Source organism: Barbatula barbatula, assembly GCF_947034865.1.
Source record: "Barbatula barbatula genome assembly, chromosome: 18".
Taxonomy (NCBI): domain Eukaryota; kingdom Metazoa; phylum Chordata; class Actinopteri; order Cypriniformes; family Nemacheilidae; genus Barbatula; species Barbatula barbatula.
In genome coordinates, this window is record NC_136781.1 from 673,969 (window position 1) to 742,949 (window position 68,981).

At 38.7% G+C, this 68,981-nt stretch overlaps 5 protein-coding genes and 1 long non-coding RNA gene across 6 annotated transcripts; 1 reads left to right on the plus strand and 5 right to left on the minus strand.

The window, feature by feature from the left end:
• Positions 1-6,603: 6,603 nt before the first annotated feature.
• On the minus strand, positions 6,604-7,392 carry tmem271 (transmembrane protein 271; the record flags this gene model as incomplete). The annotated part of the gene is made up of 1 exon (XM_079480508.1): positions 6,604-7,392. One exon carries the CDS (start codon positions 7,390-7,392, stop codon positions 6,604-6,606), a length of 789 nt encoding a protein of 262 aa, XP_079336634.1.
• A 7,084-nt stretch (positions 7,393-14,476) lies between these two features.
• On the minus strand, positions 14,477-22,449 carry fnta (farnesyltransferase, CAAX box, subunit alpha). Its single transcript, XM_079479516.1, has 9 exons — positions 21,892-22,449; positions 21,202-21,287; positions 21,014-21,128; positions 20,824-20,928; positions 20,495-20,621; positions 20,259-20,407; positions 20,101-20,163; positions 19,579-19,756; positions 14,477-16,656 (listed from the first exon to the last, which is right to left on the minus strand). Exons 1-9 carry the CDS (start codon positions 22,017-22,019, stop codon positions 16,489-16,491), a joined length of 1,119 nt encoding a protein of 372 aa, XP_079335642.1. The 5' UTR covers positions 22,020-22,449; the 3' UTR covers positions 14,477-16,488.
• Positions 22,450-22,898: 449 nt separating this feature from the next.
• Positions 22,899-25,220, minus strand: gstp1.2 (glutathione S-transferase pi 1.2). The gene is made up of 7 exons (XM_079479517.1): positions 25,001-25,220; positions 24,729-24,764; positions 24,098-24,204; positions 23,818-23,905; positions 23,562-23,665; positions 23,358-23,459; positions 22,899-23,270 (listed from the first exon to the last, which is right to left on the minus strand). Coding segments are annotated over exons 1-7 (627 nt in total). The 5' UTR covers positions 25,002-25,220; the 3' UTR covers positions 22,899-23,081.
• Positions 25,221-25,758: 538 nt separating this feature from the next.
• Positions 25,759-28,985, minus strand: LOC306907448 (glutathione S-transferase P-like). The gene is made up of 7 exons (XM_079479518.1): positions 28,853-28,985; positions 27,740-27,775; positions 27,474-27,580; positions 27,305-27,392; positions 26,974-27,077; positions 26,775-26,876; positions 25,759-26,687 (listed from the first exon to the last, which is right to left on the minus strand). The coding sequence occupies exons 1-7, from the start codon at positions 28,911-28,913 to the stop codon at positions 26,499-26,501; spliced, it is 687 nt and encodes a 228-aa protein (XP_079335644.1). The 5' UTR covers positions 28,914-28,985; the 3' UTR covers positions 25,759-26,498.
• A 3,867-nt stretch (positions 28,986-32,852) lies between these two features.
• On the plus strand, positions 32,853-34,422 carry LOC306907965. The gene is made up of 3 exons (XR_013787956.1): positions 32,853-33,042; positions 33,385-33,498; positions 33,608-34,422. It is a non-coding gene; the product is annotated as an uncharacterized lncRNA (long non-coding RNA).
• A 3,753-nt stretch (positions 34,423-38,175) lies between these two features.
• Positions 38,176-60,721, minus strand: trpc3 (transient receptor potential cation channel, subfamily C, member 3; the record flags this gene model as incomplete). Its single annotated transcript, XM_079479250.1, has 12 exons — positions 38,176-39,533; positions 40,783-40,858; positions 41,863-41,946; positions 42,893-43,102; positions 44,374-44,569; positions 45,300-45,564; positions 45,637-45,870; positions 48,583-48,799; positions 49,673-49,837; positions 54,194-54,379; positions 56,500-57,259; positions 60,561-60,721. 12 exons carry the CDS (start codon positions 60,719-60,721, stop codon positions 39,391-39,393), a joined length of 2,697 nt encoding a protein of 898 aa, XP_079335376.1. The 3' UTR covers positions 38,176-39,390.
• Between the last annotated feature and the right edge of the window lie 8,260 nt (positions 60,722-68,981).

Consider the following 68,981-nt stretch of genomic DNA (forward strand, 5'->3'; position numbering starts at 1 on the left):
AACACAGAACAATGGTTAATTAAGAAAAGAACATTTAAAATGCGGCCTTACGCAAAGCATGCTGGGAAATGTAAATCTGAGTATTTGTTACATAACTTAACATGCATGAAAAAATCATATTGTGACCAAATTTGACAAAATAGTTTTGTTGATTTAACTTTTAAATGAAGTAAATTGGACAAGCAGCAAAAATCATTTTCTTTTAGTGCAGTTACAACTTTTGATATCCGTCCAGTCAACAAAATAGTTTGTAGTGTACCGCGCCGGGGCTAATGTACAGTACAGCACTTTTGAGGTTGCAAATCTAGACAAAACTTCCTGATGTTCAGGTTTAACTTTCTGTTATGTCATTGAACCGTTCTGCAATGTCTAGGGCAAGGGATTTATTTCAACATGAAATACATAAGTTTTCAATGCTTTCCTCCCTTTCATCATCTCTGTTTGAAACATAAAAGTATTATTTAACAAGCAAGTGTTGGGTCAAACTCAACCGAGGGCTTAAATTAACCCAGAAAATGGTTTATATTTGACCAAAAGTCAAGCTGGATTACAGCTTTAATGACTTTATAGTTTTACTTTGATGGAGTAATTTGCTAACTTGGTCTGCGTGAAGTTAAATCCAACAATTGAAAATCCAGTCACCTCCTCACAATATGCACAATGATAAAGTGTTTAAAGTTTCAGTATTCCCACAGCTAAATGAACTATTTGGAAATTACATTTCAAACAACCAGCTCAAACAAGACATTTTTATTTTGCAAATAATAAATATAAACACACAGCAACTTCACATGTATACCGTATACAACTGCACATGTTTTTTGTTATGTTTTACTAACGTATGGATGCTTTGCTTGGAACCCAATGGGGACCTGCATCACAGCTGTTGTTTACTCCGTTTATTGTGGCCAAATCTCGACACAATAAACAAGTGTAAAACGAGAGCGAGCTGTTATACTTGCTTACCTCTGACCGGAGCCAAAACCATATTACTGTGACTCTAATGTGGCGTAATGAAGCAAAGGAAAGTTGATTTATGTTTGCTCTGATGGAGGAAGAGTCTATTCTGTCTTCAGAAGAGCAGAGCTTTAAATCTGACGCCCTGAGGTGAAGCGCTCCAAAAACAAACGCCATAAAACCAAATTGAAGAAACATGTTTCATTAAACCTCTGATGCGAATGATAAACTCTGCAATCTGGTTTCTCGTTGGGAATCTGATCAAGCTTAAAGAAACCTAGCGGTCGATCGCCACCATTAGTTTCACAAACAGAAGCTGGTTCTGGAGACGGTGAAGGTAATAGATGTGGTGTCTGAAACTGTCCTGCTTTCACGTTCAAAGCCTAAAATCTTCAAAGCCACACGAGAGACATTCAATGAAACATGCACTTTTCAATTTAGAAAGATGAATTTGTAAGATCAGACAAAAGAGCGTCTCTAGCTGCTAAAACATGCATCTTCTTGTAAATGAATACAAATAAATCATATCAATTAAATCAAAATGGCTGCTGTTCTCTGCTGCGTTATCAGTTACTTTGGTCAACGTGGTTTAATGTCAAATATAAAGTTAAATAAATAAGCTGCGGGAATAAATTGTCCTGTTAGGCCGGATTCAAAATCATGAATAAATGAGGAAACATTGCAAGGTGTTTAACAAATCCTGATCAAATCTCTCTCCATCACTGCATCAGTTTATTCTGAACCGTCCTAAATGAAGAAAATGAATGCGCAGGAGGAGAGTCGAGACCTCGGACAGTGTGATGCAGCGGCCAGACTGCAGAACCGCACACACACTCATTCATATGATTCACTGCAACTAGCAATTCACATTAACTTATTAAATGCATGAATGATAACAATCACTGCATCGTCCCGTTTCCGTGACAAATGTTCTCTCAGACCGCACAATGCTGTAAGGTAATGTTATAGTCACGTATCCATTAAAGAAGGTCAAAACAAACAATTAAATAGAATAATTGACATTCTTTTGTTTTAAAAATGAACAAAATAAACCAGGTACATGATCAGGAAGACATCGCTAGTTTAGTCCTCACACTTTTTACTCATACTCCATTATGTGCCATTATAGCAGGCAGAATTATTTTGTGTTGTATACAAAACTGATGGGTAACACTTTACAACAAGGTGCTATTAGTTAACGCATTAACATTGGATAACGATGAACAATTCAGTTTTTCTACATTTATGAATCCCTGTTAATGATAGTTCATGTCAATGCAGTTATTTAACTAATGTTAACAGTGACAAGCGTTGATTTTAATGATGTATTAGTAAATGATGGAATTAACATTACTAATACAGCATTTATTAATGTTAGTTAATGTTCATTGTTAGTTCATTTTACACAATGAATTAACTAACTGTTAATAAATAGCACCTTACTGTAAAATGTTGTGTTTTATTCATTGTATGACAGCCGTTATTTCACTGCAGTACCGCACAATTTTAAAGTAATGAGAATCCCTATTGAGAATTAATAAACAACTGAAAAGCAAAGTGTGCAGATGCATTACAGTAATGAGAATTTGGGGACAAAATGTGCCGCACTGTCAAGAAAATAATGTGAATAAATATAACACAAATGCAAAACATCTTAAAGGGGCAGTTCACCCCAAATATTAAACTCATCGCTCTCGTGTACTTACAAAGCCATTATGTTCTTTTTTTGGAAAAAAGTCACGATCACATAAATGGGCTCATGATGGTGAACACAAACACACACACAAGCAGGCACACAACATACACACAAAAGAACTAAAACAGTTTTTGTCGGGCTGACAAATGTGCAAAGCTTTGCATCTGAAAAAAGTGTGAAACAAAAAGAGACCAAGTTGAAGAAAAACCTGAGAATTTCATCAAATCTCCTGAAATGTGAAAGAGCAACATCTGAGTATAATATATTTCCTGGCTCTGAGAAACGGATCCGTACCAGATGAAACTCCAGGCCATAAGGGCACAATTAAACTAAAGCGCTGTCATTTTTTCCTGAAAAATAAGCAATCGCTTTTGCATTACCCATTAAAATGAATACAATCAAAAATGAAAAAGCTTCAGGCACACACTTAACACATTTCAAAATAATAATAATAAATGAAAGTGGGGGACCGTTGTGATTTTCCTGTCCTGGTCACATGAATAATAGATGACACAAAATGGGCAGACGATGGAGCAACAAGTAAATGACGCTGCATGTTACTGACTTCCATTAGCTAAATGAAGATCTACATAAAAGAACAGGAAAGTCAACGGCACAAACCATTTAAAAACTTTCACTGACCTTCAATGACACCCTACGCTCAGATGTACTTTCTTCTCTCTGTGCTCGCACCCTGATGAAATTCTCATCTAAATATATCTTTAAAGGATTCATTCATAGGCTCTTTACACATTTGAGAAGATCTTACACCTCTAGAACACAACAGCTGAGTTCAGTTTCCATCCACAGGGTTGTTTCCCTGCAAGATTGTGATTTTCAAAGAGTCTGTCTGGACCGCTGATGCATATTCATGGGTCTTTTGCTTGTATTAGTGATGAATGAATCATCTTGGGTAAAACGGAAGGTTTGCTCTCCAAATGTGACCCGCTTCTGTATCCCTCAGCATCAGGAGACGGGTGACATTGTGAGCAGAAGCATGACAGATATCTGATGCATCAAGATTTGCTTAAAATATTCAGGACCTCTCGTGTAAAATGCAACAGGCGCAATTATTTAATATGCGTTCATGCATGCGGCAGAATTCAATATCATATTCCGCCTGCGCTCCACCCTTCAGTTTATCTGATCGGTCACACATAATGCAAAGTAAGTCGCTTTGGATAAAAGCGTCTGCTAAATGCATAAATGTAAATGACGTTTGAATAACATGCCATCCCACATGAGAAAAAACACTGTAGTAGACGTTCCTATAGTAACCTGAAGTGTATTCCTAGATACTATTGTGTTTTCTTACCATAGTAAATATTTGTGTATGGTACAGTAAAGTACATACATTAAGTAAAATTTATCAATTCACTATGGTAAATCCTATTGAACACGGTAGTATACATTTCCAAATGTATTATAAAATATTACCGTAGGCTATACCACATTTTATGACAGTTTACTACAGTAAATACTAAAGTCATATTTTGAAGAAGTATTTTTACATGAAAAATTGCTCACAACAATACCTGCATGTATTAAGAAAGTAAATGACTGCCTGTAGTCTGAGCCAACCAGACAGCAAAAGAAGTTTCCAACAATCACTTCTGAGATCTACGATGGAAGTTCTGCTCGGTCAGCTGAAAACTTTTACATCACTTTACGGCAATCTGAGGATGGACCGTACCAACAACGCAAGACAGACCATCTACACTTTAAATAGTCTGAAAGAGAATTTACAGAACGATATCATTTCATGAATTTCTCGCAATGTTATATGTTGCTCAAGAAATATAAATGTATTACAAACTCGGATATGTTAACCCGAGGTAAAGAATCAAGAGCTCATGATCTGCCATTAGTCAATAAACACAATAAACATGGAATCATATCATAGACAGTCATAACCAGTGTTGTGTAAGTTACTATGAAAACGTAATGAATTACTAGTTACTAATTACATATTCAAAAGTGTATTTAGATTACTGTACAAATGACTCTCTGCAAAACGTATTTAATACGAATTACTAATTACTTTCTATATCCTACATCAACCGTGACATGAAAGGGCTTACTTAATTCATTCAAATAAATAACTACAAAAATTATTCTTATTAACCCACCAAAGTATACAAATATGAGAAGGATCCATAAAGCATACAATGATCATTTTGATGTTGTTTCCACTATTGAATACATAACAGAGTATTTAGTTCAATTACATCTGAAATAACTGTAATTCAATTACAGAAAAAACTAAAGTAATCCCTTAATTTTCAGTATATTAATTTACAGCCAACACTGGTCATAACAAACATTTCTGCCTGACCTCAACGGCTGGGATAACAATGCCATCTACAGCACTGAGTTTTACTTTGACCACCTTTCAGAAAAGAGGAAAATCTGTAAACAAATAATGAAGGTGAGATATCTCATATTAGGCCTTTCAGAATACGTGAATAAAAACTCATTTGGGTCAAATATGGACAAGCCAATCAAGAAAACGTCCATATGTTACTTAACACAAGCCAGCATTATACATAATAATAAAAAGGTTTGATCCGATATAATGTGACTCACAACGAGTATTAAAGTGTCTGAGAGAATCAATGTTGAAAAAAGCAAAACCTCCCCATGATACACAGCGCCAAAGTCTGAAACCACAGACAACCTGGAAAGAAACAGGGGAGGACATAATGTCAAACGAGACACATTTGAGATTTTCTTTCTGGGTCACAAAATAAAATTCCCTTATACAAAAGTTTAGATGTTCTCGTTTCCAACGAATGGAAGCATTAGTTGACATAACGGCAAAATAAAATTCACATATATAGTAAACTATAATAATGCGTGCTAAAGTATAAATATGTAGTGTAAATGATAAAAAGATGAAAGGAACAGTATTTTTGCGGTCTCAGATGTTTAGACCCAACATATATTCTTCCTCTCAGTCCGTCCTAAAGCATCAAATCATGTAAATCAGAGAATTTAGTGTTTAGCCGTTAAACATCCGGCAGATTCTCATCATGTTCATAATACCTTGTGTAGTACCTCAGATAAAAGGAGCATCACACTCTTTTCATCTGGACTCAAAGAGATCTTCCTAAAAACACCAAATTGAAAACGTAAATGAATTTGTTCATTACATTAAACAGCCTGCTTGCTTTGTGAACCAGATCAGACTTAGAAAAGCAACCAAATCTGCATTTCAAAGAGTGGTTTGTAATTACACGCAGGTAGAGAACGGGTCAAGGAACCATGGCAACACCTGCTGCAGCCAGACATGATGCTGATGCTGAGGAGAACCGCACCGCACCGCACTGCACGCACAAACAACAGCAACATCAGAGGAGAGTAAATACACCTTTTATTCAGAAGCTAAACATAAGCAAGATGGGCAAAGAAAACAATAGCGCAACATCAAGAAACTACATGGGCATTCTGAGTCAACATAAAAAATCATCAGGAATGTGTACAGGATCTCTTGTTCAAGACTTGAGCCGTCCGCCATGTAAATCTTGAGATTTTCTTTTTAAGATCCCATTGGACTTTTAACATTTATTTTCAAAAAAGGGGTTCTTGCCGTGTGTTCCTTTAAAACACTTCTACGAGGATCATTTATGATCGAATCTCCAATAAGAATCCTGTACATAGACTTGTGATTTCTTTTGACTTGGGATGAATTGGTAACACACAATAAGTCAGGAGGACCCTGCATGTATTCTTAAATAATCTTTTCACGCTTTATAGGTTTACCTTTCAAAGGTTGTAGTATAGGGACATCAGTTCATTATCAGCAAGTGCTGTAACCTCCAATGAATCAAAAGTGCATTGGGTAACAGCTGGTCACTGTTATATATATATGTATATATAAACCTGTCATCCAGATCTCGGTTCAGCGCGCAGAACGCATGATTGTCTCTGCAAAACTTTACAAGCCAAGCTCACGTGTTACTCGCCTCTCCGGGGAATATGTCCTCGTAGGCAGGTGGCAACTCGTGAAGCGGGTACGAAAACGGGTACGTGTGGTTAAGCTCCGGATTCGAGGGCGAATATCCCGGGAGCTCGATGGAGGGATGGCCCCTGCTGTGGACCTCCCCGTCCGTCTCGTCCAAGGCGTGAAACACTCCCAAGTTAATGTAGGACACCGGCTGAAACTCCCGGACAGCGAAGTTGCGCTCGTCGTTGAGGAACACAGTCCGCGCGCTGCGCCTCTGCATGCGACGTCTCCGTTGAACGCGCTCCGCTTGGTAGCGCTTAATAATCACCAAGTTCATGAGCCCGAGGAGACACTCCAGAGTGTTAAGTACGGTAGAAGCCACCAGACCCCTCTGGTAGACTTTCAGCCGGTCGCACGCCGAGTTTACCTCCACCGAATCCTCGCAATAGTGCGCGTACTTTCTCTCCACCACCGACACCGTGTCGCCGTCCACCACCGCGCCCGAGAACGCGGTGAGGACCCCCAGAAGAAACACTAAGATCCCAAAGAGAAAGAAATTCCCGCACCTGGGCTTGCCTTGACAAAACACCAGCGCCGTCCCCATCAGGACCTGCCCGAGAGCCACCAGGATCCCCGAGTAAAACGCGCCGGCCACGGTGCTCAGATGGAAGTGCGCTCGCACCCTGGAGCCCAACGCGACGCATCTGAACCCCACGACCACGGCGCTCACGGCGCAGACGAAAAGCACGCAGCTGGAGACGATGGTGCACAGTCCTTTGCCACTCAACTTCATTATAATCCTCCACTACCTCCTCTCCTCCTGACTCCTTCATCCTCCTTTGTCCTCCTCGTCAGCTCTTCTGGATGCGCTGCTGTCGGATGGTGACATGACTCGCCGGTGGTTGCGCTCCGACTCGCTTCTCCGCGGATTATTAATTATGGATAGGCTCCTTATGCGATAACAGCCCCCCGAAAGCAACCCGGAGGTTGTGGTTACCTTCATGACCCTGTCGCTCCATCCGCCCGCGCATCGCTTGTGTGTGACGCTGGAGAGGGAAGTGTCCCCCTCTTTCACTGGAGATCCGCGCAGATCTGAACTTGCTCGAGAGTGTACGGCTGGAGATCAGGGGAATGAGATCCGACCCCCTACTGGCTTCTTGCCAACTACTGAAATGTGTGTATAATTAACACCCATGCAAGAGGACACTTTGAAATCACACAATCCACGTCAATATTGGATAAAAGCGTCTGCTAAATGACTAAATGTCAATATAATAACAATATCCAGGTTACTCCTGAAAGAAAAGGATGACATTCATTACAGTAGCTCTCTACTAATTTGGTGGCGCAAAGGTCTAATTTACCTGTAAAATACGTTTTCCTTCAAGAAGAAATAATGAAGAGTTGAGATTCCACAAATATTGTTATTAAATCAAATTCGCAACGTATTAAAAACAAAGAAATTTCAATTCAGCATCATGTTAATAATCTGAAGAAAGTACAGTACATCAACAAAGTCCTATCATCCTGTCATATCTGCAGGTGTAATGAAAAACTGCGGAAAGAATTCAATGAACATCACTGCCGTATACACAAAATACACACAAAAACAAATAAACAAGATTCGAAAATCAAAATAAAATGGAAAAATGCTAATATAACTCAAGTTTCCATAACACGTTTAGAAATGCATATAGATATAAAGATAAAGGCAAAAAAAAGAAAAGAAAACTTTCAAGTTCCTACAAGGAATGGGAAACTATTGCCCCAAAACCATTTACACGATGAGCAAACCTAAAGAAAAAAGTAAAGAATATGTTGTGGCTAATCTCCGATGACGATCCGATCAAAAATACATTTAAGTATAAATATTTAAATACAGGCCTACATTATCCAAAGCACTTATGCTAAGTGCCATAATGCAATAATCATTCTTAATGTAATCTGCACAACAGCATTTTCATGTGGTTCTAAAACCTCTAGCACCTGTTTGCAAAATGCAAGGTTAAAGTCACCAAGACCAGAGAAGAAGCTTTTAAGATGTTGAGTGAATCTCTGCGTCACTTCTTACATCGGTTTTGATGTGCACATGATTCATCTTTTCGGCGCTCAGACGTGTCTCGCATGCACAGTCACACACAGCTCCTATTTTTGGGAGCGTCTCGTGAGTGATGCAGAAAGGTGTTTGATGACGCTGGATTTTTCATTTGCACACACTGTGAGACTCGGCAGAGACCCACAAATGACTCTTTGTCTTGCAAATGCGCGCAGTGCACCGAATCGGCATGAATTCACCGTTGCGTTATGTGGAGCAGACAAGCTATTATCAGCATCTGTTTAGTCGACAAAGTCAGAGATTTTTACATCAAAAGCATGTACAGGGCAGTTTGGATTTCACATCTCAGTGGCTTTCTCGTTCTGTAAAACAGAATTGATTTGTTATGGCTGATGTCAAATATCATGGACATCTGAGTGCTCTTTAGCAAATGTTTGCCATCCTTACTAAATGAAATGTTCTCTTTACAATTACGTGTTAAAACAATGCTGTAACAACAGTTCAAGCTAAAAGTTCATAAGAGAAGTGAAGTCGAGAAGTAAAATTAGGTTTGGTAATTTCAGGACTGGCTGCTTCCCGCGAGCCCCCCGCAGGGAAGAGGACTGTTTCTCAATTCCCCGGAGAAACCAGTTTATCAAGCCAATACATACAACACCAAAACGACGCAAATTACCCCCGAAAGCGCAAATCTGAACCACACGATCTACCACCGTGAAGCTGGTAATCAACGCAATTAACTGCCGTTCTGCACGAGAGGCGTCTCGCTGGCGTCTTATGTGGCGCCTCACGCAGAGACTAAATGTGAAGTCTGCAAACCATGTGCAAATGCAACTGTGTGTTGATGTGATCCAACAAAAGTTTGAAAGAAGAACGCTTTTCTTCATTCATACACATTTGTTCATTCAAAGCGACGATACGTCTGGAACAGCAAAAATGGACTCACATTATTTCTTGCAATGTTTTTGAGGTGCCATCAGCCAATTGGTATCGGTCAGGACATCACTTCTTGTGTCTCCAGAAGCTTCGTGTGCCACATAAGCTTTGGGAGAAAATGAGAATGTCGAGTGACCGTTCAAACAAACCAAGTAATGTTTGAACATGTTTTTTATTGTTATGTCAAAACTGAACATCAACTCTTGGAGGCATGTTGAATGCTGTTGAACGGGCAGTGGAAACTCAATGTCAAACAAAATGGAACATACGTAAATCAGACGTGTAACGCGTAAAAGTGATTTAAATAAGATAAACTACTACAGTGCAACAACAACAATACGATTGCAAGGTTCTAAGTGTTTGTTTTAAATCACTTGGTTTGATAGACTAGGAGGTGTAAAGGAAGCTGACCAAACCAAAGGAGGAAAGCCACAAAAGTTACTTAAGAAACGAGAGAGAAAAACTTTGGATGTTTTTCAGGCGCTCATCGGCACGTGGAGGCACCAGCTGCTTTGAGGAATCCTGTGAGAATTCAACCGTAACCTGAAGACATCGTGCCAACTAACTTTACAACAGCAGTTTTCTAACCATTTTAAATCTAAATGAGGCGACAAACAGCAAATCTCATCGGGAATGACATGCAAACACGCATGCAGTCAAAGAATAAGAGTTTCTGCAACAAAAAGAATGATGTTCATAAACATAATCTGGTAAATATGTGCAGTGTTTTCTCCTGTAGCTGTTAAACGCAGTGAAGACGGCCTCATCTCTCTATGAGCCGCACTCATTGCATCTGACAGCAACATGTCAAACAGAAGGTCAAACCACATAAAAGGCAGAATGTATTTTATATTGATTAACTGCTTGGAAAAATGATATTACGGTGGCATGTGACAGACCTCACCCTAGAGGAAGACAAGACAGATATCGACTTATTTATATTAAAAACAATCTTAAAGAGTTGCACATGGATCAGAGATATTAGATTCTAAATGAAAGACTTCAGCATTTACTCACCCTTATGTCATGGCAAACCCGCATGACTTCTTTTCTGGAACACAAAAGATGTTCGGCAAAATATTAGCTTACATTTTATCTTTTTAACCATACAATGAAAACACATTTTTATTTACTTAATAAAAGTCCTGTGTCATACATGCAAAAGTGAGGACTTCTTTCAACATTCAAGAGTGAAATTTAGAGATGCAACATATGTGCAGCGCCTGGTTGTGGTTGAAGTTTATTTTTAAAGACGTTCCAGCTCACCTGGATGAAACATTGAGCATTTGTTCGCTTCATTTCACCGTGGATTACTTTGTAAACAAGGCTCGTGTCGATGCTGCATTTGCTGAGAGACTGAGATTAAAACGCAATGCTGTGCCGTCACTATTGAATCCGACCGGAATATTATGCGAGCAAAAATATATGTACTATGCGTCACTATTGCTTTGTTAGTGATCGCTTTATGTGTCCTATGTGTAACCTACGTGTCTAACAAAGTTTACAGAAGACTCCACCTAAGCACATTTCTTGTCAGACAGACAGACAGAAATGTACATCACATGGCACACGGCTGTCTTTTGGAACCGTTATCCATGCAGTGGGCGTTTACTTCCAAGTCTTCAATGCGCCCATAAAGTCGACCTCAAAACCAGGGCAGAAAACAGCCTATTACTTTCTGATTTTTATATTTTTGAATCTAAGAAACACGTGAACGTCATAAGTAGGCCTCAGACAACAGCGTAAAATAATGAAAAAGGCCAGTTCATGAAACTTTAAAAATAAATACTTTTTTTTTATCTGTGACTTTAAATGTATTTGGACTCTTTAGGTTGAAATTAATCTTTGAGAGGTCACTGCAACAATGAATTTTTCTAATCTCCAAAGAACCATATTACCATTATTTAAGTTCACCTTCAGCAAAGAAACATGGCAAACATTCACACATTCATGACAGACTGACAGAGCACATTTGAAGTTACATCAGAACTCTCGTCTCGTCTCTCGTCTGTGAAATATAACATTATCTTAACTAAATAAGTATTCCAGTCCTGAGCCCGACAACAGATAAAGGTTTACCCGCCCACCGACATGACAGAAAGGGAGTTGTTGCTCGAGAGGCTGAGCTCATTCACACGCACGCTTCATAACCAACGCCTCGTGAAACAACTTTCATCTCAGCGTCACTTAGCAACCTTCATTTCCACAAAGTTACGTTAAGTTTAACGTGAGGAGGACGAAAATAAACGTGTCAACATAAACATTTCACAGTACTTAAGGTGACAGGGCAAGATAAAGCCTCGCAGTCTTACAAACACACGCACAGGATGGCGGGGTGTCGATAGGTGGCGGCTCTTAATTAAATAATGGATGGTTGGATGTTATTTACAATCGGCGTTTCCCCCCAGACCTCTTTTGATGAGTTTCTGCCTCATTTAGGATCATGTTCCTGGCGGGAACTCTTTAAAGCTGGATGAGATGTTTCTCTCTCTCTTTCTTGGTTGAAAAACAGTGTAAAAGGTTCTGTTTAAGGTATGGCGGGACTACTCTTGTTCAAGATTTGTAATGGCACGTAATTGAAGTGGTCGGGAAACGGTGATCTGCTCAATTCAGCACTAGGCTACTTATTGATTCCAAAGCCCAGGGGTATGTTTGGATTGACATACATACAGTTTTGGACAGAAGGCAGTGTGCAGTATGGATTCTATTCACGAACCGAAGGTACAGGCCTATATTAAATATGAAACAGGCCTACTTTAGCAAATCACTAGACTAGCCTACTGTACACGAAATAGAGCTTGTTAATCAACGTCATGTAGCGTTGAATGTTGCGCCATCTTGGAAGGATGGCTGCAAGGGCGTTCAATGCAGTGTTTTGTTTTTCTTGTTTGATTAGGAAATATAAATATGGTAGGTCGATCTTGCTGTGTTAAAAAGTCGTTCAGAAAAAAAAGTCATTCAGGAAAAGCCCATGGTTCCAAACCAATATCAGAACAATAATAGCAGTGAAGTATTAACCTCCCAAGATGGCGGCACCACTGCAGTATATGCAACTTAGGGCAGCTTCACATTTTCTATACTATAAACGAACTACTGTTAAACTCGGACAACCAAAACATCTGTATTAATTTAAATCAAATAGGCCGAAGATAGACCTACATGGCTAAAAAAAAAATTTGAACTGCTGCCGGAAGGTAAATAAAAACAATTAAACTGCAAAAGCAAAATATAAATAAACAAATAATAAAATGATAAAACTAAACATATCAAGAAACGAATAAATATTCAATTCAAATGAATGAAACCAAAACAACAAAAACATACTGTGTCCCACAGTTCCATGCGCTCAACATTTTCAATGCTAGTGAGATGAATGCAACAGAGCATATTCTTATTTGATCAAATGGACAAAAGACAATTGTACAGTACACACGTGGTATGAAACCACCATTTTTGACTGAATTTAAACACAACAAAGTCATTTATCCAAGCGACTTACATTGCATTATACTACACATTTGTTTCTAAGTATGTGCAATTGCTTGGGATTGATCCCACGACTTTGGCATTGCTAGTGCCACTGAGCTATAGGACATACAGTATATATTCCATTTCAAACATTGCACACAGGATAGGACATTATACCACATACTTTATGGAATCAGATCTAATGATAGCTCAATCTTCAGTCGTTGTTGGGTAAAAGTCAAGAGACAAAACTCTACAATTGTGAAGGACCAAACAGTCCCAGGGGTCAAACCCCCCAGAAGCACCCGACCCCAGAGCTGTCACAGACTATTTTTCAGTCCTGTCAAACAGTGAAAATCTTCCGCCTGCTTTCAAGGATCATTCCTTTCGAGTTTGCCTGAATAAAGATAGGTTCAAAGGGAAATTACCTTTCCATCGTGCTCTGTATTCCACATCTCTCTGCACGATATCAGGGGATTGTTTTCATTCCACGGCCGGTCGATGTCCAAGATCCGTCTGTAGCTGAAAATGACATACAATCATCTCGTCCCAAGACACGGTGCGTCTCAATTGTGCTCCAGAGCTCTGGGCTAAAGACATCTTTGGAGCTTTTGACAGTTTTTATTTTCTTTTTGAGGATTTATAGTGCTGGAGAGTCAGCAGTGAAATGATGTTTTCCAAGATGTTTAAGATCAATATGAAATCTAAATTTGCACCACTTGACTTACTGATCGTGATTTAAAAGTGTGCAATACGCCACAGAAAAATAATGCATTCTTTTTTGGCTGTGCACGCTATTTATGTCTACTGATAGCCAAACAGATATTGAAGCTTTGTTTAGTCTAGGGTTATAAATAATTTGTGTAGTAATGCAGTAATTTACTGCTGGATAAAGTCACCGTTCTGTTATAACGCCCACTTTTATGGCACGATCAATCGCGGATGCATAAAACAAATCCCACATCATTTCTTTTGGTATTGAATAACCTGTTCCACCTGTCACATAACATAAGTAAACTAGGCTTTGAATGCCATTTTACACAGAGAATAAGCTCTGCTTTTGTTTTTATGACATTGATCAATACCTGCAGCAAATAAATCTTGTTTGTGCATCAAATCGCTTTAGCAAACCAGTTGTCTAAATGATAATGTCTTCATCCGGCCACGAGGAAGCAAAGTTAACACATCACGCCGGTGACTGAACTGATGTCAAGTCAAATAAATCAGTAGAAGAAAGTGAATGAAGATCTTGAAAAGGCTTTAAAGTGAACTGCCTGACTTCATTGTCTGGCACACACAGGAGACTATGCATTCGGTTTTCTGCAATATTAAAATTAAAAACCTTTCTGCAGTACAGACAGCTGTCTGTTAAATGAGATGAGACACTTGATAAATGTTTGTCACACAAACACACGAGTTACGCAGTTCTCTAACCCAAAGATTTAATTCAAGAGATTTCATCCAAATTCAACCAAAGTAGCAATTTATGAAGTACAAGCATTGCAAATATACAATGACCAACAACGCATCTAAATGTTGAATATTTTGTGAATTCCATGGAACATGAAAATAATCATTCAGTACCATGGTACTTGTTTTAGTAAGCAGACTAGAGGGATTCAACAGTGTGATGTTGTAATATCACTGTAAGAATCTCATCGAGAGACAAACCACTTGAAACCCCACCACGGGCTTGAGTGTCTCTCAAACAGCATCATTACACCCTTGTTGTATTTTAGGAAGGCTGTCCTGATCTGTACTGTTGAAATCAAGGTTGGAATCAGTAAACACAGTGTTTGTTGCAAAAAACAAAGGCAGACGGTTCGTGTTAGTAATTTAGTAACATTTCATACCTACACTGGCCTACAGCAAGCAATAAGCTGCCATCTTCAAAAATAACAGACCTTGTGAATGAAATGCAGGTTGAGAAGTATTAGTTGTATAAATAAACGGATACGTTTGCCCCAATGATTAAGGAGGAGCTCATCCTTCAAGGTGGCGATTCTGTGGCTTGTGAGCACGCCTAGAATTCATTTTCCCTTTTTCCACATCGATTCTGAGGGAAATTTGATTTAAACAGAGTTTAACACTTTAATTGGTTTACAAAATAAAATTTGGGGAGCCGAGGGACTCGAGGGTGGAAACAATGAATGACAGACACTCAGAAATCCCTGCGTGAATTACTCCTCTGAATTCAAGATTTATTTTCTTGCCTTTTGTAAGACAGTACAGTGAAGAGATGACAGGAAGTTGAGTGGGAGAGAGAGGTGGAGTGGATGCGAGAAAATACAGCGAGCTGGGAATCGAACTCGGGTTCCCCTGAAACACTGCCCAATAGGCCATCGGTTCCACTACTTTTTGTGATCTTCATCAAATTTGCATTTAGACCATGCAGGTCAAAAATGTTAAATAGTTCGAGCTGCAGAACCCCCTGTCATTCACACATTTTATACCTTTTAGATTTATTTGATCATTTTCTGCCACCAGGTTCTGTACTACTTCACCATGTTTAAATTAACTCCTTCAAGTTCTGCAGACCGTCCTTAAAATTCAACACACAATGCGACAAAAGCCTGCGTGATGACCTCTAGGACTCAACATGCTATGAACAAACACATCTACCCCAGCTCATAATAAAGCATCTCTGAGCTCTTAGATGTACAACACGCGTGCGTTCAAGCGCTTCAGATGTCGGGTTAGTTATCATGTTTGTAAGCTATAATTTCTGGAGGTTTTACTCTGATCTAAAAGCATTTGTGTCTTTTTAAATGTTAATGAAATGCTGGCAGACTCGGCCTGAAATCAAACGATCTCAAACAACAAACATCAAAACCACGTTTCCATCTTCCTTTCATCCCTGCCGGGAAACAGGAAATGTAGGACAAGAAATAAACCTTTAGAATGAATTATTATTTCTGAACATAGAAAAATGTTTGTACAGTTACAGGTTGAGCAGTGTTTGAAATTACAGGACAGCAGATTATTTTGGCAATACGAGATTCTGTCCAAACCCGAAGCATTTTCTGATAAACGACACAAAACCTTTGAATATGATAGCTCAAACAAAAGATGACTGTTGTGATTTACTGTACGATTTCATTCCATTCTCCTTTACTGAAAGTGATCGTTCCCCTAAAAAATACATTTCTGTGATTGTTTATTCACACTCATGTCATCCAAACCAGTATAGGACACAAGAGTTCGGTTACTAAAGTTCTGCAGAAGAAAGTCTTCATGTTTGAATGACATGAGGGTGAACAAATGATGAAAGAAATGTCATTTTTTTATGAGATTGACTCTGAAGTGTTTTTATATGGCGAACTGGAGTTTTAGAGGTTTCGTTGACGTACGAGCACAGCAAGGCTCACTGAAAGCCTGATCTCAATGTGAAGAGTCCTCTCAGCTCTTAGTATTTCAAGTGTGTGGTCCAGCTCATGGGTCACTGATCTCGTCGACAGACTGATGGGATGATGAAGGGGGCGGGTCAGATGAGCAGGGGGCGGAGTCTTCTGAGCCATAGGTGTTCTGGAGAGAGCGGGCCACGTAATTCCAGTATTCCCTTCTTATGGTGTCCTTCTCCTCTGCCAACAATTTACAGAGCTAAAAACAAATAAGAAAGAGTGAATGAGTGAGAAACAAAAGACTAGAACCGACATCCCCGCCACGGATCGACATGTTTGTGTGCCGAGCACGGTCCTGAGGAGGATATAAAGCAAATATCGTAAGCTCGGAGACATCATGTGTGCATATTTCACACAGCGTACACATGGATGACATCTAAACGCAGCTCTGATTTTTTCTCATGTAAAGACAGAGAGTAATGTGGTAAGGTGGTGAGAGCGCCGGCGCCCTCCCAGCAGCGCTAAAAGCCGTTCAGACTGGTTAAACTCATCAATATTCTGCACTTTACAGTCTCTGAAAGGTCAGCGATCGCTGTTCTACTGCTCAATGTGCGGAGACATTCATGAGACTTACAGAATCCCTTTCTAGACGCTGTTAAGAAGTGTGAAGAGTCGTGTCATGAGCTCTTGAGAAGCACACTGGAGTCATGTGAAGAATACATGAGAGGCATTTAAGACCCATTCAATGCTGGTAACCAAACAAACAGCGGTACCCGTTCACTTGCTTTGGTTTTCGTTTATACACATACCTGCCAATAGTTTTTTTATGAATAACTCTTTGTTTTTTGAGCTCTTATAACTCGCATCAATCAGGTCCTGCACTTGATCTCTTTTAACATCAGTCTTGCACATTATTTTCTCAATCCTGCGTGTTTTAAAACCGAATCAAAACTGTCTAGACATGCAAGTGCGTTGCTTCCGAGGGACACGCATCATTTGCATTAGGAAAGATTTAGGAAGGTGCACATCTCAGAAAACATAGACAAATAAGATCATTGTAGATGTTTGCTTAGGATTTGTAGCATTGGGATGGCGAGATGAGGGTGATGTACTTCTTTTCTGACGAAAATCTCAAATTTGACCAAAATCCATATTTTTCCGTAACGTTATCTTAAAATGAGACCGTACGCATTCCTACTTATTATAACCGCACAGGCCATATTTGAGTATTGAAGCGTCTTTTTTTTCTTGCCAGAGTGCGCCAGAATGAATAATTTACATGTTAAAATTAAAAACCACGCCACTACCCACTAACAACCACACACAAATATCTTCCTTTATGTTCTGCGGGAGAAAGAAAGTCATAAAGGTTTGAAATGACAAAAGATGTCCGCCTTAAAGTTTTCCGCTTTATTTATTTGATAACCTTTTGAAATTTAACCGTTCCTCAGCTCCCGTGGCATCATGGGATACAAGTGTCTATCCGATCCACACTCACGAATCTCAGGGGGATTTATCCAGGAATTTCACGCCTACTGATTTTTGCATACTGAGGTTTTGGACATACTATTCAAGACTCATACTCCTATTTGCCTGCAAACTAGAATGGAAGTGGGCCATTTTGGACGCAGCCTTGAACTTCATCCACAGAGGTGTTCTGAGTTTATTTTGAGAGCATTTCACTGTTTGTCAAACTGAAACTCGAAAATCTTCGACCTGCCAAAATCTTAAATCTAAATTAAGACTTAATTTGAACCAGATGATAAAATAACTTTTGAATTTATAAACATTAGTAAACATACTTTAATATTTACTATAGTAAGGTTCAAATATACTATAGTACACTAGTATTTTACGTCAGTTTATTATGGTAAATACCGTAGAATACTACAGTATTTTTTTGGGACAAATTTATTTTCTACTGTATAGTTAAGTATTGAAAATTACAGAATTCAGAAAAATGTAAAAGGAAAAAACGAATTTGGTAAAACTAAAAATTATAAGGCTTTAATTTATCCAGTTTTATAACGTTAATGTCCTTTTTCAGTTACCTGTCTATTTATGTGATGACCTGCACTTGTGTTTTTTTAATGATGATAACAGACGTATTCTTTATCTTTAATATCTTACCTTGATCTATCTTTATATGAATACAGTGATAAACATGTATATGTCAAAACATACCTCAAATTCCTCAACAGCAAAATAAAGTCAGATTACTTTTAATGTTCAGAGATCAGTGGTGTTATTACTCAGATCAGCTCAGTTCAAGTATTGTTCTCATCCAACATCATGAAGTTATATTGATAATAAAACTAAATATTAAGTGCCTTGACTTTAATCCTCAACTATGAGCAAGCCAAAGCTGACCGTGGCACGACACACAAACTCGACCGTTGGAAACAAACGGAGAAAAATAAACCCGAACACATCAATGCAGACAGCTCCACGACACAGTCTCCATATGCATGATTCCAACTGAGTCTGATACATGCGCATGGCCTCGATTTCAAAGCACAAAATCATTTTCTACTCCATCATCACGGCAACACAGGAAGAGAATCTCATTAACCTCGACTCACACATAACATCCGCACACACACACACACTTGCTCAGACGGCGAGAGAGAGAGAGAGGAAAAACACAGAGGAATACTCAAGAGACACATTATAGTGTTCTGTCCTCATTCTGTTCATCTGTGATGCGAGCACGTTTGTAACATTTCAAATCCATTTTGTTTATTGATTTCGAATCACAGATCAATAAATAATTCACATATTTTATGTCGAATGAATTTTTAAAGACAGGGGCTTTGAGCTACACACTCACAAGTCTGAAAATTTGATTCATCACATGTTGTCTGTATAAACCGTCAAAGCCATTTTGAACAATTTCTACAAAATATACACACAGTAGCTATGTGAGTGTGAACGTGTAAAACATTCTTTAATAACATTTTACCCGTTATACCAAGTGAATGATACGGTTCAGAGAGCTACAACACAAACTCTTCAGTTCCTCCAGTAATTTGTGCCTCCCTCAGAGACATGTTATGTAAGACTTGCAAGGTATTAAAAAGCAGTTTTCCCTCTTGAATGTGTGTTTTAATGATTACTTTCACATTAAATACTCTTTATTTATTCTAAGAGATTGTGAAAAGAGTCTGAAGTTAAATCTCACCTCCAGTGCTTTCTTAAGAGTTTCTTGCAGGTTGTTGCTGGAGTTGTTGGTCTCTAGAGCGTCTTCATACAGATCGACCAGAAAGGCGGTGAGATATGGAGAAGCGCACGAGTCCTGAATCTCTGTCACCCGTTCCAGCAGTCCGGGGTATGAGGACAAACCTCTGTCCTGAAGAATCCTGAAAAACACAACACACACACGTTTTATTGAAAAAGCAAACAGTCGTCCTCTCTTGAGGTGCATTATGGGATGTTTATGAACTCAACTGAAGGAGATCTCACGCGTGTGCTCCAATTCACCCATTAAAATACTGACAATTCAAGAGGCAGTTTGTCTACAGAATTAATTCAACAGAGGTAAGCAAAATGTTTTTTTTTCTTATGGTCGAGAATATCATGAGTGCCATGTAACAAAGATGCAAATGCATATACAACATCAAACACTAGACAATGGTGCCAGCTGCTGGCTACACAAGGGAGTGCAGACTGTGAAACTTCATACTTAAGCAAGTCTTACACTCACCCCTTTAAATAGTTCCAGGCACTTTCATTGTGAGGCGCTTTCTGTATTTGTTTCAGTGTGTACCTGCAGAAAGAGAAGCAGACTGGTTACCCACGCGTGGCTTTTAATGTAAACACAGTCAGTGTGTCATAATGATCTATGTAAATGTAAAAGCTTACTGCACTTCTCTGTCCATGACCGCACGGTCAGAGTATCCGCTGGTGTGAGTTATGACATAGTGTCTCTGATTCCAGGCAGAGTTATTCCTCACGTCGTCTTCTAACAGCTCCTCCACGTACTCCAACTCTCCATCCCACAGTTTAAACTCCTGCCAGGGAACACAAACTCAGATCAGTTCACTGAGACCGTCCGTCCGCTGCAGCGTATTTATCTGTAAGGGTATATGGATCCGTACCTGGATGACCCACTGTCTGTGCTGCCACGCGTGGTAGTTCTTGGCATCTTGACTGAGAATTTCTGCTACAAACTGCAACTCCTCCGACGGGTCGTGTAACCACTCCACCACCATTCTCCTGTGGTGCCTGCGGCCGTGGATATGAGAACGAGAATGAATGGAAATCCATGGACTGTTATAAATTAAGTCTGTCATAATTGTTTTATGTGTATGCTACAATAATACAACTATTGTTTTTAGGAATGTCTTCATCCGTATTTCATTTTGGATGAGAGTGTCTGACTCTGATCAATGAAAAAATGCACACTGACAGTTTGAGATGGATTTACCAGACTTGGTAGTTCTTAGGCTGATCTTCTATGATGGCTGTGATGTACTTCATCTCCTCTCTCAGGTCTTTACCTAAAGCCTTCAGTAAAACTCTCCGGTAGTGCCTACAGACATTAGACAACACATTCACCACTCCCTCTCTCTCCTTCTCAAGATCATCATGTATCTTAATGAAGGAATCTATCCTACCACACTGTGTAATTGGCGGCGTTGAGATCGATGGCTTCATCGGTCAGTGCAAGTGCTCTCTCGCTCCTCTCATCTTTCTTCAGGAGCGCCCGGAACATGTCAAACACATCTGTGACTGCAAACGACACAAGCAAACCGTTACGCTCATCAAATACATAAGAATCACTGAAACAAATAAAGCCGCTTACATTTTTCAGAATAAGCAATCTTCACCACTGGGTTGGGTCCGTCGTCTTGAGGAACCGGTTCTAGATCGGCCCACTCTTGCTTGTCCCTAAAGAAAAAGAGAGAGAGAGAGACTCAGGATTAGACGGGCAACTTCAGACAGGGATTATCTGGACTCTTTTAATCCTGTTCGGTGTATTATAGTTAATTCAGTGAAAACTGTAAGAAAGCATCTATAGTGCTCAATTTCACACAGTATTAGAGCAATGAACTTCCTAAATAAGATTAAAATGATTAGAAAACATCAATGGTGCTCACAGGGTGACAGACTCAATCTTTTAGTTTTTCGTTTCACACAGTTCATATGAACCATTCTGACATTTTGAGTCCGTTCAGGGGAATCAATTAGAAATTGACAAGCTAATCACATTAAATAACAAGATATGACATATATTAAAAAGTAATAAAACTGTTTCTTTAATCCAATTTAATTGTATTAGTTTGATTCAGTTCTGTGAAGTGATAGAATTAGCATCCGTTAACCTGCACAAATCAGCACATTAGACTTTAATAAATATTTGCAGCGAGTCAAATATAATCTTAATTAACATTAAACAATATAATAAATAGATCAAATGAACAAAAGTATAGTTCGCGGAATTTGCATTCATGACACTCGTTCACAGTGATGCTAAGCTAATCGCTAAACTCACTTGTAGAAAACATTAGCTCCTTTGAGAGGCTCTTCAAAGTCCATCTCCTCCTCTACATTCCCCTCTTCAGCTCCTTCCTCCTCCGGATCCTCCCTCACAGAGTTCGACATTTCTTCCACAGAAGACATTTAACAAAACACGCCGGGAAAACTGGAGAAGAGCAACGCTGACAGATGTGTGTGAAGTCAGAGACGTCAGAAAGAAGATTTCAAAATAGAAGTCCCTAACTATTAACACACATTTGTTGGTCCGAACGTTGAAGTTTACATTGAAGTCCATTACGGAGGAAAAAAAGAGGCAATAAAGTGAAATCAACATAAACGAGATGAAAGTTAAAAACAACTAGAACTGGTAACAAATACAACGGCCCCTCTGATTTCTTTAAAGAGACAGTACACACAAAAATTAAAATCGTCACAATTTACTTGCCCTCAGGTTGTTTAAAACGGTATATATTACTTTCTTCCAAATATCTTTACTTGTTGAACAATGTTAGCAATTTTCAGTTCTGACTACCATGCGTTACAAACGTAATGGTAGTCAAAGGTGCCCCAGGACGGTTTGTTTTCCTGGATGCTTCAAAATATCTCGTTTTGCGTTCAACAGAACAAAAACTATACAATATTTGTTCTACTATGGTAATGGATGATGTCCCAGAACTGACGTTTGCCAATATTCTTCCAAATATCTAATAGTAGTTCATTTACAGAGGTTTGAAACAACCTGAGGGTTAGTAAATTACAACATTGTTTTTTTTTGGGTGAACTATCCCTTTAACAAAGTCCGTTCAAAACTAAGTGAAATATTACCAAAGGCATTGGATAATACATTTTATGCTACGCAAATAGTTTAAAATTAAATTGGCACTTATCCCATTAAGATGAAAAAATAATTCTTGAATTTATTTACAAACATGTATGTATGTTTAGAAGCCCATATAATATAGCATATTCAGCAATTATTCTAAATGGCTAAATGTTTTATTTCATGGAATAAAACCAGCGATGTCAATTAATCAGAAATTGTAATGCTTTATTTAGTGCAATTCATACAGTTAGTAAAAACTACCAAAACAGTTAAACATACAAAATATATTTTGATATGAACACATGGGGGATTTTGATCATTATCGAGCACAAGTTAAGGCCTTTTCTCAGTGAGTACTATGGTTTGAGATGTGTGTTAAAGAATCACTGTTTGCCGTTTCCATTGATGGGAAGTTTCTTGAAGTCCTCAGACTCCAGGAGGGCTTTGATTTTGGGACGAGCGGACATCGTGTCCACAAATTTCTTAAGAGTGGGGAAGGTGTCCAGGCAGGTGGAGCAAAGGACTTTGAGATTCAACAGAAGGTCAAACAGGTTGTAGTCTGCAAATGAAACCTGTCAGGAGACATTCAGTTAGTGATAAGGCACAATACACACATACCCGGGACACTTCTGTCATTTCTACACGACTGGACATCTCACCTTATCACCAACCAGGAATCCAGATTTGTTTTTGGCCATGAAGGCTTCGAATTTTGACAGATGATTGGGCAGATCTTTGATGAACGCTTCTTTCCCGGTCTCCTGCAGAAGGAAATCAAGTCACAAATTATTTTTGGAGAAGAGTAAATGGCTATTTTAAAGAAGAAAAGATTCTCTATTTGGTAACAATAAACAGGCACTCACATATTCCTGATAGATCAGCTTAATATATTTCAGACGTAAATCTTCAACGCCATCACACATCATGTCAATAAGAGCAGCCTCGCTGTCATTCTTTCCATAAGCACCTGAATGAGAAGCAATGCATTAGCACAAGTGTGTAACACATGACACAGTGTTAGGTCTAGGGATACTGGTGAATCCAGTTTTAAAGTAGAATGCCAAATAAAACTGGGTAGTATGGATCGAAGATAAGATGCAGTAAAGTGAGAGCACTTACCATGTTTGCGACCCACATGTCTCAGCATGGCATTGGACTGAAACAGGACCAAGTCGCCGTCCTCAAACTTGGGCAATTGGCCAAAGACCTAATATAACGAAACAATTTTCAGAACAAGAACTTCAGATAAAATGTATAGGATAATGGAAGTCGCTTTGGATAAAAGCGTCTGCCAAATGCCTAAATGTGAATGTAGATATTCAGGGATCATGCAATCACTTGAATATGGAGGCAATGAGACCGGTAATTATTCATATCAAAGCAAAGGGTGAAAACTCACGCAGCTGTTTTTTAAATCGCCCTTTGACCACTCGTCAAAGGTCACCAGTTTCTCCTTCAATGTCTGGCTCTGGTCTGCCAGCAGGATCTTCAGGGCACCGCATCGACCTGCAAGATGCACATGACACGGGTCAGGAGGCTGTAACCATAGCAACCGCACACCAACAATAAAACTTAATTTAAACAAGTACGGTGATGCTCAGCCCGAAAAGTGCAGCTGGAATGAAGAAATGACCGAATTTATGGATCGATATTGTGGAGCTCAGCTGTCAGTTCCCAATATTGGGAAACACCCCGTGTGGGATGAAGCGCCTCCTCACTAATCTGGGTCAAATGCCTTATACTAGATTTTGATTGGATAACCAAGAGCGGGAGGGCCAGCCACAGATGATCAGCAGACCAAAAGAAAAGAACAGAGAGTGTATTCATTAATCTACGAGCTTTATTTCAAATAAGACAGATAGAAATTAAACGCTACAATATTACACCCGAAGATGTTTTAGACACGATCATATTTTAAGTGTTGCAACTTGTTTTGTGTGCAGACACATTGTGTAATGTTTACGTCATAACAGAACACTTTCCGGACTTTGAGAGTTCATCACGTGATAAGAAAGCTGCTTTTAACAAACCTTTCACTGCGAAGTATGTGAGTGTGTAGGGAGCCACTGCGAAACAAAGAGTGAAACACGATTAATGTCACTTATATGAACGCAAAACATACAGAGTGAATGTCAACATTTGCATTCTGTTTACTATCGTGTAGCAACACAACTGCATAAACAAAAGCAGGATATATTACATTTTCTATTGCGGTGGCAGTGCAACGACTTCGGGAAACGTCGAAACGTAGTCTAATGCACACTTATTGAAATGCACGGAGTACAAAGAGAGATATACTTACTCGTGTAGGATCGATCGGAGCGTAACGAAGCGTGTGCTAGTAGGTCCTGGTTTGAGTGCAGCAGATGAAGTGTCTCGCGCCGCCCTTTTATAAGCCCCGGGTTTACTGCTGAGTCATGCACGCGCTCTCTTCGCACGCACAGAGTGCGACTGCGTACTACGGCATGTGTATACTACTGCATGCACGCACAGTGTGCGACTGCGTACTACGGCATGTGTATACTACTGCATGCACGCACAGTGTGCGACTGCGTACTACGGCATGTGTATACTACTGCATGCACGCACAGTGTGCGACTGCGTACTACGGCATGTGTATACTACTGCATGCACGCACAGAGTGCGACTGCGTACTACGGCATGTGTATACTACTGCATGCACGCACAGTGACAGCCAATGTAGAGGCACTAGTTTATACTGCTGCATGCAAACTACTGACCACTGACCATCACTAACTCATGCAAACTGCTGACAGTCCAGGTATACTTCTGTAGGTACACAACAACTGCATGCATGCCATGACAGCCCAGTGTTATTGATTTTGAGCATCCAAAGGTAGTGCAGGTGTTATGGATACTTGATGAAGTGAAGTTAATTCTCCATCCAACATATAAGAACATAAATGATGGCATACTGCACAGCTGGAATGTCTCGGGTGTCATGCAATGATAATGTCACAGGGTGTGCCGGGAATCTGTATGTGACTCCACGCAAGCTTTCTTTTGGCTATTCCCTAAATAAATATGCATGTGATGTTTAATATAACCATAACCTGTTTATCATACATGTTATAATTGTATAAAAGTACAATTTCACAAAGAAACACATGCACAGCTGGTAAAACAATACACGAAGAAACAGATGTCACTGTGTTTACATTTACATTTATTCATTTGGCAGACGCTTTTATCCAAAGTGACTTACAAGTAGTTTTATACAGTGGCACATTACTGCAGAGCAATCAGGGGTAAGGTGTCTTGCTCAAGGGCCCTTCAGTCATGACCTGCTGACACTGAGATTAGAACCGATTATTTGAATCATACACGGTAGGAACACATGAAGATAGTAAAAAAGTTTGAAAGTATCTGGTGGATTAAAGTATTTGCCAAACGTATACATGTAAATCACCTATTGTGATGATAAGTGCTCAATAAACTGTAGTTGCTTTAAAGTATTTACAAACATAATGCATATGTGTTTAATAGTCGATGTACTGTAGCAGATCAACCCAATCATGAAGTATTAAAAATGAAACACGCTAAAACATTTTTTGCTCTTAAGAATGTTATATTTAAACTATTTAAATGGTGAAATTTATTATTTTATGTAATTCAAAAATTCTCAAAACTGAAAGAACGGCATTGACACAGTTCATCCGAAATTGTAATGCTTTATTTATTGCAATTTAGATGTCAGTTAGTAAAAACATAATATATATTGATATGAACACAAGGCCTTTTCTCAGTGAGTACTATGGTTTGAGATGCGTGTTAAAGAATCACTGTTTGCCGTTTCCATTGATGGGAAGTTTCTTGAAGTCCTCAGACTCCAGGAGGGCTTTGATTTTGGGACGAGCGGACATCGTGTCCACAAATTTCTTAAGAGTGGGGAAGGTGTCCAGGCAGGTGGAGCAAAGGACTTTGAGATTCAACAGAAGGTCAAACAGGTTGTAGTCTGCAAATGAAACCTGTCAGGAGACATTCAGTTAGTGATAAGGCACAATACACACATACCCGGGACACTTCTGTCATTTCTACACGACTGGACATCTCACCTTATCACCAACCAGGAATCCAGATTTGTTTTTGGCCATGAAGGCTTCGAATTTTGACAGATGATTGGGCAGATCTTTGATGAACGCTTCTTTCCCGGTCTCCTGCAGAAGGAAATCAAGTCACAAATTATTTTTGGAGTAAATGGCTATTTTAAAGAAGAACAGATTGTCTATTTGGTAACAATAAACAGGCACTCACATATTCCTGATAGATCAGCTTAATATATTTTGTGCGTAAATCTTCAACCCCGTCATACATCATGTCAATATGAGCAGCCTCGCTGTCATTCTTTCCATAAGCACCTGAATGAGAAACAATGCATTAGCACAAGTGTGTAACACATGACACACTAGTTCTAAGACAGCCATGTCTAGGGATACTTGTGAATAAATAGTTTAAAAGGTAGGAACCAAAATAAAACATTTATTTATGTCCCTTTAAATCTGGATATTCCAATCATGCAGAAAATATACACAACTGTTTAAGAGATGCTGGTTTTATTCAAATGCAGTAAAGTGGGAACACTTACCATGTTTGCGACCCAAATGTCTCATCATGGCAGTGGACTGAAACAGGACCAAGTCCCCGTCCTCAAACTTGGGCAATTGGCCAAAGACCTTAAATAACATTGAGCAATTTTCAGACTAAGATCTTTATCTCATGATCATCCACTGAGACTGTTGAGGGTGAAAACTCACGCAGCTGCTTTTTAAATCGCCCTTCGCCCACTCGTCAAATGTCACCAGTTTCTCCTTCAATGTCTGGCTCTGGTCTGCCAGCAGGATCTTCAGGGCACCGCATCGACCTGCAAGATGCACATGACACGGGGTCAGGAGGCTGTAACCATAGCAACCGCACACTAACATCATGTGTCAGGGTTGCAGCTGACTGTGGGAATGATGACAATACTCTTTTCATACTTTAGGGGTTTATCATGTGACAAGGAACCGACCAACTTACAAACCTTTAATGGCGAAGTATGTGATTGTGTAGGGAGCCACTGCAAAACAAAGAGAAAAACACATTTAATCTCACTTATATGAACGCAAAACATACCGAGTGAATGTCAGTGATTGTAAAAGTATTTTTGCAAAGTGGTTACTATTATTATAGTTTACTAGATTGCATTAACAAAACCTCGGTCTGCCCATCAAAATCTCTATATGATATAATTTTCGCAATGCACAAGCATGTGTGCGGTACATAACCCATGCATGCATGAACTCATCAACAGCAAGTTGTATAATGCATAAGCTGATGTTTCAAATAAGGTAATGATAGTGGCATTCGGCCAATCCCAATGCACCGTGTAGCTGGCCAATCGGAGAATGACACAATTTTCACAATGATGAGCTTTGTAAAAATCTTTGTGTTTCAGAAAGGCGGGTCAAGAAAGGAGCAACAGTAGTGTACTGTATGTGAAAAAAAATTTAAACTGTAAACCGCATTTACACACAGTATAACACACAATTATATTTGTTTTAACCATGTCATACGACCTCTTTAATATCAAAGATAAACACACAATACCCCTACGAAAAATAACCATAGTTTAAAACTAAAATAACATGGTTTTACTTCGGTGAAAAGAAACAAAAAATAATGGTTACTGTAGTTAAACCGTGGTTGCTAGTAAAACCATGGTTGCCCAAAGGTAATCAATGCCCCCAAAAAACATGGTTACTACACTTTTACAACAAATAAACCCTGGTTCATTTTCATAAAGGAGCCATTTACTGTAGGTTACTGTAAGTATCCTTAGATAATTTTAGATAAACAGCAGCACGTAATGGCTTGTACAGAATTACATAAGCATAAGTAGCGCTAAAAAGTCTGGAGACTTTGCAAAGCCTGTAGAAGTGCAATGCAATGACTTCCAAAAACACACTGCATAACCCTTAAGAAAATGAACCATGTTATTTGTGATAAAAGTGTTTTTTGGGTGCAATGATTTGACTATGTTTTGCTGGTTCCAACTTTAGTAAAACCATGTTTTTTTTCATAAGGGAATGAGTCTTAGAAAATGTTGAACTGCAATGCATACTTATTAAAACACATGATGGAGAGTCATACTTACTCGTGTAGGATAGATTGTAGAGTAACGAAGTGTGTGCTCGTTGGTCCTGGTTTAAGTGCATCAGAGAAACTCTCTCTCGCCTCCTTTTATAAGAAGACTTTTTCAGGCACGCATGCGTTCTTTTGCACGCAAAGAGTGCAACCGACTGCATGTTATGGCACGCATAGTTCTGACAGCTCGCTAATACTACTGCATGAACAAACAATGAGAGCCAATGTATAGGCACTACTGCTGCATGCATACCACTGACAACTCACCTACACCATCGCATACATGTGTGCATTTGGCAGACGCTTTGACTTACATTGCATTACACTATACATTGTTTCCAATTACATGCAATCCACTGAGATCGAACCCACAACATTGGTGTTGTTAATGACATGGTCTTACCTCTGAGCTACAGGAAAGCTGCATGCATACAGTACATACTGCTGACAATCCACGTATAAGTTTGTACATATACAACAACTGCATGCATACTATTGACACCCCAGTGTTGCACGCATATTGATTTTGAGCATCCAACAGTAGTGCAGGTTACTGGATGAAGTGAATTGAAAATTCCTTGAATTGAAAAGTACATATGAAGAGTTTATTTCCAAAATTACAGCTAAAACTCAATAAAAACATGATCATATGAAAATAAAATCTCATTTTGTAAACAAAATATTCATATAAAGTATGATGGTGAAATGAAAATTGAAATGCATACAGTAGCTGCCTCGTGCATCATGTAACGATAATATCACAGGGTAATAAAAGTGTGTCGGAAATGTGTATGTGACTGCCACAAGCTACCTGATGGATATTTACTATAATATATGCATGTGTTGTTTAATATAACAACAACCTGTTTATCATACATGTTTATAATTCCCTAAGAAACAGATGTGCAGATGATTCTGAGCTTAGTTAAACAATTCACTAAGAAACAGATCTCATATTGTTTGAACCATACATGATACGATAAAGAACAAGTCAAAGAGTCAAAAATTAAAATTTCCCTTTGTTTCAGGATTCCTTTCAGAAAGGACAGAAATTTCAGAAAGTCCCTGTGGATTTATTTTATTTATATTATTTTCCTGTCTCAAAATCCCAAGAGATATCGCTTTTTGAGATTGAAGCCATTAGCCAATGAGAGCTGATTATTTTTACAACCTTCTTGTTCATTGTCTTGAATTTCCTTCAATTATCCATAAAGATATTTTTGTGAGTGGATGCAGCAAAATAGCAAACAATATTGGCCAGAAACATGCCAACATGCTTTGCTTGCTGCTGCCGCTTTTTGGGAATTACGTTACCCACTCAAGTTTGGTATTTATGTAAAGCTTAGAATTTCATCGACTCTGCACAACGTCATTACAGCGGTAAGCCAACAGAATGCGTTACAACAAACCTGTTTCTTCTTAGCAGTGGTCTTTTACAACGCCTCTGATTAATAACTTTAAAGACGATTTTCTCAATGTTTCGATTTTTGCACCCTCAGCGTCCAGATTTTCAAAAAGTTGTATCTCGGCCAAATATTGTTCTATCCTAACAAACCATAGATCGACGGAAAGCTTATTTATTTACCTTTCAGATGATGTAAAAATCTAAATTTAGAAAAATTCACGTTTAAAGTTGGCATGGAATAAAAATATCGATTGTCTTTATTCCGTATCATGACGAATACTGAAGTTAAACGACTTCTGAAATAAGGAAAAATGTAAGGCGGGACTTGATTTCATCCACGGACAACTGATTGAATTGTTGAAAGATGATTTAAACGCCAGTTTGCAATCTGTCAGTCATTGGAGCCCCGCCCTATTCCTTGTGACCAGAATAGAAGAGAGGTCGATTAGAGAGGGGGAGGAGTTTAACGTTTTTGATTAAAGATTACAAGTGCAAATTAATTTTAAAAAAAGTTTGCAGAAATACATTTTTTATAATAAATACTGCAACACTGTGTAACATAATTATAATTATATTTTTTTTTATTTCATGCCGACTTTAAGACTGGTTTTGTTGTCAAGGATCACATATAGTGTTTTGTTGTGGAGGATCACCTCACATGTTTCTCAGAGCAAGAGAAGTATGTTATCATATTTTCATTCCGTTAGTAGGGCAAACTTTTTGCAAACACTACAGATGTGCGTAAACAAGCTGAACTTAATTATTGTTTTGGTTTAGATGTTGTCAAAGCCTTTATGCATAGCTTGTTTTAGCATTTCTCACCATCTCCAAGGAGCTTGTTACTCATCCCACCAGGGAAACATGCGAGCACTGGAGATTACAGCTCACCACATAAACAAACTAAACACTTTCAGAGGTTCATGGGTCTGATTTCCAGAGAACACACCTACTGAACACATTACAAAATGTATAATGAATACACTCTCAGTCACTTTAGATATGGGCTGTAGATTATCTTTTGACATGTCACCCCATAGGAACCGGTTCTTCCGGTTCAGCTCTTTGTGTAGGGAAAGTTAAGTTAATTGTTCTGTTCCGGTAGTGAATTCTGTAGCTTGTGTTTGTAAGTGGATTTGTAACGGATGTTTTTTAATAAATTAACCAGTAAAGCCGATAGGAGTTATTATCAGAACACGTCGTAGTATCTGAGATAAAAAACGTTTTATAAATATTCAAATCTTCCATGAAACAGTTTGCTTGAGTATAGCCGGTTACTCAGCCTATCGTCTTGCATTGTTTGGAAAACAACACAGTGAAAGTGTCAACTTCCGTATTCATGATAAAGGAGCTTCATGTATTTTCCTAGAAGATCAACGAGGGAATCATCCATCATGTCAATCAAAGCAGAATCTCTTTCATTGTGTCCATACACCCCAGAATCAAAAATGTATTAAGAATAATGTTTTGTAGGTGATATTTTATTGGTATGAATCGGATTGAATGTTTTGCTTAGTTCATCTTTTTAAAGCAGACAGAGACTTAAATGAGAAGAGGTGGTTCAAGTTTATTCTCATAGTCATCTAGTTTGCGTCGGAGAGCATTAGTCTGGTATAAAGTCATGTTTCCGGCCTCCAGTTTAGGCAACTGGCCAAAAACCTGTTTCAACAACACATGCACAAACAGGATTTATGATAGAACTGTAGACACACGTGATTTAAACCTGATAAAGTGCACCTGTAAAACTTTTCGTTTACATAACAAGAAAGGTGACCTAAGATATTTTGTCTTGTTTTATGAAAGAAAATATAAGAACTAAGTCAATTTGTGTTTAATTTTTTTTTTATTGAATCTACAGTAAGTTACTGGCAAACCTGTTGCAAAGCAAAGTTTCACAGTGTGTGTAATGCAATTTTATTAACTGTAGTATCAGCCAAAAAACAATACAGTCATAATAAAATAATTTCTTGTTTCCAAGCATTGCTCTTTTGTTTGAGCACCCTGTCCAGTTCGACATAGCAACACTGGCTCACACAATGGCGTGCGTTTAAGGCGGGTCCATCTGTTTGTCTGGTAACACTTTACAATAAAGTGCCATTTAATGCATTATCTAACACAAACTATACTTCTACAGCGTTTATTAATATTAATTCATGTTCATTTCAGCATTTACTAACGTTGTCACTGTTAACATTAGTCAATGCACCATGAATAACTGTATTAACATGAACTAACATTGAAAAGGAATAATAAATGCTGAAAAACGAAATTGTTGGTTGTAAACCCTGTAGAGATTTGGTATATTCAGATGGTCGCTAGATTTGTTGCTAGCCGCTTTTTGGAAAATATCTCGCTTGGCAACACAGGAAGTTGCGCAGAGCCGTTTTCCTCGAGTCCTGTGCTCTCCGCTATGATTGGTTGAACGTAATGACAACTCAAGTGAGAGGGACAGCGCTGCCAAGAGAGTCTCAAAATACGCACACACAGAAATCCAAGGCGATTCACACATGAGTGACGATTGGCACATTCCATGATACATTGTGTTTGATGTGTGAATGATTAATGAGATTAAAATGGCTTCTTTGTTAGATTAATCATCAACTATGAGAGCTGTTATTTTTATGTTGTCGGTTACTCACACAGGTTTTCTTTACAGCGGGCCACTCCTGGCCGGTTACCGTGATATCCCCCCCACTCTTTACCCTGAACTTTCACATTTGTGCAAAACTTCATTAGGGTGGAATAAATACTCTTGTTTCTTGCGGCCAGGATCACAAACGTTTGGGTCGGAGAGAACTGTGAGTGTGCAAATTCTACCTTTAATGATTTTTAAACGCATTTTTAGGTCATTGTGACTTGGCATGTTTCAAAAGTGAAGGGACGGACCAATCCAGTCCATGTAAAACACATGTAAATGTAAAAACATATCTGTCATGTCCAAATCAATCCATACAATCTACAAGAGTGAGTGTTTGTTCTTGTTATGTAAGAAGTGCTAACTGTAAAGTACTGTGTTGACATTGTAAATCAAGTTATTGCTGTACTGTTCTACAGGTTGAACCATTTAGAAATCTGGGACAGTCATTTTTTAAAGGGAAAGTTCATTTATTTCCCCTCATGTGTTTATAAACCCGTTTCAGATTCTTTCTTCAGTCAAACACAAAAGAAGATATTTTGAGAAATGTCTCAGTGGTTTTGTGTCCATGCAATGGATGTCAATGGAGTTCAGTGTTCTGCAGAAGAAGCTCATACAGGTTTGATGAAAGAATTCTATACATACTAAAACAATTCTATACATGTGGTTGGAAGTCAAAATAAACATCACACATTTTTTGTTGTAAAATAATATTCAATGCATTTCAGGGTTTATACAGATTATTTGATGGACACCAAGACAAAGCTGAAGAAAAAAATATACAACGCATGAGTGAAAACTATATATCTAATGTAATTTTAAAATGAATCTAAGCATTTGAAACCCACAGCACCAGATTTATTGATATGAATTATAAGTTTGTTTTGTAAATAAAAGAAGAAATGCTTTGTCATGATGATAGGAGAGAATATAAGGGAGCTTAAGATTCACTAACACGACACGCCCGACTATTGAAAACATGAAGGCGTGTATACATGTAGAAGAGCGCTGGCTCTTTTCTGTTCTATTGTACAGTTAATCGCATCAGGGAACTCGACGCTGAGTTCACATTACACAAACTGTATTCAAGAGCAGATGATAATGTTACAGTCATGAAATATTTAGTGCAAAAAACGTGCATCAACTAAAACTGAGTCATTTTTAAAGGTAATTGAAATCTCTCCTGCTGTCAATCACCGTCAGGTTAACTTCAAACGTGTAATGGTCACATGGTTTGATGATATATAAATGTACATGTCATTTTATTCTGCATGCATGTTGTTCTCAAGATATATTTCTCATTGTTTTCCACATGAAGCATGCACATTTAAAGTAGACTGTAACATTATATTCTGAGTCATTTTGTTTTGTTACCTGAACTCGGTGTCATGGCTTCTCTAGCATGTGTTGTGATAGTAAAAATGGGAATATATTTTTGAATATTTGGGTGCGTCATGAATATATGTATAGAGATACAGAAAAAAGTATTCAATAAACAAGGGGAACAGAGATATATCTACTGTGGATAGACCCAATTGCCCTCTCTTGCTCTTTCTCGTGTATGTGCATCAAATCCAATCTTTAATCCAAAAGAGAGTTGTCAGAAGTGGGATTCGAACCCACGCCTCCAGGGGAGACTACGACCTGAACGTAGCGCCTTAGACCGCTCGGCCATCCTGACTTCTAAACGCACTTCTGAAACTCAAGAACAACTCTCTGAGGTCCTCATGGCATAATTCATCAGTTCTTCTGCTGTCGTTTATATTGTATATGTTTTATTATATGCGACATGAACGCTCGCTGACCATAGATTGTAAAAAAACAAACGCGAGACAAGAAACGGAAATCTATTGAGGATAATATAAAAGTCTTCTTAAAGTCACAATGAGACAGAAGTTGCGATTAACTTCTTTTCCGTATCGTGTATCCGAGTGAAACGGCTTCTGAAACTAGAAAAAGCTTTTTAATTTTATGTCAATTGGGCCAGGCGTTGATGATTAAATGCCTCGCCGTCCTGCCTCCTTTTCGCTGCTTACGTCATATGTTAAAGAGTTGTTGTTGAGGGGAGAGGAGCTTGATGTTTTTAATTAAAGATTACAGATGCAAATAATTACAATAAATGATGTGCACGGATGAATCATTTATAATAATCACTGCAACACTGTGTAAAACACTTCGAATTTTCCTGTTTGATTGCATGGTGACTTTAAAACGCCTAGTAAAAAATTTAATTGCTTAATTTGTGAAACAATCGCGCTGTTTGTTTCTTGGCCTCCAAGCCGTGCATTACAATCCTTTAATTTTAATGTTTAGGTAGAAAGGATAACACTATAAACCCTGATTGTAAATGCAAACATTCAGTTATAAACACTAAAGAACCCAACAGAAGGCCTCAAGTTCTCCTTCACAACTCCTTCATGGTGGAACATTGCGGTCCGGTCTCTCATGTTGGGGTTACGATGTTCTATGCATTATAAGTTTATGTTTACTGTTGTTTTACTGTCAAATATAATGATATGAGTATGTTTATGCTGTGCTGGGTTTTTGTCTTGAAAACTAGTTGGCAGGAGTGTGAAACGAGAGCTTTGAGGAATGCGGAAGCTGAGTTTCAAATAACGTGTGTGTGTGTGTGTGCGTAAATCGCATTTTCCGGCAGGACGGCTATTTTCAAAATGTTTTGCAGGGAACCAACGGTTGGGGGAGAATGGAGTCAGATTAACATGTCCCGAGGTGATTGGTTCCAGAGCATTGAACGCCCGCCCAAGGAAGGGGAGGAGCCTGAAGAGAGAATCGACGTCACATATATTATAAATATCTGTAACCCGGAAGTGTGTTTTTCAGTTGTTCGCTCATATATATGTTGAGCTGGAAAGAAGCTTTTACATCTGATAATAAATTCTACTTAAACCTATTGGGAAAAACTGTCTCTTTGACTTTTCTTCAAATTTTTGAACATGCAGGACTGAAGCGAAAAAGTCCGTCACTCACAACCTTCAAAAAACTACTTAAAACCTCTTCTGTGAATACTTGACAGACAAAATAAAATAAAAAAAGCACACTAACCTTCTTTCTCTCAACATATTATAACATATATTGTTCTAGCGTTTGTTGAAACTGGTTACTTTGTGTTAGCATCTATTGTACTATTGCTCTTTTATGACATATTGCTAATGTCTTGTAATGATGTAAATGTCATGTCAAATAAATGAACAGCTCTCAACTGACTTGATGGTAGATTTACAGCACTGGGACACTACTCACGCGTTCCTGGAGCTTTATTTCTTAGACATTGTTCATCTTGACTGCGTCTTAATCATATTTTATGTGCATCTGAAAATGTGGAAGAAGAACAGATTATTATTAAGGCAATGCATTAGAGTTTATGACCACGAGACTTGTGTAAGAAAGATGAAAATTACTCATTCTTCACAAGCTTGCATCGAGCACTTGGAATCATGTGAATGAATCACGTGATCACAGACTCAAAAGCCGCTGTTTTAAACACATTGGGCCTCATTCATGAAACACGAGCAGAACTTTGTTTGTGTAAAATGTTCGTATTTTCTAAATGTTAGTTTGTACGAAAGAAATGTACACCTGCTCCATACCACGTGGCGTAAAACCGCACGTAACGTTCTGTATTCTTTTAGACAAACTGGTGACACTACATTTTGATGCAATGTGTATCATAATTATATTTATATTTTTTATCATTTGTAACTTTGAGTTAAACGCGTGAGCTCGTCACTGTCCTGTTTTACACATCAGTCCAATCACGGCGGAGAAGAGGCGGGACAAACACTACATTGACCAACCATAATAAACACCAATAGAGAAGTTATATTAGCAGTTAATGCATTTTAAAATTAAGTTATTTTCTTAAGATAAGATAGTAACAGGTAGACTAACTCTTGCGGATATTCTAAATCACAGCAACCAACTCAACTCCGAAATAACGCGCAATGCCTCCAAAGCGTTCTCAAGCGCCACCAGCTGGTCATTTTCAGAAGCGCACCAGGTTTTATTATTTTAAAGCACAATGTTTTGTTGTTGTCGTTGGTCTACGCAAATAAATCTAAACCCTTTAAAGCTTCGAATGTGACATACGTTCATATGTGTCTGCTTGTGACCAGACCGTGATACGGAGTTTAAGTTTCGGCTGTTAACGTCATCGGGTAACGCACGCACGCACGCACGCGCACACACACATAGATCAGGTTCGCGGCTTCAATACATAGAGAGGGAGATAATAAGAACAGAAAAAAGAAGAAAAACATGAAAACATTAGATATTGGGCTTTAAAAAATATGTTTTATTCCATTATAATGATTAAATTGAATTGCCATGTGTGTGATCACGTGAGAAGGGCATTTTCCGGGTACACCGTAAACTTTCGTTCGTTTCGTGCATGAGTTTTATCACTAAGGAGTCCTGCAGATTTAATGACGGCCTTATGAGAAACAGGTACGAACCTAATAGGGCTTTATTAAAACAATCTTATAAAAAAGTTTTTTGTCAGAAGTGGGATTCGAACCCACGCCTCCAGGGGAGACTACGACCTGAACGTAGCGCCTTAGACCGCTCGGCCATCCTGACTGATGGCGTATAGTAGCATATCCCATTTTGATTGGTTTGTTGTAAGGTGGGCCTGGCGGGGAGAGCTACAGTCTTACCTCTTTTTTGTTGCTTACGTCACATGGTGTTGTTGAGAGTTAATTTAATTAACTTAATAAATTAATCTAAGGAGTGAGTTCATTCGGTGCACCTGAAACTGCCGAGATGCGGGAATCCATTCAGCGCGAGCATCAAGACAGATGGCTAGCAGGACTCTGTTTGTCAAATTGATGTTGAAACGGTGGACATTTCATTTTTTCAGTGCAAATTCGTGCATTTGAATGGATGCAGCAGAAAATACCAGCAAGTTTAACATTATCATGGAAAAATATCAAATGTGGTTTGATAATCAAAGACAAAGATTCATCTTTTGTGCTGAATAAATGTATTTTTTAAGTCCCCCTAGGTAAGATTAGTATTCTTTATATGTTAATTGTTTAAAAGAGGCATATCGAACAAAAGCAAAATATTTATATTCTTTGTTGATGGATTTTGGTTTCACGGTGTGATTTTTACAGCATTTCTTTCTTTTCTTATTTTATCTTCTCAATTTATTTTGTTTGTTTATGTAACATACTATACGTGGGAATTCATGGTATTCAATTCATCAATGTTCTTATTGTCTTTTTGTTGTTAATCCTAAATCATAATAGAAAAAAATCATTAATTTATTAATTTTATTAAATGCATAGCTTTAATACATAATCAAAAGGAAATACAAGCAAAAACACATATTTGAGGGCAAATCCGGCCTACATACAGACCAGAGTACTATTACAGAGTACTGTGTCTATCAGGAAATATAATATCTACTGCTCTTATATATACTTATATGTACATTATTCATCAATATAATCTTGAACTAAGAGTACGGTATTGCACTTGATATGATATGAAACAGCGCCCACTATTGACCATAATATCAGACTCACACGCAAACAGCACTCTTGCCATCTTAAACTATACGCGTGAGGATCATAATATTTGATGTAAGATCATGACAACAGTGACATCTGTACTGATATTTACCCTGCATAGATTTGTGCTAGAGGTTCTTAATCGTTTTCTCATTATTAAAGGTTGTGAGATCGATATCTACAACTGCAATAGAGTGCAAAGTGTGTATAAATGTACATTTCAATTATAGATGGGCAAGGAACGGCACAGAATTTGTCCAGTATGAATATCCCTGCCTAAAGTTTTTGAGAGATGCTGTACACTGTACTTACTGAAATATTTGGATATTCATGTTACAAATCTTGTTGTAAATCGAGTTCTATAACACAGTTGTTTGAAATGCCCGATTTGTTTTTAAATATCACAACAAATAAATACATTTCATCTTTATAAATTAGATTTATCATTATGATACAGAATATTTGATGACAAATGTCCCTAAAATTTGATTTATTTAATTTGATATAAAGTGTCTGGAATCCTAATGATATGTGTTGCCGTACATTATATTCAAACTATTTCAGACGGATGTTGTTGGTCTGAAATGACTTTGCATTGCTAAATTGTGCGAAAAAATAAAACATGAGTGAGAAAAAAGGAAGAATGTGGTATTCAAAGATTGGCAGCTTTTTGCAGATTATAGTGACTAAGACATGCAGGACCGGGTATGTGAACAGAACTAGTAACAGCTGTCAGATGGGGTAAGTGCATAGTCAGAAACTTAAAGATGATCTTAAAGATGAAGTCTTTAGTGCCCCCAGCTGGCCAGAAACTGGGTTTTCCCAATATTCATTTAGCTCATCTTCCACCGTTCAACACCACACAGAGTCTCATCACACAGAACCGTTAGTCGAGACAGAAGATGAAGTTGCACCATGTGTACACTCTTCAGCAATGGCTTATATTCATCTTTAAACGTTCATGGAGGATTGTTGCGTGGTCAGCGTGTGTGGAAAGGCTGTGGGTTGAGTTTTTCACTGAGTTTCTGGATGAGAAGAGAAAGCTCCTCTGTAGCCTGTGATTTCTCCTCCAAGAGTTCGTATCGCAGACTGGAGATATCTTGCTTTATCTCCTTCAGCTCACCTACGGAAGAGACATCAATATATTTTATACAAAATAGTCACATTGCCCCACTGACAAGCATTAACATATCATTATAACCAGTCCTTCAAAACCTATCCAAATGTAAGGAATGGGCATTTTGCCCAGTCATCCCATCCACCAGGGGGTCGTTCTCCCATTATGGAATATGGAGGCGCTCACTCTTCACACACTTCCTGTTGGATCCCTATTTAACCCTTGCCTGTACAATGTATACTTTGTGAAGTATACTGAGCGTTCATGCCATTTGCTATGTTGAATAAGTACCTATCGGCAGTTAAAACAGTACGTTCTACGTTGTATATAGTGGGAGAAGTATGAATACATTTCGGACATGTGCCATGTTTTATGATCTTGTGACCCGTATGCTCTTTGACCTGTGACGTATTAACAACAACCTACATGTGAGAGTTGATAAAACCTTAAAGTTTTCCACTTTATTTATTTGATTTACTTTGAAATCTCACCGTTCCTGAGCTCCCGTCGCATTGGATTCAATTGGATTGGATTCAATTTATTGTCATTACACACATACAAGTACAGTGCAACGTGGGATAGATAAGTGTCCATCTGATCCAAACTCAAGAATCTGAGGGGGATTAGTGGACCGTCCGGGTATTTCTCGCCTACTGTTTTTTGCATACTGAGGTTTTGGACATACTATTCATTCTCATTTTCGACCTAATGTATAGTATGGAATGAGGCGATTTCGGACACAGCCGTTGTCTTGTCACTATTCCATGCTATGATCATTGCCTGTTTGTTGGATTACCCTTTTTTCTTGTTTGCCAGTTTGGACTGCTTATTTGGATTTATGACCTCTGCCTGTTTTTTGATGTTCCTTTTGCCTGCCGTTTTGTGATTTGTGAACTTCTGAATTGGATTCCTACACTTCTGTGTCCCGCTCATCACACAGAAACATATCAGTCACTCAAAAATGAGAAAGAGACTAAAGAACGCTTGCAAATTTACATTAAATAATACCATTTATAGAATGTGAATTATGGTAACACTTTTCTTAAAGGATACATGAATAATGCTTTATAAAAGTAGGTTTAATGCATTAACAATGCCTTGTTATGCACCTTATAATGCATCGTGATGTCTCATGAATAATTGTAACTACAGTTAATACATTAAAACACTTATTTTAAATTTATTTACAACAAAACTTTAGTGGTAGTAAGAGATTAGTTTTGAGCAGGATTGAATGAGTGTCCTTGCGAGTCACCTTCATTCACTTCATCATTCTCTTTGTCCACTTGAGCTTTCAGTACGTAACGCTTGATGAGGCGCTTCATGATTTGCTGCGTGCAGAAAGAGCAGAAGTAGATCAGAGATGAACTGATAAACGCTAAATCAGCAGTCATTCATCATATGAGAGAGAGAGAGAGAGAGAGAGAGAGACAGAGAGAGAGAGACAAAGAGAGAGACAGAGAGACAGAGAGAGAGAGAGACAGAGAGAGAGAGAGAGACAGAGAGAGAGAGAGACAAAGAGAGACAGAGAGAGAGAGAGACAGAGAGAGAGAGACAAAGAGAGAGACAGAGAGAGAGAGAGAGAGAGAGAGAGACAGAGAGAGAGACAGAGAGAGAGACAGAGAGACAGAGAGAGACAGAGAGAGAGAGAGAGACAGAGAGAGACAGAGAGAGAGACAGAGAGACAGAGAGAGACAGAGAGAGAGAGAGAGACAAAGAGAGAGACAGAGAGAGAGAGAGAGAGACAGAGAGAGAGAGAGAGACAGAGAGAGAGAGACAAAGAGAGACAGAGAGAGAGAGAGAGAGAGACAGAGAGAGAGACAGAGAGAGAGACAGAGAGACAGAGAGAGACAGAGAGAGAGACAGAGAGAGACAGAGAGAGAGAGAGAGAGAGAGAGACAGAGAGACAGAGAGAGAGAGAGAGACACAGAGAGAGAGAGACAGAGAGAGAGACAGAGAGAGAGACAGAGAGACAGACAGAGAGACAGAGAGAGACAGAGAGAGAGAGAGAGAGAGACAGAGAGAGAGAGAGAGAGAGACACAGAGAGAGAGAGACAGAGAGAGAGACAGAGAGAGAGACAGAGAGAGAGACAGAGAGAGAGACAGAGAGAGAGAGAGAGAGAGAGAGACAGAGACAGAGAGAGACAGAGAGACAGAGAGAGAGATAGAGAGAGAGAGAGAGAGAGAGAGAGAGAGAGACAGAGAGACAGAGAGACAGAGAGACAGAGACAGAGAGACAGAGAGAGAGACAGAGACAGAGAGAGAGACAGAGACAGAGACAGAGAGAGAGAGAGAGAGAGAGAGAGAGAGAGAGAGAGAGATATGGTGGTCTTGCCTGATAGCGTGTAGGTTGATTTAAGATACTGTTAAAGCTGTGAGACTCTGGTATCTTTAGACTGGATTGAGTGAAGAGATTGAGCTGCAAGAACAGACAAATAGTGATTATTGATTGATAAATAGTGATGACATCATTGAAACGCTCAATACAACTATATGTTTTTATACTTTATAGTTAAAAAGTATATTTTATAAAAAATTGTTGGTTAAACTTAAAACAATAAGTTACCTGCTTGCTTTAAGTTAACTAATATTTTTAAATTGAATTAAGAAAAAAACTAAATTGTTTTTTAAAGTGCTGGAACAAAAGATCCGAAAACTGTTTGTGATATGATGTGATGTGCTGTGTTGAACATACACATCCCACCGGCTGGTACGTATTCCAGGTTTCATGACATGAGGGTGAGTACATGAGTGAATTTAGTGAAGTATGCCTCTAAACACTTTCCTGACGACCACACGTCTCCTTCTAAATGTGTCACGACAAAAAGAAACAACAACAGCATGTTTCTTCTGTTTCCCTCAACATGTGTTTCATTGACATGAGCCCACGGGGAGAATCCGAGTGAATTAGACGGAGGTCGAACACGAGCCACAGATGAATCACAATAACGCAGTTATTCTTGTGTTGTGTGTGCTCGCTGCCTGAAGGAGATTATTAAGCGATATTTGTCCTGAGTACAGTAGAATCATCTCTCAAGCCTTCAACAAATACTCAGCCTTCCTCACACTGGATTTAAACGTCATCGATTGTCATTCTGCAGGCTAAACGAGAACAGAACTAGAAGTCTTTTCTTAGGAAACGCTTAGAACAGGGCGTGCAGGGGAAACGTCAATAAGCTAATGATGTAGAGAGCTCATGACGGCTCTTTATTGCACAGATGGATCTTTCTGGCTGGAATAAAAGAGTCTGATGGCGAACGAGGCCAGATCGATGGGAAATGAATTGTGTCAGTAATGGAGTATCACACAGAGAACGCGGAGAACACCACACGCTCATATTAACAAACGACTTGATATGTACATACTCTGGACTTGGAGTTGTCCATTCCCATCTCCACGTTTTTCTTCAGACGGCGTCTGCGACAGCGGAGCAGGTTGATCAGTCTTCTGATACACCGATAGAAAGACTTGGGGGTGGGAACAATGCTGAAGGGAGGAGGGAGAGTTTTGCCGTTGTCAAAGTATGAGAGCCAGAGTTTGGACCGAGCGAACTTCCACTCCACATCTGCATCATCCTACGGAATCCATAACATACAGAAGAGATCAGACAACAGCGATGAGAGAGAGAGTTACGGCAGCACACTGGAATTTACTCACGTTTACCATAGTTAATGCGAAAGGTTACTCAAATAATTTGAGACATTTTATATTTTGTGGGATGTTTGTTCTTAAGTTAAACTCGTCACAAGTTTGGGGTTTGTTTGATGACTTTGTATTAGATGTCTGGATTCCTAAAATAGAGGCAAATACTATTTTAATCTTTAGCGTACCTTCACTTTTTTTTGCATACCTACACTTCTCACATGTTGCCGGTACTGCCACTCCAAGTCAAAGCGGCATCGTATGGGTGATTAATAACGTCCCACTACAGGGAGGGTGCGTTTATGCTCCGTTCCAGACAACTGGGATTTTGTACATTCCCACCTCAAATACAGAAATAAATGTCTGGAACGACACTCAAGTCGGACATGGGACCTCTGAACTCTCAGATCGAACAACTCGACCTTGACACGTTATGTTACGATCCAAGATGCTTCCTGTCTGTAATGAGATTAGAGCGGCGCTACCCAATTTCAAAATGTTGACCAATCAAAAAGGCGGAATTCCAGCCAATGAAATTACAGAGGGCAAGTAGCATTTCAGCCAATCGAATTGAAGAAGACCTACAGTGACTTGACCGTCTGGAGGCGGGCGCTCATGATGGCTGTGCAGTGCAAGGCAAACAAAACAAAGCCAACGCTTTACAATAAAAATGACAAATGGTAAGATTCAGAGATGCAAACTTCTTATCCTTTGAGAATTCTGCGTTTTTTAATTATATCTTGTACCAGCATTATGTACAAAAAATATCAAATGAGAGTAACATCACCTATATTCTCTCATATATTAAATAATCGTCTCATCACAATTATTTGACAAAATCATAATTATTTCAGATAACCGCAATCACTTCGAGTCCTTATAAAACAGGGATGATCGACAGCATCTGCTGCATTTTACACCCACCGTCCTTTAGCTACGACATTTCTTTTTGTGTTGATTTGTTTTTGTAATTCCAGATTTTCTGCATGTACACAGCAAGAAGACATCATCCTCATATGTCAGTTTTAGTGCTCAAGACAGTTATTTACATTTCTGAAGGACACATTTTCTTCATTGAATAAATTAATTGTCATTAATCGTTACATTGTCAAAGCCTTAAAACTGACAATTAATCACCATAATCGCAATTATTTAATAGACAATTAATTGTCAGCCAAATGACTTCATCGTGAAGTCGTCTCACCTCGATCTCCTGATAGGAGCTGTTTATCATGGCGATCAACATGTTGAGCAGAACCACCACCATGGTGACGTTATAAATGCCGTATAGCACATAGCCAATGTTCTCGATAAATTTATGATCGTATTTCAGAACCACAGAGGACACTTCAGACAGTCCGAATATAGACCAGAACAGAGTCTTAAAACTCTCCTCAACCCTGCGAAGAGAAAAAGAAACAGAAAGAAAAGAAGTCCGTCTGTCAATGTTTTGAATGCATCATTATTACCATCGCTCAAACATCGAGAGTGAACCTAAACTTCATGATCATGCACATTCGTACTTTTCCAAACGATCTATTTGGTGGGCGATGAAAAAAACTAATACACAGGAAATCTGTACACACCTGAAAACTCATCAACCGTTACTCATTATGTTGCGTTTATTGTTTTCTCTTACAGTAAAATGTCAAATGCTCCTTCATTTTGTAAGTTGTTTTTTCTGCTAAATGAATAATGATCACGCGGAAGTGTACACTTGCTTTGTTATTTCTTGATCATCTTGATATGATGCCAACAGAGACTGTGAGAGCCAGAACAGTGTTTTTTACGGCTAGTCAGCACAAATGTAAATATCTATTTCACATTGAAATGCACAGTGCAATAACTTTAAAAAACATCCGCCGATGGCAAGTCGTTCTGTTATTTCATCTCTACAACACACAGTCTTTAACCCTGCAGGCAAAACAATGATGAGATTAAATCTTCTGGGAAATAGTAAACCTTTCGAAAACCAAGAAAAGATGAGAGTGTGAAATTACTTTACACCGGCGATGAAAACACAAATCTTATGTTTACACATTCACATCACACACAGGAAAACCTTGAAGTTCTGCGGCACGCACACGCACACAACATCAGCAAGTGTGTCAGGGCCGGTCAGATACTCACGTGGTGAATGCGGGGTTAACCTTCGCCCCCAGATAGTAAGAATACAGGATGAACATGCCGATCATGAATGCGAGGAAGACCATGATGAAGAGGACCATGAACTTGAAGATGTCCTTCACCGTTCGTCCCAGAGAGATCTGGAGCGGACCGAAGCTCTCGTTTGCCGGGAGGATGTAAGCGATACGAGAGAAGCTCAGGACCACCGCGATGGCGTACAGACCCTCTGATATCAGCTGAGGATCTGACGGAAGCCACTTATCTCTCGCTGAGAGAAATAAAATCATTAGTGTACACAGAGATACAGTCAGAAGTGTTTTGTCTCCAGATTTCCTCTCACCGTATGTGAAATATTTGATGTCTGGAGGAAGCGTGACCAGCGAGAGGTCTGCGACGTGGATCTTCTCGTCCACATACTCCTGAGCTTTCATGGCCTGCAGGAAGGCGAAGAACCGGGCGGTGAACGCAGCGATGAAGATCGACAGCATTCCAAAATCCAGAACGTTCCAGAGCTGCGTGATGTATTCCCTCAGACCCTCCGTCCAGAGTTCCTTACACTCCGACCACATCATTCCTACAGTGCAGTAAAAAGGATCAAAAGGCGAATACAATGACTTCACATTTGAATTACGCATTAATGAGAACGGAATGCTAAAATAGTTTCTATAAGCAAATACAATCTTATGGTTTTGGGATCAAATGACTTGAACGCGCTCGTAGTTCAAGTGTCAGATCAATAAAATCATTATTATTACTGTGACTGATAAACTTATTAAGTTTGTTTCATAATGATCAGTGTTGGGCAAGTTTTCTGAAAATGTAATGAATTACTGGTTACTAATAACATATTCAATAGTGTATTTAGATTACTGTACAAATGACGCTCTCCTAAACGTATTTAATTACATATTAATAATTACTTTCTATATTAACCGTAGTTAAGTGATTCAAGGATAGACATGAAATGGCTCTTTTAGTGTAGCCGGTTTATTTCAATGAGAGAGAGAGAGAGAGAGAGAGAGAGAGCGAGAGAGAGCGAGAGAGAGCGAGAGAGAGAGAGAGCGAGAGAGAGCGAGAGAGAGAGAGAGCGAGAGAGAGCGAGAGAGAGAGAGAGCGATAGAGAGCGCGATAGAGAGAGAGAGCGATAGAGAGAGAGAGCGATAGAGAGAGAGAGCGATAGAGAGAGAGAGCGATAGAGAGAGAGAGCGATAGAGAGAGAGAGCGATAGAGATAGAGACAGAGAGACAGAGAGACAGAGAGACAGAGAGACAGAGAGACAGAGAGCGATAGAGATAGAGATAGAGAGAGCGATAGAGATAGAGATAGAGATAGAGAGACAGGGAGACAGAGAGACAGGGAGACAGAGAGACAGAGACAGAGACAGAGACAGAGAGAGAGGGAAGTAAAGAGAGACAGAGAGAGAGAGAGAGAGAGAGAGAGAGGGGGAAGTAAAGAGAGAGAGACTTAAAATGAGAACAAGGGTGTGAGTGTAAAAGACAAGAGCCGGAGGAGAAGTGAGTCTGAGTGACAGATGAGAAAATTATAATTTAAAGAGGCGCCTCAGCAAATTCATTGAACTTGATTTCAGTGAACTTATTTCATTTGACATCTACGTTAAAAGAACACAAATCTAAGTCATGAAACAGATTGAATCCCGGATGAACTACTGTCAATATATTCCAGGCTGACAGTCAGTTTCAGCTGTAAAAGAGAGAGAGAGAGAGAGAGAGAGAGAGAGAGAGAGAGAAGTAAAGAGAGAGCACACACACAAACTCTATAAATGAAACAGAAAGCTTTGAAACCGAACCTTATTTAGACTGAAGCAGAATATTCATTTTTGGGTGAATTATCACTTCAAATGGAGTTATCTACTCATTTACTGTCAGGAACGTGGTGGAAGAACCCAATTGCAGGCAGCAGATGAAGGGGTTAACAGCTATACTAGGAACGAGAGGGGCGGGGCCAAATGACGAGACTGGAGAGAACGCACATTATGTCCTGATTGACAATAATATGTTTCTCTCCACATAAAACACTTGGGTCTGTCATGACTCTGCCCCTAGACCAGAAAATCAAGACAAGAGAAGGCAGAATCATGACAATTTACAAAGTCAAAACTAACTGCGTCTAATAGAGCAAATGTGTGTTTCTGTAGCTCATGACTCTATATGACTCTATATTCAATTAAAGTTACAAGAGGTCCGGTATTTATATTTTCTTCCAAACGGAGGTCCGGACAATATGTTTTTTTGTTAAATAAATAAATCAATTTAGCCCAATTGGATATTCTGTATTTTTAGGCCATTTATTTCATATTTTAATATATGTATGTATAGCCTCTGTGTCTTTAGGGAAACGGCCTCTTAATAGGAGTCTGATAATTAATATTTGTAAATCAAAAACTACTGACAACATGCAAACAGCAAATGTAATGTAACAATTAAAATGTTATTTAACAATCAAAATCATAAACAAAAAACAAAGCTACGTACTAAATTAGCCTTTCATGCCATTCTCACCTTATCACTTTCATACCAGAACTACTTCTATCTTTAAATAGTTTCCAGATTAAAACGTTTTTAACCTGCTTGTGAAAACCCAGCAAAAGTCCTTCATCTTACAGACTATTCTGTGAAAATATAACAACATCTTCAATATTGAGTGAATAAGCAATGCTTGAAATGAATCTTTGATGCTTTTTATAATAATCAATTTGATTTAGCGGCAAAAGATCAATAAATGTTCCTGAGAGCGCGTGTGATGTGATTCTCTGTTGTGAAGTCGCGCGGCTCAATTTAAACAACCAAAATAGTTAATAGTTTTAAATGGTTTATTAGGGTTTATTAACTTAATTTTTTTACAGTTTTACAGTTTCCATGTCTCACGATCTCAACTGTTATCTTTCCCTGTATGTCCTCCACTGTCCTGTATTAAACAGCGTCTCTCCTGTTGTGCGTGATGAACTTGGTCCTGCAAGATGGCGGCGCACCCGCTACAAAACCTATACAAAGGCGTTGTTTCTTTTAAAGGGTCACACTAATCTGGTTTACTATATCATTTCTAATTGAAGAGGAAACCTATTTAATAAGTAATGTTAACTTGACTGGATGGATCATTTCTCTTTACAATGTAATTAACTTTAAAACAAACATTGTGTTTCTTATTAAGTGACCGAAAGCTTCATTGATCTCTGTGTGCTGGAGTAAAGAACTCTATTTCTGCTCTTCACTCCTAAACAGAAATCAAATAAACGACTGTTTTCATTTGAACTTTCAGTGAAAGTTACCTGCTACCCAGATCATGATGAGGATTTCTGTCCATGCGAACTGAGTGGTTTTGACTCTGTAGATCTGAAGCGGATGATCTGTCACGGTTACGTTGGGAAGGGTGGTTATGCCTTCGAAGCGGTCAGATGCGTTGAACACCAGCAGACACAGAAAGAAGATGAAAGATGCAGCGTGGGCAACAAACTTCATGAACGGACTCTGCAGGATTTTTCCAAGCTGGGGAAAAATACGAATGATGCATTTTATAATTTTGAACAAAAGACTCGCTTTGCGGATGGCTCACATCTGGCAGATTTAAGAAAAAAGGTGACCCTGCTGAAAAACCCCAAAAGAAACCAAACAGAAACCATCACAGAAATTCGAACACCATTACAACCATTTAAGCTTTTCCATTAAAACCATTACAAAAATCCTTTTTGTAGTGTGTTTTGGCCATTATAGAATTGAACACCCCACCAATAGAATCCATTACATATCAGTAGACACCATTGCAGTTTCAATTAAAACCAATACAAATCCCTTTAAAACCATTACAATTCTTTAATGGTTTCTATTGTTTTTTAGGGTAGGGTAACAAATGGTTTTAATGGAAACTTTAATTGTGTCTGTAATGGATTCTATTGGTGTGATATTAAAGCCTACTGTTACAATGGCCAAAACACACTACAAAAATGGTTTTGTAGTGGTTTTAATGGAAAACGCCATTGGGTTGTAATGGTATTCTAATGGAATTTCTGTGATGGTTTCTATTGGGTTTCTATGTTTTTTTCAGCAGGGTTGGGTATGGACTGCAGTTCAAATCCACATTTCACACATTTGTCTGAGGATTTATTCAAACAACAGACCTTCACATCTGGCGGTCAGTGAATGTCAATGGAGTTCAGATGAAGAAGTCAATAGATACGGCCATCAATATAATGTACCGGGTTAAAATCACCAGCCGCAGCAGATCTTCAACATACATTCTTCATTAAAGAATGACACTGGATTGACAGATTCTTACATACATATCACATACAGTAATGTGAAGGAATGACAGTATTTAGCATGAACTGGGTTTCAATGTCAAACATTTTAGGAGTGTCTTACCCTACTGCACGGGGCGAACCAATAGCCCACAGCGAGCAGCGGAAGCCCCAGAGCCACGACCAGCACCACCAGAAACTTGGCTGCGATGCTCTGCTCCCGAAGACCAGACAGATTCTCATACCAGATCGTCAATAACTGCTGCTGACAGTTCGGATGAGCTACAAACTGAAACAACAACAGAGATGTATAGCTTCATTTCATTTAATACAACAAACACAAATCCATTCGAGAGTTAGAGGTCCTATAAGCAATGACTCGGAGAAACTCACTGTGTTCTTTATGTTGGATTAATGTTGAATGGTTTAAAAGCATAAACACTGAAACATGATGACCTAGGTTTTTCCCAAGTTTACTCATGACGTCACCATTACAAAAACCATCAAGACATCACGGTCTACATATGTGTGCCGTGCGGTGGCGTTTTGTGGAAACAATCTTGAGACGGCATCTGGGGCGGATTGGGACTTAAAATCTGCCATTCTTGACCAAAAATGTCCCTCCGTCCATTCCATCGGCTGAACGAATGAATGTTGATAATTATTTTCTAACCAACACTTGAAGTCTGAAAAGTTTACTTTAAACTCTATAACCGTTTACTTTTCTTGCACATACTGGATGAGCTGTTTAGTTCAGCCCGCTGGGACGGGGTTGAAAAGCATGTGTTGCTTTAAATAAGATCAAATCTTTTTTAAATACTGGGGGAAGTAGATCTTTTGATTTGTTTCAGCACCTAAAACAAATGAAACCATTTTTGTAAGCATAATCATTATGGTTGACATCATCTTTAATGTACAACCCCTGTTACTCACAATTCATAACAAACTATTCACTAAATGAATGGTTTTTACCTATCAGAGAAGCAACACGTGTTTTCTGGGTCTGTGGAAGGAATGAAAAGAGCATCGAGCTCCTGTGTGTTCTGTATTAAGGTTTTGGGTTAATGAACACGAATCCTGAGGGAATAAAAGGTGTTCATTTCACGTCTGTCCTATAAAATCCTTCCCGGCTGATTTACGAGCTCCAGAATAAATGACTTACATGCACATAATTATGTGAAAGAACGTGAATTAAGAAAAAGAGAACAGCTATGAATAACAATCCACAATTCTATTACTGAGAGAGAGAGAGAGAGAGAGAATAACATCTTTAGGAATGAGGGCAGTCTGTTACATGTAACCTATAAGTAACATATTTAACATTTATATGACATTAGTGTTGTCACATTAAAAAAATACATTTGAATAATCTTTTATCAACACAAAGAACCTCTTATGACTCTTAACTGTTAACACAATAATATCATGTTTACCATCTCTATCACCCATGACTGTCAACAGTAACTTTCAAAGCAGAAAAGTTTGTGATCATTACATCAAATGGAACACGCTGAGGGCAGACACTTCGTCTAAATAACAGAGTCTAAAGAGTTTTTAATCCCGTCAGAAATCTCCCCAGACATTAGTGTAATTCACTAAACCTGTGGCTGTTTCCCTCATCATCATTACACCGCATCAGGCCGGCGGCTGTCCATCCGCTCTCATCATTTATAAACAGATGCTTCAGGGTCACCGCGAGATTCCCTGGAATAAGATTTGCTTTCTGAAACCATCCGTCTCATCGCTACAAACCTGACAGTGTCAAAACTCCTTCTTTTCTCAAAATGTGAATGTCAGCAGCGTAAGTGCTGAAGTGAGAGTTTTGTGTTAAATGGATGATGGACGACTCGCTCGCACGGTCGCGTGACAGATTGAGGAGTACGGGAGATTTATTAATGCAATGGACAATAATATATCGCCTGTGGATGACAATTTAACCCAGAACAGAGCTGAACAAACTCTTATTTACTGCTCATGCTGTAAGTCTACAGTGTACTGAACACCACACAACAGATTTATGATCAATCAATGTTTTGAGATTATTAAAAGACAAGAATCAAAACACTCTTATCTAGATAAAATGTTCTTTATTACTTTAAAGAAACGGCTCTTTAAGTCACCGTGCAATTTAAAATGATAATACTATTTTTCTTTCACAGCATTGCAGTGATTATTATATACGATTTGTCAATGCACGTCATTATTTTTACACAATTCATTTAGGTTTCCTGCATCTCAGTGGTAAGAGCATTGCATAAACAACGCAAGGTTGTGTTTTGGATCTCAGGGGATTTCAGATACCTTTGTATAAATGTATAGGATAATGTAATGTAAGTCGCTTTGGATAAAAGCGTCTGCCAAATGCCTAAAATGTAAATTTAGTAAAATGCATTTGACCCACACCCCACTATCCAATCAATTAGGGGAGAGCGACACGAAGTCCCGCCCTACTTTATTTTGTTCAAATTTCAGAAGCCATTTCAGTCGGATGTGTGTCACGATAGGGAAAAGAAGACAACCGTGTTTCATGGTGACTTTAAGAAGCTTTATCTAAAAATGATTCAATAGTGAAATATCTTCTGTAGCATTTTTATTTGTCAGAATGTAGTTTTGTGTTAAAGGTTGTGATCAAAACCCTGTAACCCCAAATAACCTTGAATCACGCAGCTCATTGACGACTGATGTGTTTTCTACGTGATCAGACTTATGATTTTCACATAGTGAAACAGGTGAGAAATGAAATAATGACACTGGGAGAAGCTCTTTAACCCGGCGTGTACATCACTAACACAACCAATCGATCATTACAGCAAACATGAAAAGCATCATATTAACAACAAGAACAGTAGCGGCAGTTCTGCGCCGACAAACACATCTCACATTATCTTCAATAAATGTAAAAAAGTGAATTTCTTCAACTCACATTCTAATTATTCTGAAAAATCTATCAAGAGAAACTCAGCTGGTTTAACAGCTTCCAGAATAATTTCACGGCTCAGAGGTTTTAACTGCAGTACAGAGAGCTATGATTTCAAGCTTCCATAAAAAAATAAAGTCACACATGACATTTCTCCTAGAAACCGATGAGATTAAATGCAGAACAAATGCAGACATTTGCGTCTCAGATATTTGTCATAAGAAAAAGAGTCCTAAATGTCACAGATGTGTCTGCATTATAGAGTTTGAGAAGAGATGTCAACACTCGTCTGCAATCAAAAGTCAATAAGATTGAAGATGCACGCAAACATTTCTCTTCAAATTGACTCAAATCAACATAAAAAAGCAATAACGTTCTCCTCGATGGTTCATTTTCCTGAAATGGCACTAAGTCCAGCCACTAGAGCATTTCACAGAGATTAAGGTAAATCATTTGCATCCTCACTGCATGCTTACCACTTTAAATTCAACAGGCGGCCAACCGAGTGCACTTCTCAGATATGTAACTGTGACGTGAAAAATAAATCACACTTGCCATTAAATTCATCATCGTAATGTGGTTGACTCTTAACTCATTTCCTAAAACAACCACAGGTCTGAACTCCACCCTCCGCCCCAATGAAAATCTAATCTTTAAATGGCACTTGATGTCGGGGCGGCTGTGTTATGGATGCTCAGCGTTGGCTCGTGTTAGTCTGATTAACGCTTCATGGGATTACGTCCTCCAGTTACCGGGAGGCGGCGTCTGTGGAACTGTCTACCCGCTGATTAAACAAAAATAAGTGGGTTTAGAGGATTAGTCACACTTTCATGACGACACCAGTGATTTATTACTGCCCTTTTATCTCTCTCTCTCTCTCTCTCTCTCTCTCTCTCTCTCTCTCTCTCTCTATGCTCGGCATAAAACTAAAGGCATTCTTCACAAATCCAAGCAGATATTTGATGTTTTATTGAAGTTATATTAATACTTTTATTTGTCAGTTTTGGAGGAAATATTTTTTTATTTTGTCATTGAATGATTTATTGTTTTAATATACTTTATTTTGTTTTTATTTGATTAGTTTTTTCTTTACTTTCCACTTAATCATTTTCAACGTACACATTTTTTAACGTTTAAGGCTTTCAAAAAATCTTAAGGTCGTCATTAATAGTATTTGATTTATTTTGTACATTTTATATTAATTAACAGAAATAGTTTTAAATTCCCCCACACAGATTCATTCATTCAGCTTTGGACAATCTCACCTCATGCATGTTGTTGTGAAGTGAATTGTGTACAATAAACATATAAGCAGTCACATACTGGTACTGGGGTAAGACATAAGATAATAAGACATTATTCAGACACATTTGAAAAATAGGTTTGAAAAACACTTTAGAATAAAGATTTATTTGTTAACAATTAAATGCATTAGCTAACATAAACTAACAACAATTAATCTTATTTCATGTCAATTTCAGCATTTTCGAATACATGTTTAAAATCCAAAGTTGTATCTGTTTACATTAGTAAATGCCCCATGAACTAACATGAATTTTTCTATTGACATTAAATAACATTAGCAAGGATAAATAAATGCTGAAACCCTGTATCGTTCATTTGTTAGTTACTAATGTTAAGAAATACCTTAATAAAAACCCTTATTGTAAAGTGTTACCGAAACAAAATAACAGATAGCTCGAATCTCATGATGTGGAGGACACTTGCCTTCTTAACCTCATATTTAATGGCCAGTTTGACTCTGCTGAGCAGCGAGCGAAGATGTTGACCTTCCTCCAGCTCCGCTGAGATATCTCCATTCAGAATGGCCTCCACCTCCTCAGTGTCTCTGCACAGGTCCAGAACACCAACCACAAAATCCTTACACTGCATAGATAACCTTCTGTAGTCATTCTGTGAGAACGAAAGAAAAAACTAAATAACCTACAGTCTCCATTTGAATAAAAAAGACACTATGGGCTCAGAAAAACATATTGAGCTTCAACAGGATTTGATGTAATTCTGATTCACTAATGTTATATTCTATCAATAGATGTGTGTTGTGTATTGTGAAAACACATGAAGAGTCACACATGGAGGTGTAAAATTGTGGAGATAAAATCGTAACTTTGATGAGAAATGTTCGAGTTCATATTGAGATCTTCAATCATATTGACTTTTGATTGCAGACGAGACAAATCTGAGCTCAGTTTCACACATTGTTGACATCTCTTCTCAAACTGTAAGGACTTTAAGAGAAACATCTGAGACACATATGAGACTAAAGCAAAAGTTTCCATTCGCTCTTCATTTAATCTCAATGATGTCTTGAAGATTTGTCGTATAGGTTGCAGTAACCGTAAAAAGCATTTAGACCATAAAACAAATGTTCAGCATGCCATCATTTGTACAAAATTCATGAAATGAAAAACAACAGACAACATGATGTCATGGTGTTTAACTATAGACACATATGCTGTTAATACATCTTGTGATTTCTAAATCTTTTCATAATTGAGTCATGAATCCTCACGTCATTCCAAACCTGCATGACTGTCTTTCTTCAGCAGAACACAGAAGATATCAATGGTGTATATTAAAGATACTAACATGTAAATGAAGACAACGTTTCCTTGTTTACTTTTAGCAGTATTGTTAGTACACGGTTAATAATCCAACGCCGTGCACTACACCACAGGGTCTGTTTGACAGATGTCATATCAAGCAGATCTCCCAGCATGCACTGCTGTTGAGCTTCACACGCCATGCAGTGTACATTATTGTTCTCCACGTGGTTCTTTATATCATCTCAGATCACCGGAACGAGAACAAACCATCCAGCATGAGAGACAAAACATCACCGTTCGTATGTTTTATATATAAGAATCAGATAAAATCATCAATGTGTGATACTGACAAATACTGAAAGATGTGTTATGTGTGTGAATGTCACAAAAACAAAAGCATTGAATACAGTGAATTATATTTTGAATTGAGAAAATAAAGCATATTGGAACATTACAATCGTTGCAAGTTCCCTGTTATCAATATTCAATTTGGTTGGACTCTTTAAACATCAGATAATGTCATTTCTATTTCTTATTTAAAATAACTTATGTGTAAATACCAACCTGACCTCATAGGAATGTGCAGTATTCCAAATTTGAATGAGTTCGTAAGATGTAAAATATGAATTATCTTTGGAAACGTCAGGGGCGCGCAGGATAGATACAAATTGCCTTGTGTTGAAAATACTTGTATCATAGATTTTGCCCCATCAGTGTAACCAACTGGTAAAAAAAACATTTAGCAAAATAACATCATAATGGATCACTGATTTGCACAAACGAAGATATCAGTAAATCTAAAGTGAATCTCTGTCTCTACTGCTGAATACAGACAGGCATCTACAGTCCTTCTGCTGGAAATGAATGAAATTGCTGTGTGTAGTCAAACATATTTACCAGAAAGAAGAGCTGCGATGTCTCTTTATTACGGTTCTTTTTATCCTGTCAACAACGACAGCACATACAAACACACAAACACACACATGCAACAAAAGTTAAAATACGCTGTTTAAAATGGGGTTGTCATAAATTTAAAGTAAACGTAAATCTGATACTGAAAGCGTTTGGAGAGATGAAGGAAATTATAAGAAAAGCTGTTACTTAAAACAACATAAGATTTGTTTTAATGCTAAATGTCGAAAAATCCAGTTTAAGGTGGTTGCCACTGCTGGACGTTATCTAACAAAGACCATCTTTGTCTAGGAACTACAGTGTACGTTGCTTGTTTTAGTCCATAGTTGGGTCAAATATGGATTTTTGAGGTTAATTTGACCAGCGGTTGGGTTTGTCCATATTTTACTCAAGCGATTTTAGTCTGTACCAGTTGTTTGGCTTTACAGAGGACCCGCTGTTCCAAAGCACAGCAACCAGCTCAAACTTCATTTACCAGATAGGGTTTCATCGTAATGTTGAAATGAGCCAAAAACATACGTAGTAAACTCACTCATCAATGTGTTACCATCCTACCTTAAACTCCTTCTCGATATTGGCCAGCTTGGCGAGTTCATTGCTCAACTCCAGTGCGGTCAGTACGGGGTCTTCGCTGGAGAGGGAGAGGTACGCCGGACTCGCCAATCCACGGTACGCGTTGATCCGGGAGCGCGAGTGCCTGAACGAGTCTTTCCTTTGCTTCTCTGTGCAGTCGGCGCATTTGCAGAAGTAGTCATGCGGCCGTTCGATCCGAGCTCCCTTCATGAGCAGCATATGCACCACCTCGTACCTCTGACAGTGGGCGGCCAAGATGATGGGCGTAATGTCGGGCGAGAAGCGTGTGCCGTCCTCGTCGTACGAATAGAAGTCATCGTCTTGCAGCTCGCATGGACTCTGCGTCAGTCGTTCAATGCCGGCAAAGGACGGGTGGCTCAGCAGGGCCTCCACGATGCGCACGTAACCTTTGGAGATGGCCAGCAAGAGCGCATCCCCGACGCGGGCCAGGTTGTCTCTCCGCAGGAGCAGCTCGGTGACCTCCAGGTGCTCGTTGCCAACTGCCAGCTGCAGCCCGTTCTGACCCATGAAATCGACGCAGTTGACGTTAAGCGTGGAGGATTCTTCCAGCATCTTCCGGACCACCGGGATGTTACCGTACTCCGCCGCGTCCAGGAAGCGCTCCTCCTCTGCTGTCAGACTGCTGCCGCGGGCGTTAAACATGAACGCAGGGCCGCGGACTGCCTGGCGACGACCTTTCTCTCGCTGCAGGGTCATCCTGCGATGGGGAAACGTGTCTTTACTGCAAGCAAACAAAACAATTACGATTCATTTCACACTGTGTAAACAATCAGACCCCCTGACCCCATCATTGCATCGAAGAAAAAACTTACTGTATGGCTTCTAATCAAATCAGTTCAGTTTATGTCTATAGCACGTACAAAAACAGAGGTTAAGCTGAACTAAAGTGCTGTACAACTAAATAATAAAAGAAAGATAAAAAAACATTCATCCAGGTGAAACGGCCTCGATGACTGGTTGGCTATATCTTGATTCCTTGACAAACTTCCAACAGGTCGACTCTCTGACTGAGAGTTGGATGTGAGGAATATAATTTGGGACGTCCTCCTGGAGGGTTTGAAATGGAGAAGGTGGTGTAGGGTGAAGGCTCCTGTTGATGGTGAGATCGCCCTCTGGTTTTTAATAGCTTTTTAATGAAATGTGACAGATGCCACACTCAGACAACAGGTGGGGGTCTCAATGGAGTCTGATTCATCCTGCCTCATATTTATTTAGTACTTCAGTGGCAATGCTGTGTAAAAAATGGGCAATAAAGTAAAATACGGACATTTTCTAGCTTAAATGAAAGGCGGCAGATGGCACTAGGGACCGGGGGAACATGACTCTCTCAAACATGGGTAAAACTGAGGATTAATCAGGATTTTCCACTTTGTACATAAGCCTTAGTGGTGGTCGGACATGATATTGGAGAGAGGCGGAGCAAAGAGGAGATACAAAGATGCAGGGTATGTGGAAAATACTACGTTTTTTTACCTACAAAATGAGATAACTTTGATTAAAAGATTGATTAAAAGAAAAATATGTTTTTAACATGTTTTTGTGTGTTTTATTGTGTTTGTTATCTGTATTTTTGTTGTTGTTATGGCTCAAATCAAAACAAACCAACTGCAGTTTGATTGATATTAATGGGACTGCACAATAAAAAAACAGGATTTTCCGGAACTGGAAGTGTGATTGTATTAATTTCGGTAATTTGACGCATTTCCGAATGAAATGGAATTTCAAATGAGAAAAATAGTAGGCGTGGCTTTCGTCTTTCTCTGCGATTTGATTGGATGTATAAAAACAGCCGTTGCATTTTGAAATGTAAATGACAGCAGACTGACAGTTAAAGGGGAGGAGCTAACGGATGCTCCACCCAAGCCGTCTAACATACGTCACTTAAGATCCGAAATGACATGCTTTTGTATTTTTAACTAAAGATTATGAGGGCACACCAATTTCGATTGATAATCTATCTACAATAAACACTTTTTATGAAAAAATAGGAATTGCCATTTTTTATTTCACTGGGACTTTAACTTTACGAATTTCCCAATGATAAAACATGTGCATTTGCACAGTATATGTCTGTTGAATTTATAGTCTGAAGTGAGATGCTGCACTGCAAGGTTTATTTGAGTGGGAAAATTCATTTCACAGAGTCTGGAGAGCCTCTGAACACCCAGACATCCACATCACCAGAGGCCAGAAGCATTCAGCTAAAAATAATAATGAAAACACTTCTACCATGGCCTGACTAATGCTAAACCGAGCTTTACACATAGCAGTTCATATGTGTTTCAAGTGCAAAGCTTCATATTTACATGATGTACTGTATATATGATGATCTAGATGTACAAACAATGCTGACCAGAGACCAGAAATCACATTCAGGGAATGATGAACGAGAGCCAAGAAACCCAGAGCTGTGCCTTTTCCATTATTGTGAAAAATAGATCGATTGAAATAAATTATGCATCTCTGTGTTAATCAGGTGTAAAAGTGAATCTACTGCCTGATGTTATACACACGTGATGTGTGTTTAAGCCTGCGTGACCACACTTATCAATGCGCCATACAGACACACATTAACACAGCTGGACTATCTGTCATTCTACACAGAACAGCAAAGCAGAACGCCGGTAAAAAGGTCCATCAGTCACACAAATATGTTTGTTTTGACTCTGTAAAGACCCTTTTCTGCGCCCAGTTAATAATCAAATTTATCCTGAAAAGCACATTTCATGAATTCAGAACATGAAACAAGAAGTTGACAGGGTGTAGATATTCATTGCTCAAACAAATGTCTGTTATGAATTATGGCTACATGTTAAACGCTCTTTATAAAAGCATCTGCTACATGAATACATGAAAATAAATGCCTGGAATCATCAAGTTGCTTCTCCTATTGATCAGGCTTTAGATTTTTCATTTGATTTTGACCTTAGCAACCACACAGAAGAAACACCAAACACTCATTTTATTGCAGTATTTGGAAATGTGTTTCACAACATTTGAGTGACTTGAAATACTTTATAGTGTAAATATAAAAATCAATATAGTGGCGGTTTCCCCGACAGGGATTAGTTTAAACGAGGACTAGGCCTTAGTTTAATTATGAAATTTAAGTGATTTTAACAACATTACTTGTGTGCATTTTGGCACTGATGTATTTTACCATATATCCGTGCCGGGTTGTTATCAGTTTGGAAAGTTAGGATTTATTTTAGTCTACTAATCCCTGTCCAGGAAACCAGCTCATATAGTATATCTGATCTGAATCAAGTAAAAGATAAATGCTGTTAGACAGATGAATCGTGATTATTTATTTGACTAAATGCATGGCCCAAATAGCAAAGATATATATTACAACAAACACATGCAAACACATGAGAGTAGGGCTGCTGGATTATGACACAAAACATAATCGCGATTATTTTGGCAATATTGAGATCCTGATTATTAACGGTTACTCATTAACCTTTAAAACATCATAAAAATACCAAAAAACTTGCCTTTTAAACTCTGAATTTAACCGAAAAATTAATGCAAAGAAATAACCCTGCTGAACCACATTAAAGGAAAGGTGTGCGCTGTGGATTTATACTACAATACTATGGCACAATAATCGTTAACCTCGATTATTTTGTTTTTGTAATTGATGAAGGCCAAAATTTACGATTATGATTAATTTTCGATTAATTGCACAGCCCTACATGAGAGTGTGAAATACATGTTACCTACATGTAGAGTGTTGACCCCTGTATAAACACAAACGCCACCAGGTGGCGCATCTGTTTCCTCACGTCACAAAACATTAAAAACGAAAATATATAAACTATATGCTAATACATCATTAAGTATTTCACGCCACTTATCTACAATAATAAAAAAATGCTTAAGCAAAAGAAATTAGTAAATTAACTTAAATGCATATTTTCACATATTTTACAAATCATATGTGCGTGCTCATAAACATTATGCGCGTCATTGTAGCACATGCACAAGTTTTGTAAGAGTTGTTAAAAATAAACACTCACATGTTATGTCGGTAATATCCCGACGAGTCTTGGACTGTCCGGACGGATTTCAGGTGATGCGAGTCCACACCGCCGTTCTCCTCTTTCCAGCCCTGTTCGTCTTCATCTTCAGAGAACGAAACTCCTTTGCGAAATCTGGATCCTCTCGCTTTGGTGGACATACAGGCAGCGACTGTCAGAGCTGCTCCGGGACTCCAGTGATGCTCACTGCAGGTGATGCGGAGACTCCAGCATCAGCACCACTTTCAGCCGAGTGTGATGAGAACAGCAGGAGACAGAGAGCCCTGCCCACATACAGCAGCCTTCTCACAGCCCTCATCATTAACAAGACACGCACAGGTCATCATGGCAGCGCATTCGTTTGAGAGAGAGAGAGAGAGAGAGAGAGGGAGCGAGAGAGATAGATAGAGAGAGAGAGAGAGAGAGAGAGAGAGAGAGAGGGAGAGATAGAGAGGGAGAGAGAGAGAGGAGAGAGAGAGAGAGAGAGAGAGAGAGAGAGAGAGAGAGGGAGCGAGAGAGATAGAGAGAGAGAGAGAGAGAGGGAGAGATAGAGAGGGAGAGAGAGAGAGGGAGAGAGAGAGAGAGGGAGAGAGAGATAGAGAGAGGGAGAGAGAGAGAGAGAGAGAGGGAGAGAGAGACAGAGAGAGAGGTGGGGTTGATGGAAAAACTGCACAAAAATACTGAATACAGTTGTAATTCAAATCTAAAAATGGAAAAAGGTTTCTGTGAGGTTCATGATGGATTATGGGACAGAAAAATCATTAACATAACAATCAACTGACTAAATCTGAAGCCTGAAGAAAGTAGTAACCATACATTTTTGTCTCACACAAGAGATTCATATTTTTATGGTAAAAGGTCCGGTTCATTACTCATGAGTTTTAGTTTCATCAGGTCACATGGATCATTTCCCCCGGCACCGCTATCTCAAGTCTTTGTTTGGCAAGCATCTGTAAAATTGGCTTCTTAAAATAAAATCATTGCAAAGGATATGAAGACATTCTAAGTCTTTTCCTTACTTCTAAACCTAATCATCACATGAATCTTTCTGTTTTTTTATTATGTTAAATTACAATGTTTGTTGGGGGGACCAGAAGAGGTTTGCAACTCGATTTGCATTAATGGACAATCTGAGGGGATGTTTATGGATGTCAGTGATGAAAGAGCAGATGAAGAGATTGATTACAGTAGAGAAAGACGTCTTGATCAATAACTGCACTGTGACTGACAAATGACCAGCGAGATGACCGGGCAGCCATGCAATTTGACAAACCTCTTCATATGCAGTCGGTTAACACATGGGATCAAAGGTCAAAGCAATCAATAACATTTAAGTGTTGTTGCAGTTAAACGAGGCCGATGCTTTCTGTGATCAGAACTCTGCTGTTTACTCACCCAAGTGTTCTTCATACTAAATCTGGTCTGAGTATTGGTTGTCAACAGTATAAGCTCAGCATTAAAATGATTATCTGATTACATTACAATTAGTATTTATTACACGGAATACTTCATTCTGATTGGTCAATTGAGACATTCTGAAGTCTTTTATTCCCCAAAACAAAAGCTGCGAGTCCTCTTGACCGGGACAGTTCAATAGAAATTATATCAATCAATATATATATCAATATGCATAATAAATTATATTATAACATGATTAAAGCAAATTGTATTTTTAAACAATGTCTTCAAGCCACTATACTTTTCTTGCGAGGTTACAAGGTTTCTTTGCATTTGTTACAAATGAGCTAAAAACTATTTCAATTGAATACAACCAACTACATCAGACAGTTGATCAATTCAATAGAGTTAAATACTGTAGTATGCACATACATAACACTATAGCAAATTTACTATAATTTTACTATAATTTTAGTTTAATACAGCATACTACATTTTTTCACATAGGTTGCTTTGGACTTTTCTTAGTGAACACAAAAATAATTCAAGATGACAGATAGAGTTGACGAAAAATATAAAATATATATAAATGTATATATAGTATGCTCCAGTCTGATTAATAAAGACTTTTTATTCATATTTGTGTGTTGATTGAGCGCATTGAAGTACAGACGGTTTAATCTTAACAACATAAACAAACGTTTCTTCCGTGACCTCCAACTGAACTTCCGGTACATATTCACAAACAATAGAGTGACTGCAGATCATTTCTGATAACAATCAAAAGAAAGCGAGAAGAACCGTTTGGCTAAACTTGTCTCTCCAATATTTTGAATGTAGACTGTGATACCACGCTCAACCGCTAGATGTCACTGTAGCACACAGTTTCTTTAAATGCGACGTACTTCCGGGACTCATTCTACACATTGTTTATTTAATAAAATGAACATACAACAAATTCAACAATACAATTATTATACAATAAAATAATAACAACATTAAAAATATATATATAAATAGTTATATTACAAGACACTAGCCAAACGGGAAGTTAACTGGATGTCCGGTGCGCGTGCGGCCGATGAAACGGTCAATGAGAGTTTTCATTTCAGTTCCATTAGAAAGATGGCGTGTACATGTGGACTTCGCGTCATGACATCATGCTTTATGAAGTGAAGCTGTCACCGTCACATGTTTTGAGTAATAGCAAAAGACGTCACATGCACTTGAACAGGATTGAATGGATCAGTGAAAGGTGCTCTGTCAATATAAAGCGATGTGTGTGTGATGTCTGTCTCGCACCGTTACAGATCTGTGTCAAATAGAAAACAAACCACCTTCAGCGATGCCCAGAGACACCAGAACAGAAAAGCAGAGTCCTCTCATAATGTACTTGTTCTTTCTAGGAAATATATGAATTTCATCAGCATTTACTCACGTTCATGTCACTTCAATGACTCTTTCTTATGCAAAACAAGAATGTTGAACATTTGAAGAATACGCTGCTTCTTTTGTATGTAATAAAAGTGAACGAGGAAGAGAAAGAAAACAGTAATAATACCATTAATGTGATGTATATGACCGGTGTGCTATATAGATACAATACAACATCTTAGTCAATAATGTAATGCATGCTGACCTGATGTCTTGCAAGGTCGGCGTCGGAGAAACGGAGGGTTAGTGTACAGAGAGGCAGATTGATGCTGTGAATAAACCTGCTGCTTCAGCATCATTCCACAGAGAACATTTATTCTCTTGTCGTTAATGTGCTACGGCTGCACGCAATCTGTAATATTCCTCATTTTCTCCACCAGTGAGTTTGGCTTTTTTATCAGGTTTGACCTGTGGGATGGTTGTTTTTGACGTCTCCTGTCAGTTCAACAGATTCTTCAGATGAAGAGGACCGGCAGTGTCATGTACAGAAGAGCTTTGACTCCCTGAGAGGAGAGATTAACCGCTATTTATAAAACACAGTAATAACAGCACACATTTCTGTCTATTTGAGGCTTTGATGAGGACCAAGCAGCTTTCATGCAAAACACCATGTTGGAAGACAATGAACCTTCCCTCCGAAAGGTGCCATGTCCTGATTGGGTCAGTCACGTCTGTAGGATGTGACATCCTTACAGCTTAAAAGAGACCCCCGTCTCTTATCATAAGGGCTGCGTTTTCTCTCTTTTCTCTTCACCCGGACCCCTAAGATTGTGCCAGGCTGCGGCCTTGTCTTTCCGGACCCTCTGCATCAACTGGTTCTCTCTGATCACTTCCAGCTGAGATCAACTGGACCCTCAAGAAACTGATGTTTTGTTCAGGCTATTGATCTTCTGAATATCAAATACTGCCATAAATCCATGCTCTTCTTCATCGACTTCAACCTTCTTCCAAACTAAACTGTATGTGTGTGTATGTTAGATTAGTACTGGTCTAGGTAATAAAGTCCTGTTTTATGTCACAAATAAAATATCATGTTTGTAGTTCAGGCTTATAATCCGGAGTCCCTAATAATGCTGATTCTTGCTACCTTGTGATTCCCACAAATCATGAATTTGATCCAGATGAGTATATTTGATCATTATCAATTAAATGAATCCCAGTTTGGGCTGATATGCGTTTCCCTTACAAAGGGTTGTGGAGAATACATTACTTATAATTGTGATCAAAGCTCATGATAATTCTTACAAATTTGGTGGCGAATAGTGTTTAAATAATGAATCTATTATGCAAAAAATCATTAGGATATTAAGTAAAGATCATGACGATATTTTGCACATTTTCTACCGTAAATATAAAAAAAAATTGTGAGTAATATGCTATGCTAAGGAGTTTATTTGGACAACTTTAAAGGCGATTTTCTCAATATTTCAATGTTTTGCACCCTCAGATTGCAGATTTTCTAATAGTTGTATCTCGGCCAAATATCGTCCTATCCTAACAACCCATGCCACAATGAAAAGCTTATAAATTCAGCTTTCAGATGAGGTAAAAACCTCAATTTCAATTTCTACAGTCACAGTCTATGATTTAAGTGCCTAAATAAATGTAATGCCTGACCTGGTGACTGACCCAAGCGTTTTGCCCAGCAGAAGTCGCATTATACAAGATATCTCAATACCAGCTCTTTGAAAACTATACAGTATAAGAAACGCTAAATAGAGATGAAAAGAGTGAATAATCCCGTGCAAAAGCTATAAAGCTTCAGCAGAGTAAACAAGAGTACCGTATACTCAAAGATTCTGTTTGTCATTCCCTCTAAAGTCATCGCAAACATATATTCGTTTTTTTTTTGTAAATGCCAAGACAACAAGATTCATGCAACTCTGTAGAAAGACAGAATACCTGATAGCTTTTTACAATTGTATATCTAAACTACATGTACTGTATGAAGAGCTATCTATGGTCAGGGATGGATTACTGACCGGGCCATGGCACCGGGGGCCATTAGCTGTTTATTAAATAAACAGTTTGGATGAAACCCCCCCAGAAACAAAGAAAACCAAAGTTTATCTATATTTAATACATGGGTCCAATAGCCCATGCGAGGCTGGAGACCCTGTAAAACAAATTATGGCGACACATGTTTTTATGTTAAACATGTTAAATTGAACTTCTTAAATAAATTACAGCACATTTAAATAGTATTTTCTGAATCTTTTGTGTGATGTTTTGATGTTTACAGACATGTCTCAAAATCGTGAGAGATCATTTTTTATTTATGTGATGCATTAAATGCGTTTATATTTCACAGTTAAAGACGTGTGTTTCATACGCCTCAATTGGGTCAATTGTTGATTTTTTGCTATGTAGCCAATATTAGACGTCAATAAACCCTGTACAGATTATTTTAAGCAAAGCGCAGGCATTTGTTTCTCTTTCTATAACTGTGAATGCACAGCTAATTTTTGGTGTGGGGGGGTCACGATCCGTCCCGGTCTACGGTAAACACATTTTGTGGAGATTTAATGTAAACTGTTTTCAGCAGGGTTATCTGCACATAGATCATTACTCATCACTTCCTGTGTTACTTTTAGTTGTTGGACAGCATTACATTGTCTAAAAAAACTTTTACCTGAAGAAAAATACAGCCTACCTATTACATGTCGATTGAAATGTTGCATTTTCAATGTCCAGCTTGATCTGGACATATTCCACACCCAACACACCTCAAGTCAGGCATCAAGCCCCTTAAAGTGTATGTTTTTAAACCGCACTAAAGGAGATCTCAGGAGGTCTCGTATATGCTGAGGTTTACTTGCCAGCTTCACCGAACTCAAGCCTTTCTCAACAAACAAACTAGCATGATTGACATTATTGATCAGTGCATCGCAGAACACAAAACCTCTTATCGCTTTTAACAGGTTGATCTGAAAAAGCTTTTAACTGCTTCATCTTGTTTCTTGGCGGGTGAAAGTTGTGGCAAAGATGGCAAACAGTTCACCATCCCAGTTACTGCCGATCGCTTCACCGTTGACAGAAACGAGATCTAAATCCTGCCATTTCCACGAGACTCTTTGTAAATATGATGGAAAAGATTTAGAGGAGCTAATATAGAGATGCGTGACGTCGTCTCTGTGTGCAGATGATACATTTAACGGATTATCTGAAGAGAGAATTTCACTCATCAGATTTCACGGGACACCTCTAATCCACTCAACCGCATGAGATGAATGAACCGGAAATGATGTGTGAAACGTGGGATATCTAAAAAGCTTCATGTGTGATATTCAGCTACCGATGCTCTCGACACAAAACATTACTGCAGTATATGAATCACTTCTTGACTTATAATCGCTCTCTTCCACTCTGTCGATTCTTTCAAATCAAGAGCTCTTACGTGCTCTTGTAAACCCTCCAAGCAAATCGCATCAACATGCATTCAAGTCTTCGGTCCTGCGGGTCACATCCTTGACAAAGCTTATAACTATCAAACCTTTTATTGGGAGATATTTGGTCGCGGTGTTTGTCAAACACGATCAATAAAACATTTCAAAGAAGTGACACTAAACTGTTGAACGTTTGACGTTATAATTCATTCACAGTTGTAGTATTATGCTAGTATCAATATGATGTAGAATGCCATGAATATAGATGTAGTCTGTGATAAAGTGTTGAAATCGTGCCGCTGTATCTTCTCTTTGCTATATGCTAATGCAGGGATGTGCTTTTTCTGCGGCGGTGTCTGCTTTGAAGTGGACATGCACCCGTTTGTGAAGATCACACAGATCCTAATGCGCTTCCATTCTGTCCAGACAGCTTTGAACTTCAGTCTAAACAACAGTCAGAGACAAAAGAAGCTCTAGTTTACTCTCACAAACAGACCGACGGTACACACAACGTGAGATCTGCTCGCTGGAGTACAAACAGCATCAGAGATAAGATGGGACAAAAAAACCCACATCAAACTCAATGAAAATCTTCTCATTTCGACAAGGTCGGGCATCGTATAACTAAACACCAAAGGCAGATTTTTAACTTGCATTCGGGACGCAACGCACAATAATTTCAGATCGTGTAGATCTGACTCATCTCATTTAGACACAATAGTGTGGAATAGTGAAGAAGCCGTACAAGTAAACCTCAGCATATACGAGACCTCCTGAGATCTCCTTTAGTGCGGTTTAAAAGCTCTGTGTTACATTACAGATCTTGTTTGGCCTTTCCTGTCCCCTCACGTCAACATTAAATATCAATCTCGGCCCGGGGGAGCTCAACATTAAACTCTTTTATATACGAGGCACTTCAATGTTGACAAACAATAAAACATGTGCGCCGCATGCATTGACGGAGAGCAGACGATTGTTTAGTAAGCACACTAGACCAGAGTTTTCACTCTTGAACTGCAAGGTTAATTCAATCACAAGACTAAACCACGGCAGGAAAGAATGAACGAGCGCAGGACCTGCTGTCTGTCTGTGTGAGTTACTGAGAACAAGAGATACGGACAGGTGCTTAATGAAAACTAATGCTCATTACGCTTGAAGATTACAGTCCTGAGGGAAATGAGAACTGACACAGATGAGATGTGGGATGCAAATCGAGACTTAAAGAAGCGAGTTGCAGTTAAGAACACACAGTATACGTTGTGAACACCAAATCCATTGTGAGATTCAGACATGTAAACCCAACTATATAACCGAACACAGGACAAAACTTGGTTTCAAAGAAAAGCGGATCAATTCGGTGTTTGTTAGCTTCCATTCACACTGTCCTCTGAACCGTGACGGACTCTGTGAACAAAAGTCAGAATCTAAAAACAAGCCTTTCTCTCTCTCTCTCTCTGTCATTCTCAGTAACTTACAGAGGATGCTCTGCCAAACGCATTTCTATCAATCATCATATCAGTTAGCGTTCATCTATGTTATGACAATATTCAATCTATCAAGCATTTCATAAACATTTGAATGACATTTCTGTGCATCCCCTTTTTAAACTATTAATATTGTTCCAAAAACATATGTACACTCATACAAATGATTTTCTCTGCACACGATAATATAAATTCAAAGTCATGTTTACTTCAAGCCCGCTGTAATATTAGAATAATCCTGAAAAACAATACGTTGATAAAAAGGTTCAAGTAAATGGCACATTAATGTTATACTGTGATGACGGGAATATTATTGAATTCAATCATTATTAAAATGTTTACATAAGCTTTTATACTGTTTTGTCATGATTCCGCTATCATGTCATGTTAATTCTTGGTCTTGCAGCGGAGTCATGGCATAGCCTTAGGTTTTGTGTGAGAAAGACATGGCTTTGTTTTGATTTGCCATGTGCTTTCTCGTGTCCCGTCAGTGTTTCCCGCCCTTTTGTCTCGTTAGCCTTCCCATTAGTGTTTCATTACCTACACCTGCCCTGTAGTAATTATCCTGTGTTTGTTCCCCTTTAAAACATCCTCGTGTTCATTGTCCTGTGCTTGTTCGCTGTTCGCCTTGGATTGTTACTGCGTCGTGTCGCTAGTTCTTGTTACTGCGTCGTGTCGCTAGTTCTTGTTACCCGCGTCGTGTCGCTAGTTCTTGTTAC

Excerpts from the sequence above, each read along its gene's own strand:
- LOC306907448 (XM_079479518.1), bottom strand. The coding sequence starts at position 28,913 with ATGCACTTAAACCAGGACCAACGAGCACACACTTCGTTACTCTACAAT. Across the intron at positions 27,393-27,473 it reads GCGATTTAAAAAGCAGCTGC|GTCTTTGGCCAATTGCCCAA; the intron begins GTGAGTTTTCAC and ends ATGTTATTTAAG. Across the intron at positions 26,877-26,973 it reads AGCTGATCTATCAGGAATAT|GAGACCGGGAAAGAAGCGTT; the intron begins GTGAGTGCCTGT and ends TTCCTTCTGCAG.
- fnta (XM_079479516.1), bottom strand. The coding sequence starts at position 22,019 with ATGTCTTCTGTGGAAGAAATGTCGAACTCTGTGAGGGAGGATCCGGAG. Across the intron at positions 21,288-21,891 it reads GGAGCTAATGTTTTCTACAA|GGACAAGCAAGAGTGGGCCG; the intron begins GTGAGTTTAGCG and ends CTTTTTCTTTAG. Across the intron at positions 19,757-20,100 it reads GCCTGGAACTATTTAAAGGG|GATTCTTCAGGACAGAGGTT; the intron begins GTGAGTGTAAGA and ends TGTGTTTTTCAG.
- gstp1.2 (XM_079479517.1), bottom strand. Across the intron at positions 24,205-24,728 it reads CACATACTTCGCAGTGAAAG|GTCGATGCGGTGCCCTGAAG; the intron begins GTTTGTTAAAAG and ends TGCATCTTGCAG. Across the intron at positions 23,666-23,817 it reads ACATGTGGGTCGCAAACATG|GTGCTTATGGAAAGAATGAC; the intron begins GTAAGTGCTCTC and ends CTTCTCATTCAG.